Source organism: Oncorhynchus tshawytscha, linkage group LG25 (assembly GCF_018296145.1).
Source record: "Oncorhynchus tshawytscha isolate Ot180627B linkage group LG25, Otsh_v2.0, whole genome shotgun sequence".
Classification (NCBI taxonomy): domain Eukaryota; kingdom Metazoa; phylum Chordata; class Actinopteri; order Salmoniformes; family Salmonidae; genus Oncorhynchus; species Oncorhynchus tshawytscha.
Genome location: NC_056453.1, coordinates 15,082,324 through 15,145,784, shown reverse-complemented (window position 1 = coordinate 15,145,784; position 63,461 = coordinate 15,082,324). Strand labels below are relative to the sequence as shown.

The 63,461-nt window shown below is 44.2% G+C and overlaps 3 protein-coding genes across 5 annotated transcripts in view; 1 reads left to right on the top strand and 2 right to left on the bottom strand.

Moving 5' to 3' along the window:
* Positions 1–6,068: 6,068 nt before the first annotated feature.
* On the top strand, positions 6,069–27,742 carry msh2 (mutS homolog 2 (E. coli)). Its single transcript, XM_024387775.2, has 16 exons — positions 6,069–6,297; positions 8,666–8,811; positions 8,896–9,174; positions 14,051–14,197; positions 14,411–14,560; positions 19,092–19,225; positions 22,569–22,768; positions 22,858–22,967; positions 23,034–23,157; positions 23,236–23,386; positions 23,460–23,557; positions 23,688–23,933; positions 25,355–25,559; positions 26,147–26,394; positions 26,485–26,648; positions 27,403–27,742. Exons 1-16 carry the CDS (start codon positions 6,090–6,092, stop codon positions 27,577–27,579), a joined length of 2,787 nt encoding a protein of 928 aa, XP_024243543.1. The 5' UTR covers positions 6,069–6,089; the 3' UTR covers positions 27,580–27,742.
* Positions 27,743–32,495: 4,753 nt separating this feature from the next.
* LOC112224290 (F-box only protein 11) lies at positions 32,496–52,284 on the bottom strand. 3 transcript variants are annotated; one of them, XM_024387774.2, is made up of 20 exons: positions 51,985–52,284; positions 50,472–50,629; positions 50,154–50,235; positions 49,891–50,035; positions 49,392–49,521; positions 49,236–49,319; positions 49,000–49,132; positions 48,788–48,894; positions 48,596–48,707; positions 40,966–41,072; positions 40,712–40,849; positions 39,987–40,204; positions 37,674–37,854; positions 37,472–37,594; positions 37,257–37,342; positions 36,825–37,156; positions 36,615–36,722; positions 34,087–34,195; positions 33,896–33,994; positions 32,496–33,734 (listed from the first exon to the last, which is right to left on the bottom strand). In XM_024387774.2, the coding sequence occupies exons 1-20, from the start codon at positions 52,070–52,072 to the stop codon at positions 33,605–33,607; spliced, it is 2,670 nt and encodes an 889-aa protein (XP_024243542.2). In that variant the 5' UTR covers positions 52,073–52,284; the 3' UTR covers positions 32,496–33,604. The 3 variants fall into 3 exon arrangements, with proteins under 3 accessions (XP_024243542.2, XP_042161925.1, XP_024243541.2); XM_042305991.1 differs by having other exon boundaries at positions 50,472–50,626; XM_024387773.2 differs by lacking the exons at positions 49,891–50,035; positions 50,154–50,235; positions 50,472–50,629; positions 51,985–52,284 and adding an exon at positions 49,729–49,879.
* Positions 52,285–60,462: 8,178 nt separating this feature from the next.
* Positions 60,463–63,461, bottom strand: part of fshr (follicle stimulating hormone receptor) — a 9,026-nt gene continuing 6,027 nt past the window's right edge. Inside the window, exons 8-13 of the mRNA XM_042305990.1 lie at positions 63,227–63,301; positions 62,947–63,132; positions 62,611–62,834; positions 62,218–62,399; positions 61,905–62,096; positions 60,463–61,690 (exon numbers count right to left, since the gene is read on the bottom strand). Coding sequence (XP_042161924.1) covers positions 61,190–61,690; positions 61,905–62,096; positions 62,218–62,399; positions 62,611–62,834; positions 62,947–63,132; positions 63,227–63,301 — 1,360 coding nt within the window. The 3' untranslated portion in view covers positions 60,463–61,189. The remainder of the gene's footprint in view (positions 61,691–61,904; positions 62,097–62,217; positions 62,400–62,610; positions 62,835–62,946; positions 63,133–63,226; positions 63,302–63,461) is intronic.

The following is a 63,461-nucleotide window of genomic DNA, read 5'->3' as shown; positions in this document are numbered from 1 at the left end:
CTATGTTGTAATCAACACATTTGCTGTCATTATATGAGTTTCAGGCATCTATCAAACAGCAGAAGTGGTTCATCAAATGGTGGGATGATTTTGACAACCAATTTTTTTTGTTGGACGATGTTGCCTGTATTTCCCCTCAGCAATAAAAGGACACATACAATTATTTTTATCTATGGAAATAGACACAATGTTCCAGAAAATGGATAAAGCAATGCTTGCTTATTACAGTGATAGTATCAAATGTAGGCTAAGACCACAATGTTCCTGTGCCCATTTTTTTAAAAACGACCTTGCACAATCACACTGTTCTTTAACGTTGACTTAAAAATAATTCAGAAAAACAAAGGGGATAATGGCCACCACTTAGTAAAACAAATGTAGAACATTTTATTGTGGGCCTTTTCCCTTCAAGGCACTCTTGAGGAAAAACAAGAGGATGAACAAATTGATTTAAAATGCCTTTATTTATTTATTTAGGTAGAAATACTGTATTTAAAAACATGTTTCGGGCTTGTTATCTGCCTTTATCAGGGAGTAGACTTTCAGAATCCCCTTACATACAGATACAACTTAGCTGTGAGTGAAAGTGAATGAAGTGTTGTGCACACTGTGTGAAAAGGTTTGAAATAGAAACGGTTTGAAAAGGTCTGGTCAATATGTGTGTGTGTCTGTCTGTTGGGCTGTCCAGTGATGATAGACAGACATCTACCATCCAGCACACACGCACACTTCGGTCTTGGTTAGACAAAGGCGAGTGTTGGGTCACTCATCTCTGTAACAGAGATGAGTGATCCACAATACCCTGGGGCAATATGGGGGAGAGAGTGAGCAAGAGGGAGAATAAAAGAGGGCGTTGCAGCCAGCAGAGACGTAGGTGGTTGAAACGCACACACCTGATATCATCTGTGTTGCTATGGCATTGGTCGCCCTGGCAACATTAAGAGATCTGTCATTTCTCACCCGTAAATAGGTATCACACACACCAAGTAGAACACAAGAAAAAAGAAGAAGAATAGAGAACTGTGAAAACAGAGCCAGCCATCACCAGAAATGTCCAGGGCCTCGTTTCCCACTTGCCTTGTAACTAACTTAAGCATTACGATGATCGTACCAGATGCGTCAATATTTACGAACAAACTTTTTAAAAGTGTTTCCCAAACAAGCACATAGTGAGAAGAAGGTTGGCTAAGTGCGTCGTTAGACCATGTGTCGATACTGATAGTATCGAAAGAAAAGCAGCGCTGCTCTTGGATCAGCTTTCTCCATTCAAATCTTACCTTAACATTAGAATTCTTCCACAATACTAAAGATGGATTAGATCCTAGCAACATATTTCCACCTATGGCTGCAAATAGGCTATTGAGGGGGCTTATTGTGATTACCCAATAATAATAATGCACTAAATCACAGATTGGTCCTATCATTGCGCACGTTGTCACACATCATGAAACACATTGAGGCTAAAATGACAGACAGTAACCTATTTGCAAAATAGAACTCAATTCATTGAACATGAAATTGATTTCAATATGATTGAAAAAGCCTATATCATCCCAGACACCCTAGACTCACTCCAATTCGCATACCTCCCCAACAGATCCACAGATGACACAATCTTAATTGCACTTCACACTGCCCTCTCCCACCTGGACAAGAGGGGAAATAACTCTGAGAGAATGCTGTTCATAGACTACAGCTCAGCTTTCAACAACATAGTCCCCTCCAAGCTCATCACCAAGCTTGGGACTGAACCCCTCCCTCTGCAACTGGATTCTGGACTTTCCGACGGGCCAGCCCCAGGTGGTGAGGGTAGGTAACAATACCTCCATCACACTGACCCTCGACACGGGGGCCCCTCAGGGGTGTGTGCTTGGTCCCCTCCTGTACTCCCTGTTAACCCACAACTGCATCTATCTATAGAGTGGGGAGAACAAGTATTTGATAACCTGCTAAATTTGCAGTGTTTCTCACTTACAAAGCATGTAGAGGTCTGTAATTTTTATCATAGGTACACTTCAACTGTGCGAGACGGAATCTAAAACAAAAATCCAGAAAATCACATTGTATGATTTTTAAGTAATTAATTTGCATTTTATTGCATGACACAAGCATTTGATACATCAGAAAAGCAGAACTTAAAATTTAGTAGAGAAAACTTTGTTTGCAATTACAGAGATCAAACGTTTCCTGTAGTTCTTGACCAGGTTTGCACACACTGCAGCAGGGATTTTGGCCCACTCCTCCATAACAGACCGTCTCCAGATCCTTCAGGTTTCGGGGCTGTCGCTGGGCAATACGGACTTTCAGCTCCCTCCAAAGATTTTCTATAGGGCTCAGGTCTGGAGACTGGCTAGGCCACTCCAGGACCTTGAGATGCTTCTTACAGAGCCACTCCTTAGTTGCCCTGGCTGTGTGTTTCGGATCGTTGTCATGCTGGAAGACCCAGCCATGACTCATCTTCAATGCTCTTACTGAGGGAAGGAGGTTGTTGGCCAAGATCTCACGATACATGGCCCCATCCATCCTCCACTCAATACGGTGCAGTCGTCCTGTCCCCTTTGCAGAAAAGCATCCCCAAAGAATGATGTTTCCACCTCCATGCTTCACGGTTGGGATGGTGTTCTTGGGGTTGTACTCATCCTTCTTCTTCCTCCAAACACGGCGAGTGGAGTTTAGACCAAAAAGCTCTATTTTTGTCCCATCAGACCACATGACCTTCTCCCATTCCTCCTCTGGATCATCCAGATGGTCATTGGCAAACTTCAGACGGGCCTGGACATGCGCTGGCTTGAGCAGGGGGACCTTGCGTGCGCTGCAGGATTTTAATCCATGACGGCGTAGTGTGTTACTAATAGTTTTCTTTGAGACTGTGGTCCCAGCTCTCTTCAGGTCATTGACCAGGTCCTGCCGTGTAGTTCTGGGCTGATCCCTCACCGTCCTCATCATCATTGATCCCCCACAAGGTGAGATCTTGCATGGAGCCCCAGACGGAGGGTGATTGACCGTCGTCTTGAACTTCTTCCATTTTTGAATAATTGCGCCAACAGTTGTTGCCTTCTCACCAAGCTGCTTGCCTATTGTCCTGTAGCCCATCCCAACCTTGTGCAGGTCTACAATTGTATCCCGTTGTCCTTACACAGCTCTCAGGTCTTGGCCATTGTGCAGAGGTTGGAGTCTGTTTGATTAAGTGTGTGGACAGGTGTCTTTTATACAGGTAACGAGTTCAAACAGGTGCAGTTAATACAGGCAATGAGTGGAGAAAAGGAGAGCTACTTAAAGAAAAACTAACAGGTCTTTGAGAGCTGGAATTCTTACTGGTTGGTAGGTGATCGAATACTTATGTCATGCAATAAAATGCCAATTAATTACTTAAAAATCATACAATGTGATTTTCTGTATTTTATTTTTAGATTCCGTCTCTCACAGTTGAAGTGTACCTATGATAAAAATTACAGACCTCTACATGCTTTGTAAGTAGGAAAACCTGCAAAATTGTCAGTGTATCAAATACTTCTCCCCACTGTATCTTGACTGGCTTCATCACCGCTTGGGGCTGAGCTCCCTGCCATCCAAGACCTCTGTATCAGGCGATGTCAGATGAAGGCCCGAAAAATGGTCAGAGACTCCAGCCACCCAAGCCATAGACTGTTCACTTAGCTACTGTCCGGCAAACGGTACCGGAGCATCGGCTCTTGGACTAACAGGCTTCGAGACAGCTTCTACCCCCAAGCCATAAGACTGCTAAAAAGCCAGACTGGTAAATAATCAATTAGTGGTACCTGAACTATCTGCACTGACTCTATCTTGCACTGACCATACGCACACTCACTAAACAATATTTACACACTCACACACACACTACATTGACACTCCCACACAAAACCCATACACATTCACATGCGCACACATAACACAGACACTCATACCAACAACAAACACACATACACATTACACACACACACACATTTTTACACTCATAATTTGTTGCTGCTACACTGTTTTTTATTCTTACTCTTATTATTGTCTATCCTGAAGCCTAGTAACTTTACCCTGCTTCCATTTACATATCTACCTCAAATACATTGTACCCCTACACATTGGTCTGGTACTGGTACTCCCTGTACTGTATATAGCTCTATTTTTGTGTATTTCAGTGCATGTGACAAATACAATTATTTGATAGACCAATGTAGCCCAATGCAGTCATCTTGGTTTTCATTTGAAGCATAATTTTACCCTTCACTTGTTTGTAACAATTGCAAATAAATAATTAGGCAACTTTGTATTTGTAGTCAACTTCATTCTGAAGTAATCAGCAGTCAGTCAGACAGAATCAAGATGTTTAGGCTATCTATGTTGAGCAGGGATCTTCTATGAATAAAATGAAGTGGAAGGGAAAAGAAAGCACTTGTAGATGTGCAAAGGTTTTTAAGAGCCACCTTACTAACGAAGTGTATGGGAAACACCTTGGCTCCTAGATACATCGTAAGAAGGTTCTAATGATGATATTACCACTATGAAGGCTCTGAGGAAGGCCCAGGCCTTACCCCAACCCAGCCTGAAGACCAACGTTGAATTACATTGGATGCTTCAGGAGAGAAATCTGAACGTACCAGCACTTTGAAAAGTTCATGTAATTATACTTTCCTGTGGATATATTGTATCACATTCCTACCTGCAAAAGGACCAACCGCACGGACAACCGGTAAAGTAAGTTAAAATATGATTTTATTGAACATCCTGGCTTGTGGAGGCGGTGAGAGGAAACGTTCCTGATCCAAACGCTCATTTGTGCCTGTCATCGTAGAATCCAATCAAATTTAACTTCAGGTTTCCAGGCTAACTCCTAACCATAATCCAGGTGTGGGACCCTTTCTTTTACAACCAACACTTTTAGAATAGCTTATGATTTGTAACTACTGTAGCTATAAAAACACATGTCATCTTTTTTTGTATTTTACCCCTTTTTCTCCCCAATTTTGATCTTGTCTTATCGCTGCAACTCCCCCAACAGGCTAGGGAGGCGAAGGTCGAGTCACGCGTCCCCCAAAATATGATCCGCCAAACCCGCGCTTTTTAACACCGCGCCGCCAGCCGCACCACTGTGTTGGAGGAAACACTGTTCAACTGACTACCTTGGTCAACCTTGGTCGCCACAAGGAGTCGCTAGAGGGCGATGAGCCAAGTAAAGCCCCATGGCCAAACCCAGACGATGCTGGGCCAATTGTGCGCCTCCCTATGGGAATCGACCGCGATCGAACCCGGGTCTGTAGTGACGCCTCTAGCACTGCAGTGCCTTAGACCACGATGCAGTGACTTAGACCACTGTGCCACTCGGAAGGCCCACATTTAATCTTTTTGCGACACTTTGGCACTAAAGTTTCCAACTCTGGGGCCAAGGAAAATGGCAGAAGCGGATGTTTTGTTTAACTCAGATGGCGTGTCGAGTGGAGATGAGAGTGAGAAGAATTATATTACAGTGGTGAATGCAAAAGGAAATAAGATAAGTAAAATGGTAGTGGAAACTAGTCGTTTTTGGTTGGAATAAGGGTTTTGAATCGATGATGAGACCTGGGAGATCCGTTTGAAGTCTCTATTAACAGTGTGAATGAGGTGGCATCGATGAGAGTAAAGAGAGGTGGGTTTATTTTGTTTCAGGAAGTTGTGGGATTGGAATTTGTTGTGTGTGGATCTTCGAAGCAGGGCGCCTATCAAGGGTGTTGTCTCTGGTTAGAGGCCAGGCTGTATCACAACCGGCCGTGATTGGGAGTCCCATAGAGCGGGGGCACAATTGGCCCAGCGTCGTCCGGGTTAGGGTCATTGTAAATAAGAATTTGTTCTTTAACTAACTTGTCTAGGTAAAGGTTAAAAAATTAAAAATTAAAAAATTAACAGAATGTCGGCCCAAATATATTTTGTTCCAACTTTTCACACTGCTTGGGCTTCCTCTCACTACCATATTTGGTACTGCGTTGAAACGCCAACCGGATGCTTCACATTTATACATCCGGTGAAATATCTGTCTCATAGTTCTATCTGTGCCCTGACGTAACTTCCCGTTTCTCCAGTCTGTGGCGGGAGATTCCAGCATGGCGGTGCAACCTAAACAGAGCTTGTCCATGGACGCTGCTGCCGAACATGGCTTCCTTACCTACTACTTTTCCATGCCAGAGAAGCCAGACACCACTTTCAGGGTCTTCGACCGGGGTGACTACTACACGGTGCACGGGACCGAAGCGCTGTTCGCCGCCAAGGAGATTTTCAAGACCAACGGAGTCATCAAGACCCTGGGCTCAGGTAGCTACACTTATTTAGCTCACAAAGCTAGCCATCTGCATGGTTTTCCACTTTCGATTAGCTAATCCTGATAGCTAGATGCTTAACTACTTCAATATTTGCGTGGGCTATTGTTAGCTTGATATACATAGGACGCTAGCTAAATCCCAATTTGAGCTAACCTAAAATCACGCCACTTCGATACTTTTACGACCGGAATAGAGCTTTTCGTAGTATGTTATGAGAATTTACACCGCAGGGGCCTCGTTTATCAAAGTATTTGTCAAGGAACATGCCTGACATAATTGTTGGGACGCTTTAAAAAAATAAAAAAATAAAAAAAATCATGTAACGTCAGACGTTATTCCCGCAGTAGTCCGTTTCGGTGAAAATCACTACAAAAAATGTGCTTCAGCCAAAGATTTATATAACTAAACCAAGATGGACCACAGTCTGTCGTTTCCAATGGGAACAAATGAGCCATGGGGGGCAGAGCGAAGCACGAATTCGCCGTTACACTCCTAAACAACGCCTTTTAAAAAATATATATATTTTTGCTAAAGTCAACAAACCTTAGCCCACTCTGTCCATAACAGATTGTACTTTTGAGACCGGAACTGTGTCGAGATCAAATGTTTAATCGTTGAGAGAATTTGAAGATTGTTGACCAAAATCTCTAGTTCCATCTTCTGCCAGCCAGTGTGCTTCCTCTAGTTTTTAAAATTTTATTTAATCTTTATTTAACCAGGTAGGCTAGTTGAACAAGTTCTCATTTGCAACTGCGACCTGGCCAATATAAAGCATAGCAGTTCGACACATACAACAACACAGAGTTACACATGGAAAGAACAAAACATACAGTCAATAATACAGTAGGGAAAAAAGTCTATACAGTGAGTGCAAATAAGGGAGTTAAGGCAATAAATAGGCTGAAGTAATTACAATATGGCAATTAAACACTGGAATGGTAGATGTGCAAAAGATGGATGTGCAAGTAGAGATACTGTGGTGCAAAAGGAGCAAAATAAATAAATACAGTATGGGAATGAGGTAGATAGATGGGCTGTATACAGATGGGCTATGAACAGGTGCAGTGATCTGTGAGCTGCTCTGACAGATGGTTCTTAAAGCTAGTGAGGGAGATGGGAATCTCCAGCTTCAGTGATTTTTGCAGTTCGTTCCAGTCAGTGGCAGCAGAGAACTGGAAGGAAAGGCGACCAAAGGAGGAATTGGCTTTGGGGGTGACCAGAGAGCGATACCTGCTGGAGCGTGTGCTACAAGTGGGTGCTGCTATGGTGACCAGCGAGCTGAGATAGGGCGGGGCTTTACCTAGCAGAGACTTGTAGATAACCTGTAGCCAGTTGGTTTGGCGACGAGTATGAAGTGTGGGCCAGCCAACGAGAGTGTACAGGTCGCAGTGGTGGGTAGTATATGGGGCTTTGGTGACAAAACGGATGGCACTGTGATAGACTACATCCAGTTTGCTGAGTAGAGTGTTGGAGGCTATTTTATAGATGACATCGCCGAAGTCAAGGATCGGTAGGATGGTCAGTTTTACGAGGGTATGTTTGGCAGCATGAGTGAAGGAAGCTTTGTTGCCAAATAGGAAGCCGATTCTAGATTTAATTTTTGATTGGAGATGCTTAATGTGAGTCTGGAAGGCGAGTTTACAGTCTAGCCAGACACCTAGGTATTTGTAGTTATCCACGTATTCTAAGTCAGAGCCGTCCAGAGTAGTGATGCTGGATGGGCGGGCAGGTGCGTGCAATGATCGGTTGAATAGCATGCATTTAGATTTATTTGCGTTTGAGAGCAGTTGGATGCCACTGAAGGAGAGTTGTATGACATTGAAGCTCGTCTGGAGGTTAGTTAACAGTGTCCAAAGAAGGGCCAGAAGTATACAGAATGGTGTCGTCTGTGTAGAGGTGGAATAGAGAATCACCAGCAGCAAGAGCAACATCATTGATGTATACAGAGAAGAGAGTCGGCCCGAGAATTGAACCCTGTGGCACCCCCATAGAGACTGCCAAAGGTCCGGACAACAGGCCCTCCGATTTGACACACTGAGCTCTATCAGATAGGTAGTTGGTGAACCAGGCGAGGCAATCATTTGAGAAACCAAGGCTGTTGAGTCTGCCAATAAGAATATGGTGACTGACAAGAGTCGAAAGCCTTGGCCAGGTCGATGAATACAGCTGCACAGTAGTGTCTCTTATTGATGGCGGTTATGATATCGTTAAGGACCTTGAGCGTGGCTGAGGTGCACCCATGACCAGCTTGTTAACCAGATTGCATTTCGGAGAAGGTACGATGTGATTCAACATGGTCAGTAATCTGTTTGTTAACTTGGCTTTCGAAGACCTTAGACCTGTATTTATTGTGTGTGTAGGTAGCCGCAAGCTGGAGAGTGTGGTTCTCAGCAAGACAAACTTTGAGGCTCTGGTCAGAGACCTACTGCTGGTGAAACAATACAGAGTGGAAGTCTACAGGAACCAAAGCAAAACCAAGGATCACAGCTGGCAACTGGAGTACAAGGTACAAACACAGCCATAGACACAATCTGAAGGTTACATTTACAAGTCTTGTAATAGTTCTCTCTTTCACTACTTCTCTCTCCAGGCGTCTCCAGGGAATCTGAGCCAGTTTGAGGAGGTTCTATTTGGCGGGGCTGAGGGAAGAGGGGCTGACTCAGCGGGGGTTGTGGCCGTACGGTTGGCTGTCGGTGGTGACGGACAGCGCGTGGTGGGCGTGGGCTATGTGGACGCGTCCCTAAGGACCATGGGAGTGTGTGAGTTCCTTGATGGAGAGACTTTCTGTAACCTGGAGGCTCTGCTTGTGCAGCTGAGCCCTAAGGAATGTCTGCTACCACAGGGTGACAACACTGATAACATACGACAGGTAGGTGTGGGTGTGTCAATGCAACAGAGAGAAAATGTCTTTGTGGGAGGTGAATGAAGTCTGTGAGAAAGGGACTGACTGTGTAAGGTGAGGAAGGGAGTGAGTGATTGAGGTGAGAAAGTGAGTGAGTGTGTATGTATGTATGTCTGTGTGTGTGTGTGAGTCTATATAAAGTACCAGTCAAAAGTTTGGACACCTACTCATTAAAGGGTTTTTCTTTATTTTTACTATTTTCTACATTAGAATAATAGTGAAGACATCAAAACTATGAAATAACACACATGGAATCATGTAGTAACCAAAAAAAGAGTTAAACAAATCAATCTATTTTATATTTTAGTTATTTCAAAGTAGTCACCTTTTGCCTTGATGACAACTTTGCACACTCTTGGACGGATGATTGTGTAGGCCAGATCATCTGATGCAGCACTCCATCAATCTCCTTGGTCAAATAGCCCGTACACAGCCTGGAGGTTTGTTTTGGGAAATTCTCCTGTTGAAAAACAAATGATAGTCCCACTAAGCACAAACCAGATGGGATGGCATATTGCAGCAGAATGCTGTGGTAGCCATGCTGGTTACGTGTGCCTTGAATTCTAAATAAATGACTGACAGTGTCACAAGCAAAACACCACCACCTCCATGCTTCACGGTGGGAACCACACATGCGGAGATCATCCGTTAACCTACTTTTTGTCTCAGTCACTGTGGTTGGAACCAAAAATCTCAAATTTGGACTCATCAGACCAATGGACAGATTTCCACCAGTCTAATGTCCATTGTTTGTGTTTCTAGGCAACCAAGCAAGTCTCTTATTGGTGTCATTTAGTAGTGATTTATTTGCAACAATTCAACCGTGAAGGCCTGATTCACACAGTCTCCTCTGAACAGTTGATGTTGAGATGTGTCTGTTACGTGAACTCTGAAGCATTTGTTTGCACTGCAGTCTGAGGTGCAGTTACCTCTAATGAACTTATCCTCTGCAGCAGAGGTAACATGAGAGCCAGTTTCATCATTGCGCTTCATGGTTTTTGCAACTGTACTTGAAGGAAGTTCTTGAAGTTTTCCACATTGACTGACCATGTCTTAAAGTAATGATGGACTGACTGTCATTTCTGTTTGCTTATTTGAGCTGTTCTTGCCATAACATGGACTTGATATTTTACCAAATGGGGCTTAGGGACCTTGTCTAAACACAACTGATAGACTCAAATGCATTAAGAAGGAAATTCCACAAATGAACTTTTTAAGAAGGCACACCTGTTTAGTTGAAATGCATTCCAGGTGACTACCTCATGAAGCTGGTTGAGAGAATGCCAAGAGTGTGCAAAGCTGTCAAGGCACAGGGTGGGTACTTTGAAGAATCTCAAATATAAAATATATTTAGAATTGTTTAACACTTTTTTTTTGGTTACTACATGATTCCATATGTTTAATCATTTTGATGTAATCACTATTCATTCTACAATGTGGAAAATAGTGTAAATAAAGACAAACCCTGGAATGAGTAGGTGTCCAAACTTTTCACTGGAACTGTATATACCCGTGTGTGTTCGTCCTTCCTTCGGAAAGTATTCAGACGAAGTTGACTTTTCCCCCATTTTGTTGCGTTAGAGCCTTATTCTAAAATGGATAATAAAACCAACTCCGAAATCTACACACACTACCCCATAATCAGGAAGCATTTTTTTTTGTGTATGTTATTTACAGACTCTTTTGCTATAAGACTCAAAATTGAGCTCGGATGGATCCTGTTTCCATTGATCATCCCTGAGATGTTTCTACAACTTGATTGGAATCCACCTGTGGTAAATTCAATTGATTGGACATAATTTGGATAGGCACACCTGTTTCATATAAGGTCTCAAAATTGACAGTGCATGTCAGAACAAAAACCAAGCAATAAGGTCAAAGGAATTGTTTGTGGAGCTCCGGGACAGGATTGTGTCGGCACAGATCTGGGGAAGGGTACCAAACCATTTCTGCAGCATTGAAGGTCCAAAAGAACACAGTGGCCTTCATCATTCTTAAATGGAAGAAGTTTGGAACCACCGAGACTCTTCGTAGAGCTGGCTGCCCGGCCAAACTGAGCAATCGGGGAAGAAGGGCCTTGGCCAGGGAGGTTACCAAGAACCCGATGGTCACTCTGACAGAGCTCCAGAGTTCCTCTGTGGAGATGGGAGAACTTTCCAGAAGGACAACCATCTCTGCAGCACTCCACCAATCAGGCCTTTATGGTAGAGTGTCCAGACGGAAGCCACTCTTCAGTAAAAGGCACATGACAGCCCACTTGGAGTTTGCCAAAAGGCACCTAAAGGACTTTCAGACCATGAGAAACAAGATTCTCTGGTCTGATGAAACAAAGATTGAACTCTTTGGCCTGAATGCCATGCGTCACTTCTGGAGGAAACCTGGCACAATCCCTACGGTGAAGCGTGGTGGTGGCAGCGTCATGCTGTGGGGATGTTTGTCAGCGGCAGGGACTGGGAGACTAGTCAGCATTGAGGCAAAGATGAACGGAACAAAGTACAGAGATACTTAATTAAAACATGCTCAGGACCTCAGACTGGGGCGAAGGTTCCCCTTCCAACAGGACAACGACCCGAAGCACACAGCCAAGACGACGCAGGAGTGGCTTTGGGAATGTCCTTGAGTGGCCCAGCCAGAGCCCGGACTTGAAACCGATCGAACATCTCTGGAGGGACATGAAAATAGCTGTGCAGCAACGCACCCCATCCAACCTGACAGAGCTTGAGAGGATCTGCAGAGAAGAATGGGAGAAAACTCTCCAAATATAGGTGTGCCATGCTTGTAGCGTCATACCCAAGAAGACTTGAGGCTTGTAATCGCTGCCAAAGGTGCTTATACAAAGTGCTAAATGAAGGGTCTGAATACTTATGTAAATGTGATTTCAGTTTATTTTTTACTAAATTAGCTAACATTTCTAAACTAGTTTTTGCTTTGTCATTATATTATTATTGTGTGTAGATTGAGAGGGGGGGGACAATTATAAATCAAGTTTTATCTGTCAAATGCTATATAACAGGTGTACCTTACAGTGAAATGCTTACTTACAAGCTCTTAACCAATTTTAAGAAAAAATGATTGAAAAATAGATTAGTAAAACATTTTTAAAGTAATTTAAAGAGCACCAGCACCACTTCTGTTGAGAAGCCTTTTTGACCTAGACTTGGTGCTCCGGTACCGCATGCTGTGCTGTAGCAGAGAGAAGTCTTTGACTAGGGTGGCAGGAGTCTATGACAATTTTTAAGGCCTTCCTCTGATACCGCCTGGTATAGAGGTCCTGGATGGCAGGAAGCTTGGCCCCAGTGATGTACTGGGCTGTACGTACTACCTGTGTAGTGCCTATAGGTAGGAGGCAACCAGTCAGGATGCTCTCGATGGTGCAGTTGTAGAACCTTTTGAAGATCTGAGGACCCCTGCCAAATCTTTTCAGTCTCCTGAGGGGCATAGGCTTTGTCCTGCCATGTTCACGACTGTCTTGGTGTGTTTGGACTATGATAGGTTGTTGGTGATGTGGACACCGATAAACTTGAAGCTCTCAACCTGCTCCACTACAGCCCCGTCCATGAGCGTATGGGCGTGCTCTGTCCTCCTTTTCCTGTAGTCTACAATCATCTTCTTGATCACGTTGAGGGAGAGGTTATCCTGGCACGACACGGCCAGGTCTCTGACCTCCCTATAGGCTGTCTCACCATTGTCGGTGATCAGGCCTACCACTGTTGTCGTCGGCTAACTTAATGATGGTGTTGGAGTTGTTCCTGGCCATGCAGTCATGAGTGAACAAGGAGTACAGGAGGGGACTGAGCACGTACCCCTGAGGGACCCCTGTGTTGAGGATCAGTGTGGCGTATGTGTTGTTGCCCACCCTTTCCACCTGAGGCTTTGTACGCGCCTCTGTGTGTGGAGTAAAGGTGGTCTAGAGTTTTTCTTCCCTCTGGTTGCACATTTAACATGCTGATAGAAATTAGGTAAAACTGGTTTGTGTGCCTGCATTAAAGTCCCCGGCCACTAGGAGTGCTGCCTCTGAGTGATTTCCTGTTTCATTCTGGCCTTATACAGCTTGTTGAGTGGGGTCTTAGTGCCAGCATCGGTTTGTGGTGGTAAATAGACGGCTACGAAGAATATAAATGAAAACTCTCTTGATAAAAAGTGTGGTCTGCAGCTTATGAGATACTCCACCTCGGGCTAGCAAAACCTTGAGACTTCCTTACTATTAGATGTTGTGCACCAGTTGTTGTTTACACAGACCGCCACCCCTTGTCTTATTGGAGGCAGGTGTTCTATCTTGCCGATGCAGCTTAAAACCCGCCAACTGTATGTTATCCATGTCGTCGTTCAGCATAAGATATCCGTTTTTAATGTCCCGTTGATGGGATGGATATACGTGATCGTAGTTCGTCTATTTTGTTATCCAATGATTGTACGTTGGCTAATAGGACGGATGGTGAAGGCAGATTACCCACTCGCCGTCGGATCCTTCCAAGGCACCCCGACCTATGTCCCGATATCTCTCTTTCTCCTGCGAATGACGGGGATGAGGGCCTTGGTCTGAAGTAAATCCTTCGTATCACTCTTTTTAAGGAAAAAAATGTCTTCCAATACGAGGTGAGTAATCGCTGTCCTGATATCTAGAAGCTCTTTTCGATCATAAGAGACAGTGGCAGAAACATTATCTAAAAACTAGTTACAAATAATGTGAAAACACACAAGCACAATTGGCTAGGAGACCGTGAAATGACAGCCATCTCCCTCGGAGCCATTGTAGAGGAGATGGCTGTAACCCAACAAAATATGGAAAAAGTCAAGGGGTCTTGAATACTTTCTGATGGCACTGTGTATATAACGTGTGTAGGTGGTGCAGCGTGGCGGTGTGTTGCTGTCAGACAGAAAGAGAACAGAGTTCAGTAGTAAAGACATGACCCAGGACCTCAACCGACTGCTACGGACCAGGAAAGGGGAGGCCAATGCCTGCAACGTTCTGCCTGAACTAGACAAACAGGTAACACACACAAACCTACTCGTATAGGATGAGTCTTAATAAACAATTGTTGTTAACGCTGTGGGTCGGTCTGGGTTGCAGCAGTTTGTTATGCCAGCGTGCATTGCCATTAGTAAAGTTATTTATATAACCGCGTCGCACATGGGATAATATGACTGTTTCCAGACACAACCCACTCTCTTAGTAGTAAAATGACATGTCTGTGTGTTCCAGGTAGCTATGTCATGCTTGGCAGCAGTGGTTCGTTACCTGGAGTTGCTGTCTGACCAATCAAACTTCAGCTCCTTCAGCTTGACGACCCTTGACCTGAGTCAGTACATGAGGCTGGACAACGCTGCTGTACAAGCCCTCAACCTATTTCAGGTAACATTTAGCATTTAAGTTGATCAACTATGAATAATTCACATCACAAGCACGGGCCAAATGCGTCAATGTTCCAAAATGCTATTACGGGAGAACACCGTTCTCAAACATGCACCCGATGCGCATGTTTTTAAAAATAATGCGACAGAGAAATAGTAGAAACTTGGAGGGAATATCTGAAGATGCAACAATAGGATTGTGCCTTACTGACAGAACAAGCTATAGGCTATGTAAAATGTCCAGGTTTCCATCAATGATATGGCTGGTTAGTCATGGCATATGTAATTATTTAGGTTATGGAAAAATATTTTAGAATATCATTCTAATGTTAAGCAAATAGGCCTATTAGAATGCACTTTTGACTCTCTCCCAGCCTGTATTTCTTTTATTTTACCTTTATTTAACTAGGCAAGTCAGTTAATAACAAATTCTTATTTTCAATGACTGCCTAGGAACAGTGGGTTAACTTCCTTGTTCAGAGGCAGAAAAACAGATTTTTACATTGTCAGCTTGGGGGATTCGACTCTCTAACCACTAGGCTACCTGCCTCCAGCAGGCCCAGAATTGAGGTTTTGTGCCCGGAGTTGCTATGGCATTTGCATTAGCTGTAGGCTGTGGCTAGCTACTAGGTTATTGTAGAAAATATGGTTGTATCTCCCTGAACTGAATTCACACTGTAAAATGTGCTAAGTATTTCTGCATCACGCTGCAACATTGCCTGGCTGGGGGCTGTGCGTTCACACTTGAGGAGCTGAGCGACGGATTCATTTTTAGAAGCGCTGTGCACAGGCATAAACGTTTTTAATATACTGAAGTGAGGCTTTGTCCTTGTGATTCTTGGCTATTTACAATGTTTTGTTCACAAGCTAGGTTGAGTTTCAACTGCTAGGGAAGAGAATAGAGGTCGACCGATTTTAATCGGAATGGCCGATTTAATTAGGGCCGATTAAGTTTTCCCAACAAGCCGATTTTAAAAATTATTTTTATTATTATTATTTTTTTTTACACCTTTTAATCTTTATTTAACTAGGCAAGTCAGTTAAGAACACATTTTTATTTTCAATGACGGCCTAGGTACGGGAGGTGGGGGGTTAACTGCCTTGTTCAGGGGCAGAACAACAGATTTTTACCTTGTCAGCTCAGGGATTCAATCTTGCAACCTTAAGGTTATCTAGTCCAACGCTCTAACCACCTGCCTCACGAGGAGCCCGTCTGTTACGCGAATGCAGTAAGAAGCCAAGGTAAGTTGCTAGATAGCATTAAACTTAATCAATCATAATCACTAGTTATAACTACACATGGTTGATGATATTACTAGTTTATCTAGCGTGTCCTGCGTTGCATATAATCGATGCTGTGCGCATTCGCGAAAAAGGACTGTCGTTGCTCCAACGTGTACCTAACCATAAACACCAATGCCTTTCTTAAAATCAATACACAGAAGTATATTTTTAAACCTGCATATTTAGCTAAAAGAAATTCAGGTTAGCAGGCAATATTAACCAGGTGAAATTGTGTCACTTCTCTTGCGTTCATTGCATGCAGAGTCAGGTATATGCAACAGTTTGGGCCGCCTGGCTCATTGCGAACTAATTTGCCAGAATTTGGAGTAATTATGACATAACATTGAAGGTTATGCAATGGAACAGGAATATTTAGACTTATGGATGCCACCCGTTAGATAAAATACGGAACGGTTCCGTATTTCACTGAAAAAATAAGTCTGTTTTTCGAAATGATAGTTTCCGGATTCGACCATATTAATGACCTAAGGCTCGCATTTCTGTGTGTTATTATGTTATAATTAAGTCTATGATTTGATAGAACAGTCTGACTGAGCGATGGTAGCCACCAGCAGGCTCATAAGCATTAATTCAAACAGCACATTTGTGCGTTTTGCCAGCAGCTCTGCTGTTTATGACTTCAAGCCTATCTACTCCCGAGATTAGGCTGATGTAACGATGGGGTGCGTGTTAATAGCGTTTCAAATGTCACTCGCTCAGAGACTTGGAGTCATTGTTCCCCTTGCTCTGCATGGGTAATGCTGCTTTGAGGGTGGCTGTTGTCGTTGTGTTCCTGGTTCGAGCCCAGGGAGGAGCGAGGAGAGGGACGGAAGCTATACTGTTACACTGGCAATACTAAAGTGCCTATAAGAACATCCAATAGTCAAAGGTACAGTGGGGCAAAAAAGTATTTAGTCAGCCACCAATTGTGCAAGTTCTCCCACTTAAAAAGATGAGGCCTGTAATTTTCATCATAGGTACACTTCAACTATGACAGATAAATTGAGAAGAAAAAAATCCAGAAAATCACATTGTAGGATTTATAATGAATTTATTTGCAAATTATGGTGGAAAATAAGTATTTGGTCACCTACAAACAAGCAAGATTTCTGGCTCTCACAGACCTGTAACTTCTTCTTTAAGAGGCTCCTCTGTCCTCCATTCATTTCCTGTATTAATGGCACCTGTTTGAACTTGTTATCAGTATAAAAGACACCTGTCCACAACCTCAAACACTCCAAACTCCACTATGGCCAAGACCAAAGAGCTGTCAAAGGACACCAGAAACAAAATTGTAGACCTGCACCAGGCTGGGAAGACTGAATCTGCAATAGGTAAGCAGCTTGGTTTGAAGAAATCAACTGCGGGAGCAATTATTTATTATTTTGGTAAAAACTCAACTTGTCGTGTTTGGAGGACAAAGAATGCTGAGTTGCATCCAAAGAACACCATACCTACTGTGAAGCATGGGGGTGGAAACATCATGCTTTGGGGCTGTTTTTCTGCAAAGGGACCAGGACGACTGATCCGTGTAAAGGAAAGAATGAATGGGGCCATGTATCGTGAGAGTTTGAGTGAAAACCTCCTTCCATCAGCAAGGCCATTGAAGATGAAACGTGGCTGGGTCTTTCAGCATGACAATGATCCCAAACACACCGCCCGGGCAACGAAGGAGTGGCTTCGTAAGAAGCATTTCAAGGTCCTGGAGTGGCCTAGCCAGTCTCCAGATCTCAACCCCATAGAAAATCTTTGGAGGGAGTTGAAAGTCCGTGTTGCCCAGCAACAGCCCCAAAACATCACCGCTCTAGAGGAGATCTGCATGGAGGAATGGGCCAAAATACCAGCAACAGTGTGTGAAAACCTTGTGAAGACTTACAGAAAACGTTAGACCTCTGTCATTGCCAACAAAGGGTTTATAACAAAGTATTGATAAACTTTTATTGACCAAATACTTATTTTCCACCATAATTTGCAAATAAATTAATTAAAAATCCTACAATGTGATTTTCTGGATTTCTTTCTTATTTTGTCTGTCATAGTTGAAGTGTACCTATGATGAAAATTACAGGCCTCATCTTTTTAAGTGGGAGAACATGCACAATTGGTGGCTGACTAAATACTTCTCTGCCCCACTGTATATGAAATACAAATGGTATAGAGAGAAATAGTCCTATAATAACTACAACCTAAAACTTCTTACCTGGGAATATTGAAGACTCATGTTAAAAGGAATCACCAGCTTTCATATGTTCTGAGCAAGGAACTTAAACACTTATTTTATTTTAACATGGCAGATACTGCACTTTTACTTTCTTCTCCAACACTTTTGTTTTTGCATTATTTAAACCAAATTGAGCATGTTTCATTATTTATTTGATGCAAAATTGATTTTATTGATGCATCTTTGATCTTTGGTCACAAAAAATGAAATTAAACAATATACAACATTACTCCTTACTAGTAATACATTTATTGTTTTAGAAACATTACAAAGCTCAACTTTTTTTTGTGTTCTAATTTTTGCAAAATGTTTATTTTTTTGACTGATAAAAATCTGAGTGGCTGGTAGATTTTTGAATCTATCTGCCATGGTCTACCAAAAAGTACATTTTAAGCCCTGGCCGTTAGCAAGCGGTGGTGCTCAAAAAGGTCAAGGCGACCATTCTTCAGTGACTGAAGGAGGGTGAAGCAGAGAAATTGAAAGCTGGGGAACACGCACACCTGTTCTTTATGGTATATTGTTATGTTTTAAAGGGGCAGCTGGTGGTGGAATGTAATGTCTCTAAATGAATTTCCTTCAGTAACCAGTTCACAATAACATTGTTCTCTCTTAGACGTACATGTTGTCAGCATGTTCAATAAGTACATTATAATTATTAATGTAATGTATGTTTTTGTTAAGATGCAAAAAGTTTTTTATTTTTCGTAACAAATTAAGTTTGTAAAATAGATGTCTCAGTAATACACCAATTATTTTAAAATCACTGCCAAGGACGTAGACTCATGTTGGAATATCAACAAAAAAAAAAAAACAAGTCTTTTAATTTTGGGACAGTTGAAATTGCACTTTGGGACCGGAACGGTGAGGAAAAAATATGTTCGTCTCGAGCCATGGTTACTACATATTTAATCGACTTAGTGAGTATACGTTGCAGTTCAGTGTGCGGGTAACCCCAAACATTGTGCTCCTGGTATTAATCTTGATTCCGAGCAGTCTGAGTCTGTCCTGATAGGCTCGTTCTCCCCAGGGTTCTCCCGATGACACCAGTGGAGCCCACTCATTGGCCGGGCTTCTGAATAAGTGCCGCACCCCTCAGGGCCAGCGATTGGTCAACCAGTGGATCAAACAGCCACTCATGGACAAGAACAGGATTGAGGAGAGGTGAGGTCCAACATCTCTTCAACCCTCTCCTCCCTTTCTCTTTCACTCATCTCAGTACTCTACCAAAGAGAATGTCCATGAACAACTCCAGAAACTGCTTCGACAATAGAAATCCCTGATCAGGTTTGTAGGCAGCGTCATGGTGACTTTAGCTCGCTAAGCTCATGCGCATGAATGTGTCATCAGGTCTAACGGTTGTGTTGTGCAAGCCATCAAATAAAAGGCACTCCTTCGATATGAAGTTGTTTTTGACAAATGGAAGAGTCCGTTTTGTCAAGGTTGTAGTAATGACTAATCATATGATAAAAAATGTATCATACCAACTATTACTGCCTGCTTGAATGGTGAATAGCTCCAATACACATGAAATGACCCCTGGAATCGATAGAACACCGCTCAGAGATTCACATATGATATAACATTCAAAATGGGTTCATCTTTCTTTTAAGGATGAATGCAGGGGTGTGTGCTATCAAGTTATGACGTCAGTGATCTTCAGGTCAAAAAGTCGGGGGGGTCTAGAAAGATGCTTGAATTTCCGAGTTGGATGACAGTTCAAAGTGATTTTTTCCCCCAGAGTTAATTGTTTTAAGTTCCCAAGTTGTCTTGAAAGCACCAAAGTCGGAGAGTTCCCAAGTGCCCAGTTGTTTTGAAAGCGGCATTATTGATCTATTAACTAATGTCACCAGGCAGGTCAATACTCCATCTCACCTGAACAGGCTGACATTTCAGGCTGTCTCTTCAAACGGCTCTTAAACGAAAAGGGCATTTTCGCCATTTCACAGCGTTCTTCCAACCTCCATTATGTGGAATATATAAAACACAGGAAAATCAAGTCAACTGCAGGATTTGAATATGCGATCATCTGACTTCGACCTCTTTTGCTAACATGGCCTTCAATATGACATCTTCAAAGCAAGTCATGTCGCACTGCTGTGAGTGGACGTCAACATTAGTACATTGACACGTTTTATTCAACAAAAGCAATGTCACAAAATATCATCGCGTCAATTGTAATGGAAGCCACAGATGTAGGATACATTTTCTAAAGCTAGAATACATTGTTATCCATTCGACCGGTGGATTCTATCGTCCAACTTTAAAAACATTTTAACCTTTTATTTAACTAGGCAAGTCAGTTAAGAACAAATTCTTATTTTCAATGACGGCCTAGGAACAGTGGGTTAACTGCCTGTTCAGGGGCAGAACAACAGATTTGTACCTTGTCAGCTCGGGGGTTTGAACTTGCAACCTTCCGGTTACTAGTCCAACGCTCTAACCACTAGGCTACCCTGCGACTGATGATTGACAAATCAATTTGTAAGGTACGCTGGCGGGGCACGCAATGTTATTACATACACTTAGGTTGGACTCATTAAAACTTGTTTTTCAACCACTCCACAAATTTCTTATTAACAAACTATAGTTTTGGCAAGTTGGTTAGGACATATACTTTGTGCATCACACAATACATTTTTCCAACAATTGTTTACAAGCAGATAATTCACTATCACAATTCCAGTTGGTCAGAAGTTTACATACACTAAGTTGACTGTGCCTTTAAACAGCTTGGAAAATTCCAGACAATTATGTCATGGCTTTAGAAGATTCTGATAGGCTAATTGAAATCATTTGAGTCAATTGGAGGTGTACCTGTGGAGGTATTTCAAGGCCTACCTTCAAACTCAGTGCCTCTTTGCTTGACATCATGGGGAAATCAGCCAAGAAAAAAAATTGTAGACCTCCACAAGTCTGGTTCATCCTTGGGAGCAATTTCCTTACACCTGAAGGTACCATGTTCATCTGTACAAACAATAGTACGCAAATATAAACACCATGGGACCACGCAGCCATCATTACCGTTCAGGAAGGAGGTGTGTTCTGTCTCTTCGAGATGAACGTACTTTAGTGGGTAAAGTGCAAATCAATGCCAGTACAACAGCAAAGGACCTTGTGAAGATGCTGGAGGAAACAGTTACAAAAGTATCTATATCCACAGTAAAACGAGTCCTATATCGACATAACCTGAATGGCCGCTCAGCAAGGAAGAAGCCACTGCTCCAAAACCGCCATAAAAAAGCCAGACTAAGGCTTGCAACTGCAGATGGGGACAAAGATCGTACTTTTTGGAGAAATGTCCTCTGGTCTGATGAAACAAAAATAGAACTGTTTGGCCATAATGACCATCGTTATGTTTGGATGGAAAAGGGGAGGCTTGCAAGTCGAAGAACACCATCCCAACCATGAAGCACGGGGGTGGCAGCATCATGTTGTGGGGTTGCTTTGCTGCAGGAGGGACTGGTGCACTTCACAAAATAGATGGCATCATGAGCAAGGAAAATTATGTGGATATATTGAAGCAACATCTCAAAACATCAGTCAGGAACCTGACTCCGTTACACCAGCTCTGTCAGGATTTAATGGGACAAAATTCACCCAACTTATTGTTGGAAGCTTGTGGAAGGCTGCCAGAAATGTTTGACCCAAGTTAAACAATTTAAAGGCAATGCTATCAAATACTAATTGAATGTATGTAAACTTCTGACCCACTGGGAATGTGACGCTGAAATAAATCATTCTATCTACTATTATTCTGACATTTCACATTCTTAAAATAAAGTGGTGATCCTAACTGACCTAAAATGGGATAATTCCAAATGCCTACTGCTTGCAAAATCCAGTCATTCAACTCTAAAAATATTTATTTGCGAGACACGGCTGGTCTTGACTTTGAAGAATGCCTGAATTGCTTTATACTGCAATTCAAAGTTTCACCATCAAATTGTTAGATTTTTACTAGGCCTTCATGAGTGCAAGGTATGCCATGAATATTAGGCTTTTCTTGCATTGTATCCATGCTGGCTTTTGCGATGGGTGGCAGGGCATACAGCGTGTCGCCACTTTATTAATGCACAATTTGCTGAAATGGAAACACTAAAACCACTAATTTTATTAAACATTCTAGATTAAAAAAAAAACATATGTTTTGACAACAGTTCAATGGAAATGCACCATGGCAGGCAATTGTCGCATCTACTTCCTATGCAAACTTTCTAAATGTCAACAAAAAAATCACTGGACAAGTTAATGGAAACTTAGCTACTGGTTCGACTGTGGGTTGTGCCTTTTTAGATTTGAGAGTAAAATAACTAAGGATAGATTTTTCACTTCTCCCATTGACTTCCCAACCCCCTGGTCTGTCGAGCCTGCTCCGAGGCGTTCCCAGAAGTATTAGCAGTGTTTCCTGTAGCCCTCTGTTCTGCTTCCACCTTCTGGTCTTTCCTAGAACTGCAGACCCTACCTGTGAATTCTCGTGTGTGTGTGTGTGTGTGTGTGTGTGTAGACTGGACCTGGTAGAGTGCCTCGTGAATGACGGTGAGGCCAGACAGACTCTTCAGGACGATCTGTTGCGGCGGTTCCCAGATCTCCACCGCTTGTCCAAAAAGTTTCACCGGCTCTCGGCAACACTGCAGGACTGTTACCGCGGTTACCAGGCCGTGGGCCAGATCCCTGCACTTCTGTTGGCTCTGGAGAAACACCAAGGTACACACGTGCACGCACGCACACACACACACACACACACACATACTAAGATGTGCACACTAACTCCCTAGCACCATCCTGTGTTGTAGGAAGTCACCAGATGCTGTTGGAGGCCGTGTTCATCTCTCCTCTCAGAGACCTGCAGGCTGACTTTATCAAGTACCAGGAGATGATAGAAACTACACTGGATATGAACCAGGTAGGGTGTGTGTGTGTGTGTGCCGTGGTAGAATACACTAGATGTGAACCATGTGTGTTTTTGTAGGTGGAGCACCATGAGTTCCTGGTGAAGGCATCGTTTGACCCGGTGCTCTCTGAGCTGAGGGAGAAGATGGACACACTGGAGAACAGCATGCAGAGTGTACTGAACAGCGCAGCACGGGAACTGGGTACACCACACAGACAGACACACACACAGAATAGACACACACCAGTGTATTTAATTGTGTGTGTGTGTGTGTGTATAGGTCTGGATGCTGGTAAGACAGTGAAGTTGGAGTGTAACAGTGTGTTGGGGTATTACCTGAGGGTGACCTGTAAAGAGGAGAAGAGTCTGAGGAACAACAAAACGTTCACAACGCTAGACGTCCAGAAGAATGGAGTCCGTTTCACCAACAGGTTTGGCGCGCTCATACACACACACACAATTTGCCCCGCGGTGAGCTAACTTTTTCTTTGTGTGTGTGTGTAGTAAGCTGAGTTCTTTGAATGAAGACTACACCAGGAACAGAGAGGAGTATGAGGAGGCTCAGAACGCCATCGTTAAGGAGATCATCAGCATCGCCGCGGGTGAGGACACACACACACACACACACACTGGAACTTCCTATCAGGTTTGATGTAGCATTTTTAGTAGAAATTAATGTTGGAACAGTCTCTCCTTTTTTCGTTTCTTAAATATACCGTTGGACGTCCCCAGGTTACGTGGATCCCCTGCAGTCGTTGAGTGACGTCATCGCCCAGCTGGATGCGGTGGTCAGCTTCTCTGTGGCATCAGTCTCTGCTCCCATCCCCTACGTTAGGCCACGCCTCCTGGCTGCGGACCGCAGGTGCCTGGAGCTCAAACAGGCCAGACACCCCTGCCTGGAGTCAGACGCAGACACAGCCTTCATACCTAATGATATATCCTTCATACAAGGGGAGCAGAGCTTCTATATCATCACAGGTACACATGCACAGCTCTTTTATTTTGAGAGGATTTCAGAGGAGGCTGCAGCCGTTCATTCACCCGTTTAAACGGGATTTGACTGAACACCAAGTCGGAGGACATTAAAAACAAGGGCGAAGTTCCATTCGCGATCTCCGGTTCGGTACTATAATTTTTGTTACTCCTGCTGCACGCAAGTTGGTACACTTGGATAATGCAACACGGCATGTAGAAATGTTGAAACTGTTAATTATTGTTTGCAAAACAATGTCCACACTGGCTAAAACACTTTCACAATGCAAGAAGATACTGGTAGCTTCCAGCTTTAATTGTAGGCTAACTTTCTCTGCTAATTTACAGCTGAACTCACTACCCTCGTACTTTGTTTGTGAAACCATAAAATCAGCAAAATATGCTGATTTTCAAATCTGATTGCCACCAAAAGCGTTAAACTCAATAATATGCCTTCACCTGTATTGTGAGTAGACCTAGGCTGGCTACATCTTGATTTACCCAGTTCATCAAGGGATGTACCATTTAAAATAATTGATTATTGTTATGTTTTGGAGTTGGACTACAATCGGAAATCAAAGTAACATCATAAAAAAAATCACCATCAAAATCTATCAGTTTGAGATGGAGATCTTCTCTTTTTTTGTGGTTGCATGGCTGCGTCTCAATCCGCCGATATTGCCCTTCCGCATCTGTGGTGAAAAGTGGCAGAGCTAGAGCAGTGTTTGTCCGACCGTGAGACATTACATGCTCAGCCCTCTTACAAATTACGGTTCTTCTCACGAAAACGTCTGTGGCGTCAGTCTCTGAACGGTTTGGCCTATAAAACTATTATGACCACTATTGAAAGATGACTCTCACGAACACGATGGTGTTCTCCGTTTTGCTCTAGGATGCCAACAAGACTCGTCTTAAGATCCCCGGTACCAGATTTAAAAAAAATTAACGTTGAGTGCCTAAAATAAGTACATGTAAATGAAAATAAACACATGGTTTCCTGATCTTATCTCAGATATAGGACAGACACTTCAGAACAAACTTTGTTTTGGACTGACCTCTGTTCCATTAAGTGAATCTGGTATTCATAGCGTTTGTATTGGCTAATGGCAGTAATGCCAAATTCAATGTTTCATCCAATCATTTTTTATCTTAAGGAGTCTTAAAATTCAAAATCCAATAGTTAACCTGGTATCGAAGTCAAACTTATGGTATCACGACAACACTAGTGTCCATACCATAGACTTTATAAGGGTTAATACCCATAAACTGAGCACACCATGGAGACGTGTGCATTTGTCTTGATACATTTAGCCGAGAAATGCACAATGCTCTTTTTTGTACTGTATGTGCTACGTTCATTTTAGTACAAACACACACCCCTCTGGCCTGACGTACAGATTTACATACACTAACCCTCCCCTCCACAGGTCCTAATATGGGCGGGAAGTCTACCTTCATCAGGCAGGTGGGCGTGATCTCTCTGATGGCTCAGATTGGCTGCTTTGTCCCCTGTGAGAATGCGGAGCTAAGCATGATTGACAGCTGTCTGTGCCGTGTGGGGGCGGGGGATAGCCAGCTCAAGGGCGTTTCTACATTTATGTCAGAGATGCTGGAGACTGCAGCTATTCTCCGGTGAGAGCACGCACACGCCACCATCTCTTTTCTCTTTTAGTTTAGTCAAATCCTTTGCTCTCCCTGATTACACGATCAAAGTGCTTTGTGTGCATCATTGATAATGAACATGTACAGGAAACTGCCACACAAAGTGTATTAATAGGGCTTTGGGGCACCACAAGCCAGAACAGCTTCACTGTACCTTGGAATAGATTCTACAAGTGTTTGAAACTCTATTGGAGGGATGCGACACCATTGTTCCATGAGAAATTCCATAATTTTCAGTTTTTTTGATGATGGTAGAAAATGCTGTGTAATGCATATGTTTTTAATTGGGTTGAGGCCTGGTGACTGAGACGGCCATGGCAAATGATTTACATCGTTTTCATGCTCCTCAAACCATTCTGTGGAAGGAGGCATTGTCATCCTGTGGGGGCATGATAGCCAAAATAATAGCCTGCCCAGCATTTTTTTTTTATACATGACCCTAACCACTCTGCAACCACACCTGTGTGGAAACACCTGTTTTCAATGTAATTTGTATCCATTATTTTTGGCTGTTGCCTGTACGTTGACTCAACTGTTACACTGTTTTCTCTCCCTAGCGCTGCCACGAAGAACTCTCTAATAATAATCGATGAGTTGGGTCGCGGAACATCTACATTCGATGGCTTTGGTCTGGCCTGGGCCATCAGTGAACACATCGCCTCGAAGATTGGCTGCTTCTGTCTGTTTGCCACTCACTTCCATGAGCTTACGGCGTTGGCCACACACCACCCCACCGTCCGCAACCTGCACGTCACCGCTCTGACCACTCAACACACACTCACCATGCTCTACAGGGTCAAACCAGGTACATACACTACACTGTAGTATCCAGTATATACACACACAAACGTCACAACAACATCAGAACAGCGGTTGACAAAGTGTGTGTGTTTAGGTGTGTGTGACCAGAGTTTTGGGATCCATGTGGCGGAGTTGGCGTGTTTCCCGCCGGCGGTGGTTGCCATGGCAAAGCAGAAGGCTGCAGAACTGGAGGAGTTTCAGGAGGAGCCGAGTGGGGAGGAGGGGCCAGAGGCCAAGAAACGACGCAGCGATAAAAGGGTAAACGCACACACTACTGCAACGCTAAGACAAGGTCGTTTTGGCATGTAGAACTATACAGAACAAAAATATAAATGCAACGTTTTCAGAGTTTACTGAGTTACAGTTCATATAAGGAAATCAGTCAATTCAATTAGGTCCTAATATATGGATTTCACATTACCGGGCAGGCGTGTAGCTTGAGGGCATAGGCCCAGCCAATCCATATTTGTCTTTCCCCACAAAAGGGCTTTATTACAGACAGATACTCCTCAGCACCACCGCCCCCCCCCCCAAACCCCATCAGACAATCCCACAGGGGAAGAAGCCGGATGTAGAGTTCCTGGGCTGGCGTGGTTAGTGGTTGAGGCCAAATTCTCTAAAATGACATTGGAGGCAGCTTATGGTAGAGAAATTAACATTCAATTCTCTGGCAACAGCTCTGTTGGACATTCCTGCAGTCAGCATGCCAATTGCACACTCCCTCAACCTGAGACATTGGTGGCCTTTTGTCCCCAGCACAAAATCATGCTTCTTGATATGCCAGGCATGTCAGCTGAATGGATTATCTTGGCAAAGGAGAAACGATCACTAAAAGTGATGTAAACACATGTTTGCACAAAATGAGAGAGAAATAAGCTAATGGAAAACTTCACCATTTATTTCAGCTCATTAAACATGGGACCAATACGACATGTTGCTTTTATGTATTTGTTCGGTGTAGAATGACTTGGCTTCATAATTACTCCAACCTTCTAATACCATCTCTTTCCAGGAGGGAGAGGTATTGATCCAGTCGTTTCTGGAGAAGGTGAAATCTCTGCCGGCAGTCACCATGACTGACCAGGAGGTGAAGGCGGAGCTTAGAGCCATGAAGCAGGAGCTTGTCGCCCATAACAACGCTTACATCACGGAGCTCCTGGCACGCTCCGCCCCTATCCACACAACCTGAGACCGGTCGTACGCTACACACACACACAACCTGAGACCGGTCGTACGGTACACACGCATACCCTAGTGAGGTGTCATCTACAGTAGTTTGGTCAATTTTCCCTTATCTTTCTCGTTATGTTACCAGGTTACCAATAAAATAAACCTCTTTAAATAAGTGCAAATCATTGTGTTTTCTTGAAAGTAATGATGGTTGCATGAATAAACCCCATCCCTTGTAGCTGAAATCATTAGTTTCTATTGGACTAATTCGGGTAGGTCCCTCCAGTTTTATAGGCACACTGCATTTCAGTTCAAATTTGAAGAAACTATTTATTGAATGTCTATGAATAAATACATTGGGTAAATCATACAGACAAGTCATTAACACATCACTAACAGAATAAATCTTTTTTCAGATCAAGTTCAAGCTATAAATAATGTTGGTGTGGGTTTTGACACGCATCAAATGTGAGTGAGACTTTATTTTATTTAGCCTGGCTGACATGACTCGTGGTACACAGGGTCATGGCTAGAAGGGATCCAGCTTTTATCAAATTAACGGCAAAAGTAGAATTTTGCCCTTAGTTTGACGACCTGGACCCTTCTAGCCATGACCAGCGACACACAGCTTGTTTCTCTAAACATGTTTTTCTTTCTGGGGGTGGGGTTGAGACCTATCATGCTTTGGATTGGTATAGGGCAGCGCTCGAGTGAGAGACCGAGAGGGGGGAGGGGGGGAGACTGATTCAGTGAGTGCTTTTATAAAGAAGTGCATTGGAGATGTTGTACCCACTGTGACGACTAAAACCTACCCTAACCAGAAGCCGTGGATGGATGGCGGCGTTCGCGCAAAACTGAAAGCGCGATCCACCACATTTAACCATGGAAAGAGGTCTGGAAATATGGCTGAAAAGAAAGTGTAGTTGTTCCCTCCGCAAGGCAATCAAACAAGCGAAATGCCGGTACAGGGACAAGGTGGAGTCGCAATTCAACGCCTCAGACACGAGACGTATGCGGCAGGGTCTACAGGAAATCATGGACTACAAAAAGAAAACCAGCCACGTCACGGACACCGACGTCACTCGTCCAGACAAACTAAAACACTTTTGCCCGCTTTGAGGATAATGCATTGCCACTGTTGCGGCTCACTAACCAAGACTGCACCCCCCCCCCCTTTCTCCGTGGCTAGCGTGAGTAAGACATTTAAATGTGTTAACCCTCGCAGGGCTGCTGGCCCAGACGGCATCCCTAGCCGTGACCTCAGAGCATGCGCAGACCAGCTGGTTGGTGTGTTTACGGAGACATATTCAGTCGCTCCCTATCCCAGTCTGTTGTCCCCACAAGCTTCAAGATGGCTACCATTGTTCCTGTACCCAAGAAGGCCAAGGACTGAACTGACTACCGCCCCGTAGCACTCAACTCTGTCATCATGAAGTGCATGACGTGCTTTGAGAGGCTAGTCAAGGATCATATCACCGCCACCTTACCACCCACCCTAGGCCCACTCCAGTTTGCATACCACCCCAACAGGTCCACAGACGCAATCGCCATCACACTGCCCAATCCCATCTGGACAAAAATAATACCTATGTAAGAATGCTGTTTATTGACGACAGCTCAGCATTCAACACCATAGTACCCTCCCAAGCTCATCAAGCTGGAGGCCCTGGGTTCCAACCCCGCCCTGTGCCACTGTGCCATCCCCAGGTGGTGAAGGTAGGAAACAACATCTTCGCTGACCTTCAACACTGGGACCCCACAAGGGTGTGTGCTCAGCCCTCTCCTGTACTTCCTGTTCACCCACGACTGAGTGGCAATGCAGGACTCCAACTCAATCATCAAGTTTGCAGACAACAGTAGTGGGCTTGATCACCAACGACGAGACAGCCTACAGGGAGGTGGTGAGGGCATGCGGAGTGTGGTGTCAGGAAAACAACCTCTCACTCAATGTTAACAAAACCAAAGGAGTTGATTGTGGACTTCAGGAAACAGCAGAGCGAGCACCCCCCTATCCACATCGAAGGGACAACAGTGGAGAAGGTGGAAAGTTCCTGGGCGTACACATCAGACGGACTGAAATGGTCCACCCATACAGACAGTGTGGTGAAGGTGCAACAGCGCCTCTTAAACCTTTTAGGAGGCTGAAGAAATGTGGCTTGTCATCTCAGCCCAGAACTACACGGCAGGACCTGGTCAATGACCTGAAGAGAGCTAGGACCACAGTCTCAAAGAAAACCATTAGTAACACACTACGCCGTCATGGATTAAAATCCTGCAGCGCACGCAAGGTCCCCCTGCTCAAGCCAGCGCATGTCCAGGCCCGTCTGAAGTTTGCCAATGACCATCTGGATGATCCAGAGGAGGAATGGGAGAAGGTCATGTGGTCTGATGAGACAAAAATAGAGCTTTTTGGTCTAAACTCCACTCGCCGTGTTTGGAGGAAGCAGAAGGATGAGTACAACCCCCAAGAACACCATCCCAACCGTGAAGCATGGAGGTGGAAACATAATTCTTTGGGGATGCTTTTCTGCAAAGGGGACAGGACGACTGCACCTTATTGAGGGGAGGATGGATGGGGCCATGTAGCGAGAGATCTTGGCCAACAACCTCCTTCCCTCAGTAAGAGCATTGAAGATGAGTCGTAGCTGGGTCTTCCAGCATGACAACGACCACGAAACACACAGCCAGGGCAACTAAGGAGTGGCTCCGTAAGAAGCATCTTGAGGTCCTGGAGTGGCCTAGCCAGTCTCCAGACCTGAACCCAATAGAAAATATTTGGAGGGAGCTGAAAGTCCGTATTGCCCGGCGACAGCCCCGAAACCTGAAGGACCTGGAGAAGGTCTGTATGGAGGAGTGGGCCAAAATCCCTGCTGCAGTGTGTGCAAACCTGGTCAAGAACTACAGGAAATGTATGATTTCTGTAATTGCAAACAAAGGTTTCGGTACCAAATATTAAGTTCTGCTTTTCTGATGTATCAAATACTTATGTCATGCAATAAAAGGCAAATTAATTATTTTAATTTTAAATTCCGTCTCTCACAGTTGAAGTGTACCTATAACATAAATTACAGACCTCAACATGCTTTGTAAGTAGGAAAACCTGCAGTGTATCAAATACTTGTTCTCCCCACTGTATATACTTTATTTATGCTGCTCGGCCATATTCTCATTCACCCCTTCAGATGTGTATATTAGGGTGTTCTGGAATTGTTAGCTATTACTGCACTGTAAGAACTAGAAGCGCAAGGCTTTCACTAACCAAGTGTATGTGACCAATAACATTTGATTTTGATGTGTGGTTTATGTGTAACCTATGAGCAGAATTAGTTTTTATCTCCGTTGCTTTCAAACAAGGAATTGTTTTTCCACCACATGGGCCAGCCCCTAGCGATTAGAGTTCCACCCATGAGGATCAGCCTGCACCCACAGCAGAGCGTTCTGAAACTATTCAGACCCCTAGACTTTATCCACATTTTGTTACATTACAGCCTTATTCTAAAATGGATTATTCCCCTCAATCTACACCCCATAATGACAATGAAAAAATAACTTATATATTCAGACCCTTTTCTCAGTACATGGTTGAAGCACCTTTGGCAGCAATTACAGCCTCAAGTCTTCTTGGGTATGACGCTATAAGCTTGCCACCTGTATTTGAGGAGTTTCTCCTATTCTTCTCTGCAGAGCTTAAGCTGCCTGGTTGGATGGGGAGCTTCGCTGCACAGCTATTTTCATGTCACTCCAGAGACTTCTCCCGAAGCCACTCCTGCGTTGTCTTGGCTGTGTGCTTAGGGTTGTTGGAACGTGAACCTTCGCCTCAGTTTGAGGTTCTGAGGGCTCCGGAGCAGGCTTATATCAAGGATTACTCCCTTGATCCTGACTCGTCTCCCTGCCGCTGAAAAACATCCCCACAGCACGATCCTGCCACCACCATGCTTCACCGTAGGGATGGTGCCAGGTTAACTCCAGACTGTGATACTTGGCCTTCAGGACAGATTTCAATATTGGTATGGTCAGAGTCCTTTAGGTGCCTTTTCCTGAGGAGTGGCGGAGTGCTGCATAGGAGTACCTTCCAGAAGAACAATCTTTGTGTTCTTCGTCGCCCTTCTGCTCAGTTTGGCTCTGCGGCCAGCTCTAGGTGGTTCCAAACTTCTTTCGTTTAAAAATGGAGACCTTCAATGCTGCATAAATGTTTTGGTATCCTTCCCCAGATCTGTCTCGACACAATCCTGTCTCGGATCTCTACAGACAATTCCTTTGACTTTGGTTTTTGCTCTGACTTGCAATTTTTGCCTTTCCCCAATAAGTTGAAACAAGATTCACATGAGCTCAATTTCAAGTTTCCTAGCATCTGGATACTTATAAAACCACCTTATTTACATAACATTTGCAACAAGGCTGTAACATCACAAAATGTGGAAAAAGTCTAGGGGTCTGAATATTTTAGGAAAGCACCTGTCAAAACACAATTTCTAGGTACCATGGTTGTCTTAAGCGCTTCTGGCAAAAAATGATGCAGAATCCTTTTCAAATTTCTGCATATTCTTGATACCGTTTGTGGCAATGTGAAATGAATGTAGGAGATTAACAAATTTAAATAATTTTTTGTTCCATCTTTGAAATGCAAGAGAAGGTAATATGCGTAAAGTCTCAGACTGATCCAGTGAAGCATTAAACTAGACAGTCTACTAAATTGGTACTGAAGAACGTAATAATTAGCTTCCCCATAGAAAACATTAACCTTCACATCTCAATGGCCGGGTGGGGAGACAGCTGGGATTAAAACTGTAGCACCATCATAATGACAAATCAAACAGCATGGTATTTTTCCCCCACTAAATTGGACAGTGCAGTTAGATTAACAAGAAACTTTCTGCCCATAAGTCATTCCAGTCACATTAGCAACAACCGTAGAGGTTAATCAGACACACAACACTGATCTAATAGTTTTATTTTCTTACAAATGACCAGTTTCCTTTCTTTTTTTTCTTTCTAGGAAATTAAAACCCTTTTTGAATTCATACTAGCATCTACATAATGGTTTTTAATACTTCACAATATATTAAGTCTAGATGTTATGGTACACATGCTTACAATCCAGGCTGCCTGAAGAGCCACAGTCACCACAATGCACAGGGAGGGAAGTAGGGAGCGGGTGGGAGACTGCAGAATTACTCATGTCCCGATACCTCATGTCTGACCCTCTCCAGTGGCTGAATATGAACACAACCATACACATGCACCCCACTAAACAACAATCCACACAGATGCACAACAGCCAGCCATACCTACCTTGTTCCACCGGTCCTATATATCTATAACCTGGAGAGGGTCTTCATTAGTGTTAAACGCGATTCTCTTTCACAGAAAGAACTGGGACATGAAGAGCTACTGCAGCAAGCCTGGGGCTAACAAAAATAATAATTAACATAATATATAAAGACATTCAAGTACAGTAAGATTTTTGCTTGAAAATACAAAACTACATGAGAAAGCATTAAAATAATATAAAAGCTGAAGTGCTCGATCAGTCTCTCTCCCGTGAGCTGTACATGTACAGCTGTACATCAGCCATCCACTGCCGAGTAACAGTTGCCACAAGGACTACAATGCCTTGGGACCAGAAGTGTCTCTCAGTGGGCGGGGCTAAATATAATCCTCTTCCTGTCTGGGGAGGAAGTTTGTTTTCCATGACCACGGCGAGTCACAGAGGAGGTGAAGGGCCACAGGCAAAGGAAGTCTCTCATTGGCCACTCTCCAACAGAGCAGCCATAACCCACTCCAGCTCACTCTACCCGTCCATTTGGTGGCCGTTAAGAGTCCATTTCTCATTACAGTAGACCAGACAAATCCCTTTAGAAGAGACCCCCTCCCCCAGTGCAGCATTGTCTGAGCTTCAGGGTCCCTATAACCGTCACTGCTGAGAACACCGTATTCTGCCTCCTTATGGCCACAGTTCTGAGTGTTTGCGAGTGGTGTGTGACAGTGTGGTATGTGTGTAGACTATAGGGTGTGTGTTTATGTAGTGTGGGTGTGTGTTGTGTTCAGTTGTGCTGCAGTGTGTTGGACTCTATGGGCGGAGCGGAGTCGTAGAGTGTGTCTGTGTCATGCGTTGGTTCTCCAGCCAGCGTACAGGGGTTGGAAAGAGTTCCCGCTCCACAGTCACAGAAAAACCTACAGAGAGACGAGGGTTAACATGGAATACAGGACAAAACAAGGAAAATATATAATTAAATGGTCAGCCTGGTATTCTAGAAAAAAATTCTATAGTCAAGACACAGTCATGGCAAGCCACAAATGGGAGCAGTAGTAAATGGTTGGTGTGCGCTACTCACCTATCGTGCCGTATAAACTCCACGTCGTGTCCTTGGTGACACTTCTTGATGCAGTTCACACAGATGGCGTTCCTGTCTGTCGTATTGCAGGTGTGACACCTTGACACCACACAGGCCACAGAAAATCAGCACTGGTGTAACTGCTGTGTAACTAACTGAAAGTCATGCTTTGGCTAGTTGAGTGTGTGTACCTGTAGAAGTCGTGCATGGGGTAGGAGGTGTAGCTGGAGATCTTGTAGAGACACTGTCCTCTGCTCACAGCTTTCTCTATGGCATCCTGATTATTCAATATCTTATTATCTGGAAGAGAGGAAGAGACTGCTCTGACCAAGAACCTATTTTATATAGTCTAAGCCAAACAGTCATTGCACGTCTCAGCAACAATCTGAATGAATGTGTTGTGCAAGTTATTTTCCTCAGGTCGCTGAATGTGCCACTGATTTAGTTCATAGAACAGTGGTTACGTAAGTAACCTTCGATATCCACTATTAGCAACTGGGCCAAACGAAGCGGTAATATGAATGTGGTTAAAGCTTTTCAACAGTTGAAGCTATTAGCGAATATGACCCCATTCCTGAAAGCCAAGACTCAGGAACACGTACGAGTCTTCTGTTTCCATCTCTGACACACACAAGCTGTGTAGGACTCGTTAGAAGGTAGAGTGATGAATCTGCACAGAATGACTGGGGAAATTAATTGATTAAAGCCTATACTTCCTTCCATTACCTGGTTTAACAGATCTTGTGCCATAACGTTTAAGTTAATGGAAATAAAGCCATATTCAAAAGATGCCTCAAATGTATTTCACACATTGGTTTGATACTCAAGTGTCCTACAACAGAGATTGAAATAGCTTGATGGGCCATGTATCTTAAATATCATGTATGAATTCGTGACCCCCCCCAACACCCCTTCTCCAAAGGGTAGGATATATAGGTTGTTTCACAAAAGTGGCTCCTTCAGAAATATTAGTGACTACCACTGGTCTATTTCAAGAACTGACAGACTGAAATAATATTAGCATTAGCCCAAGTGCTACATTACGTTAGTGCCGCTGACAGGCTAGGCTAATGTCCAATAACGTAATAGCAGTGTTTTTAGCACTTAGAGTATGTGAGCGGATGGGAGCTGGAGCGGAGCGATCCCAATTTGACTGGAGTGCCGGCCTAGTCTACTTGTGTGCCTCTTGCTTTAGCTACTGTCATGGAGTTCGCTAAATATTTTCATAAAGAAACTGATAAAACACACAGGTGCTAAATCAAGGTGACTTACAAAGATGAGGATCAAGAGAGGGAGTGTGGTGATGTAGTGTCCACAACTAAAGAATCATAGTGGAATATGAAGAGACAAATATTCCAAAAACATAGTGTACTTACTACTTGCACATGCTAAAAGAAAGGAATGAGGTGGGTAGATAACTAAGTGTCATTGTAGCAAAATATTTATAAACTAAAAATCAGATCTCTTAAATGTTTCGTTCATTTTTTATGTGTTATCTATACTAGGCCATAATTGAGTCAAGGAGGTTTCCGCTTCGATCAGGAAATTTTTTGTGTTACTTTTTACCCCATTTTGGTAGTTAGTCATGTAAAATAGCTGCAACTCCCATACAGACTCGGGAGAGGTGAAGGTCGAGAGCCATGTGTTCTCAAAAACACAAACCTGCCAAGCCCCACTGCTTCTTGACACACTGCTCACTTAACCCGGAAACCAGCCGCACTAACGTGTCAGAGGAAACACCATACACCTGCAACCGTGTCAGCGTACATGCGCCTGGCCCGCCACAGGAGTCGCTAGAGCACGATGGGACAAGGACATCCAGGGCAAGCCAAACGATGCCCTAACTCGGACGGCGCTGGGTCAATTGTGTCTCATGGGGTGTCCCGGTCACTGCTACACAGCCCAGGATCGAACCCGGGACTGTTGTGATGCCTCAAGCAATGCAATGCAATGCTGTGCCACTCGGGAGGCCTGACTAGATAAACAACCATGCCCAACCTGTCAAGGATGGCCAAAAGGACATTTAGCATCCCCAGTGGCTTTGCAGGTGTGGAGAGGACATTCTCTACTGCTGGCTGGCTCTCCAGGCACCATCGCTTCTTGACACATTGTCTAGATTAGCCTGAAGCCGCAGACTGGCCAAACGCTTGTTTCTAAAAATAAATTCAAGGGCATTTTTCCTTTATTCTACATTAGTCACAGCCTATATGTGCAATGTATAGACTAAATTATTTAATACAACAAAACATTTAAATGCTGAGCGCTTTGTTCCTACCAGCCTATTGTGTCTCACTCGCAAATTATTCACAACATATTAATTTGTAGGCTATTGCCTTGAAATAATATAGCCTAAATAATTAATTTTCGTTCCTTCTTAGGCTCCCTGTCTGGCTCCTGTCCTATTTAGAGAGTTTACTATGACATGTAGCCTATTTGAAATTATATGCGCCTCTTTCATTCACCTTTATGTTCATTCAGGTAGTCACAAAAATAAATGTGTTCAATTGTGATTTTAATGAATGGAGCGAATTTGGAGCGGCAGTTTTCTTTCCTGCGAGCACGAAGCAGTATTCAGCTGGGCGTTTGGAAAGGACGTGGAGAGCTGGAGCCGTGTGCATGACAGTAGCTAAAGCAAGGAGCTAACATCCATGAGCGAGATTTCCAATCGTTCCAACTCCTCACATACTCTGACCCTTAGCGCTACAGTAGCACTAGTTACCTTTCATGGTGACGTTGACCCCCGAGGCGAGGAACAGGCCACCGAAACGGTTGTTGAAGATCTGGTTTCCCTCCAGTGTCGCCGTGGCATGGTTGGTTATCTCGATACCTGAGACAGGAAATGACATTATCAACACAGGTGGATGAGTAGGTAACAGTACTGACCAGTCAGTACAGCATGGTAAAGTTAGTGTACACATGGGCAGCTGACCTGCAGCAAAGCCGTCAAAGATACGGTTCTTGCGGAGTACAGGGTGGCTGTTGGTGCTGATCAGAACTCCTGCCTGGGCATTCCTGAAAATATCGTTCTCCTCCAGAAGACCTCTCCCTCCGTTAAAGATACAGATGCCCCCGTCTCTCCCGTCGTGGATCTTGTTGCGTCGCAGCGTGGGGTTGCTGTCCGTCTTAATCCACACGCCCGCCATGGCGTTGTCGAAGATCTCATTGTCCTCGATGAAACCCAGACCAGAGTTGTAGACCAGAATGCCTCCGTTCTGCCCTCCCCAGATCTTGTTGCGTCGGATCTTGGGGTTGCTGCCAGTTCTGTAAAACCACCAACAATATTAGTGAAGCCTTCATCGAACGTTAGTCAAACGTTATCATAACCACTGTGTCCTGCATTTGACAGAAGGACAGGACGTACCGTATCTGAACGCCAGAGTACATATGATTGTAGATGTCGTTGTCTTCCAACACCCCATGACCGTTGTCATAGAAATACACCCCTACCTGAGGGATAAAGAGGGTTAAATCTGACTTTTTGCAGAATATATCATGTAGACACAATGAGACATGCCTTCAATTCTCACAGAAAGTTTTTTTTTTTTTAAACAACGGTAACAGATGAGTGTGTTTTACCTGTTTGCCGCTGTGGATGCGGTTCCTGCGGAGGACAGGTGTGCTGCCGGTGGTCACCCAGACGCCTGCCAACGTGTTGCTGTACACCTCGTTCTCCTCGATCACACCCTGGCCCTTCTCATGCTGCAAACACACACACGATTAGATTGTTTAATCAACATCTATAGGATTGAAAAAATCTAAACAGTATGTGTGTCTTTACCACGTAGATGCCACCATGCTGTCCGTCGTGGATCTTGTTGTGGCGTACAATTGGGCAGCTATTGGTTCTAATCTGGATTCCCGCCAGAGCGTTGCCATGGATATCATTCCCCTCGATCAGGCCACGCCCATCGCCAAATATGTACACGCCCCCTTGGTTACCGTTAAAGATTGCATTGCCCCTGGAGAATAACAGAACGGAACATCAACAAACAGCCCATAATACTGAGAGGGGTTATTGCAGGGGTCTCCAACAGGTCGATCGCAAACTACCAGTAGCTCGCAGGCCAACTACGAGTAACTCGCCAAATAATTCTGAAAGCACATGCAATTTAAGTGTTCGACTGCAAACTGTCAAAAAAATCTTACAAGTACTAGACACTGCAAGCTCCCAGCTACTATCTAATCAACGCAACATCGACATTATCCCACCCCTGGTTAGCCACTTTTGTCTTAAAAAGCTAAACCTAAGCCAATGAATTGCCACAGTGTGGTGTGCACACTGCTCTATTACTCCGTGTGTAGCCAGTTGATGACAAATACAGCTGATCGTCCTCGCAGTGGCAGACCACGTGTAACAACACCTGCACAGGATCGGTACATCCAAACATCCCACCTGCGGGACAGGTACAGGATGGCAACAACTGCCCGAGTTACACCAGGAACACAATCCCTCCATCAGTGCTCAGATTGTCCGCAATAGGCTGAGAGAGGCTGGACTAAGGGCTTGTAGGCCTGTGGTAAGGCAGGTCCTCACCAGACATCACCATCAACAACGTCGCCTATGGGCACAAACCCATCGCCGCTGGACCAGAGAGGACTGGCAAAAAGTGCTCTTCACTGACGAGTCACGGTTTTGTCTCACCAGGGGTGATGGTCAGATTACCGTTTATCGTCGAAGAAATGAGCACTACACCGAGGCCTGTACTCTGGAGTGGGATCGATAGGGAGGTGGAGGGTCCGTCATGGTCTGGGGCGATGTGTCACAGCATCATCGGACTAAGCTTGTTGTCATTGCAGGCAATCTCAATGCTGTGCGTTACAGGGAAGACATCCTCCTCCCTCATGTGGTACCCTTCCTGCAGGCTCATCCTGACATGACCCTCCAGCATGACTATGCCACCAGCCATACTGCTCGTTCTGTGAATGATTTCCTGCAAGACAGGAATGTCAGTGTTCTGCCATGGCCAGCAAAGAGCCCGGATCTCAAACCCATTGAGCACGTCTGGGACCTGTTGGATCGGAGGGTGAGGGCTAGGGAGCTGTCCGGGAACTTGCAGGTGCCTTGGTGGAAAAGTGGGGTAACATCTCATAGCAAGAACTGTCAAATCTGGCGCAGTCCATGAGGAGGAGATGCACTGCAGTACTTAATGCAGCTGGTGGCCACACCAGATACTAACTGTTAGTTTTGATTTAGACTCCCCCTTCATTCAGGGACACATTCCATACCTGTTAGTCACATGTCTGTGGAACTTGTCTCAGTTTATGTCTCAGTTGTTGAATCTTGTTATATTCATACATGTTAAGTTTGCTGAAAAACACAGTCAACAGTGAGAGGACGTTTCTTTTTTTTGTGCTGAGTTTATATAATCTGTATATATTATTTGCGAACTTTGCCACGAAATCAGGGGCAGCAGTACAGAACCTTCACAGATGGTACATTCCTCACTCGCTAGATGCGCAATTAAAAAAAGGGCCAGATGCGGAATTAAGGGGAATTACACTCAAATCTATTTGATATTTGTGGGGGTCTGGAGGAAAACTAGTCTTCTGATGTGATTTAAGCATTGACATGAACTCAGAACATTCGATTTTGTTCTCTCTTTATGAACAATTGTAATTTTGAGAGTAAAAAAACAAATCTAAAACAAATTGTATATATTTTAGGAAAATATACAACAGAATTGGGGTTTTATAGGGCCCCCTTACAGTGGTTTATAAACCGTTATTTTACCAGGTATACAGACAGAAAACATAATGCAATACTTTCTCTTGTACACTAAGGACCTGGGGAGGAGTTGCAGGGGAGAGGAGAAGAATGTGCCTATTTGAAAGCAATACAAATCATTAGGACCAGGGATGCTCTCTTGATAAGTGGGTGAATTTGACCATTTTTGCTAAGCATTCAAAATTTAATAAACTTGAGTCAGTGAAAAAGTATGGAGTAAAAAGTACATTATTTTGTTTAGGAATGTAGTAGAGAAAAATAAAGTTGTCAAAAATATAAATAGTTAAGTACCCCCCAAGAACGACTTATTAGTACTTTAAAGTATTTTTACTTAAGTACTCTACACCACTGATTGTGTGTGTGTACCGTATCGTAGGGTCACTGTTGGAGGTGATCCAGACTCCAGCGAAGTTGTTGGCGTAGATCTTGTTTTCTATGAACTGTCCCCGTCCTTTCTCATGCACATAGATTCCCCCTGTTTGGCCATGGTGGATCTCACAGCGAACCACTGTAGGGTTAGCATACGCCTTCACTTCAAAGCCTGCTATGCGATTCCGGTGGATGTTACAACTCTCAAAATAACCCTGGGGGAGAAGGAGAGAGAGCGATACTATCATCATCATGTTCAGTACAACTGTAAAGATCTCCAAAATGATGGGTGAGAGGTAAAGGCTGTCACTAGCTTCCACAGCTACAAAATCATAAACCATGCATTTTTATGAAATGCATCTTAAAATTGTATTTTAAACCTAACCTTAACCACACAGCTAACCTTACGCTTAACCTTAAAGGAAAACACCACCCAAAAACTGTATTTTGCCATGTGTTTCATTAGCCCATTTTTTATATAGTCCCAAAATGTTTTGCATGTCAGCAATCAAGTTTAAGATATGTTACTTTCAAAATAATCATATGATGCTGCGTTTTGCAATTGACGAATTAAACAAATACCAAGAGTTTTTGGGTGGATTTTTCCGTTAAGATCAAAAAGCAAATTTTTGTTTCCATACATTTTTATAATATAGCCAATTTTGACCGTGGCTGTGGAAATCAGTTGTAAGAGGTTTGCGTTAAAGGTCAAAGTGAGATACCATTCCATGGTCGAAGGTGAAGACTCCTACATCTCGGCCGTGGTGGATGTGGTTTCGTCTGATGATGGGGTTGCCGTGGTTTTTTACCCAGATTCCCGCCAATGCATTATTACTGATCTCATTATCCTCATAGATACCCTGTAATACATGATCACATCATTATTGTCATAGATACCATGCAGGAATACAGTCAGAGGGTGTTTAAGTGTGGTTAGTGATGTGTGTGCATGGTCAGTGATGAAGTGTGCATTTACCTGCGCATGGTCGGTGATGTAAAGTCCAACGTTCTCACAGTCGCTGATGTTGCAGTGTTTGATGCTAGGACACGCCCCCTGGCCGCTCACACAGACAGCCGAGCCAACTAGAATAGGGACAAACTACATTACCCGACATGCCCCACTGGAGACAACCTACATCAGGGATCATCAACTAGACTCAGCCACAGGCCTAATTCTTCTTGAGCAGCTGGTCTGGAGGACAGAAAATAATTACATTTTTTTTTGTAGAATGCAAATTGCCCACAATAAGCCCAAACAGATATATTTGACTAAAACATCATTTCAAACCTTGATTACATGTATATACAATCCCATCTCACTAAGCGTGGGAATATTTTAGATTTTAAAAATGAAAATCACTTGGAGCTGATTTCCTCTAAGTTTTATGTCCAGAAAGTGTATTTTTTGTTGTTATACACACTACCAGTTAAAAGTTTTAGAACACCTACTCATTCAAGGCCTTTTATTTTGACTATTTTATATTGAAGACATCAAAACTATGAAATAACACAAATGGAATCATGTAGTAGCCAAAAAAAGTGTTAAACAAATCAAAATACATTTTATACACTGCTCAAAAAAATAAAGGGAACACTAAAATAACACATCCTAGATCTAAATGAATGAAATATTTTTATTAAATACTTTTTTCTTTACATAGTTGAATGTGCTGACAACAAAATCACAAAAATTATCAATGGAAATAAAATGTATCAACCCATGAAGGTCTGGATTTGGAGTCACACTCAAAATTAAAGTGGAAAACCACACTACAGGCTGATCCAACTTTGATGTAATGTCCTTAAAACAAGTCAAAATGAGGCTCAGTAGTGTGTGTGGCCTCCACGTGCCTGTATGACCTCCCTACAACGCCTGGGCATGCTCCTGATGAGGTGGCGGATGGTCTCCTGAGGGATCTCCTCCCAGACCTGGACTAAAGCATCCGCCAACTCCTGGACAGTCTGTGGTGCAACGTGGCGTTGGTGGATGGAGCGAGACATGATGTCCCAGATGTGCTCAATTGGATTCAGGTCTGGGGAACGGGCGGGCCAGTCCATAGCATCAATGTCTTCCTCTTGCAGGAACTGCTAACACACTCCAGCCACATGAGGTCTAGCATTGTCTTGCATTAGGAGGAACCCAGGGCCAACCTCACCAGCATATGGTCTCACAAGGGGTCTGAGGATCTCATCTCGGTACCTAATGGCAGTCAGGCTACCTCTGGCGAGCACATGGAGGGCTGTGCGGCCCCCCAAAGAAATGCCACCCCACACCATGACTGACCCACCGCCAAACCGGTCATGCTGGAGGATGTTGCAGGCAGCAGAACATTCTCCACGGCGTCTCCAGACTCTGTCACGTCTGTCCCATGTGCTCAGTGTGAACCTGCTTTCATCTGTGAAGAGCACAGGGCGCCAGTGGCGAATTTGCCAATCTTGGTGTTCTCTGGCAAATGCCAAACGTCCTGCACGGTGTTGGGCTGTAAGTACAACCACCACCTGTGGACGTCAGGCCCTCATACCACCCTCATGGGGTCTGTTTCTGACCGTTTGAGCAGACACATGCACATTTGTGGCCTGCTGGAGGTCATTTTGCAGGGCTCTGGCAGTGCTCCTCCTTGCACAAAGGCGGAGGTAATAGTCCTGCTGCTGGGTTGTTGCCCTCCTACGGCCTCCTCCACATCTCCTGATGTACTGGCCCGTCTCCTGGTAGCACCTCCATGCTCTGGACACTACACTGACAGACACAGCAAACCTTCTTGCCACAGCTCGCATTGATGTGCCATCCTGGATGAGCTGCACTACCTGAGCCACTTGTGTGGGTTGTAGACTCCGCCTCATGCTAGCACTAGAGTGAAAGCACCGCCAGCATTCAAAAAGTGACCAAAACATCAGCCAGGAAGCATAGGAACTGAGAAGTGGTCTGTAGTCACCACCTGCAGAACCACTCCTTTATTGGGGGTGTCTTGCTAATTGCCTATAATTTCCACCTGTTGTCTATTCCATTTGCACAACAGCATGTGAAATTTATTGTCAATCAGTGTTACTGATTTGGAGTTACATTGTGTTGTTTAAGTGTTCCTTTTATTTTTTTGAGCAGTGTATTTGAGATTCTTCAAAGTAGCCACCCTTTGCCTAGATGACAGCTTTGCACACTCTTGGCATTCTCTCAACCAGCTTCACCAACAGTCTTGAAAGAGTTCCCACATACAGTTGAAGTCAGATGCACCATAGCCAAATGCACCTTAGCCAAATACATTTAAACTCAATTTCACAGTTCCTGACATTTAATCTTAGTAAAAATTCCCGGTCTTAACTTCTTCGATATAGGGGGCGCTCTTAATTTTTGGATGAAAAACGTTCCCGTTTTAAACAAGATATTTTGTCACGAAAAGATGCTTGACTATGCATATAATTGACAGCTTTGGAAAGAAAACACTGACGTTTCCAAAACTGCAAAGATAGTCTGAGTGCCACAGAACTGATGTTACAGAAAAAACCCAGATAAAAATACAATCAGGAAGTGCCGCATTTTTTGAAACCGCCTCATGGCAATGACTCCTTATATGGCTGTGGAGGAGCTAGGAGTCAGCTTACCTTTTCCACGTTTTACCCAAGGTGTCTGCAGCATTGTGACGTATTTGTAGGCATATCATTGGAAGATTGACCATAAGAGACTACATTTACCAGGTGGTCGCTTGGTGTCCTCCGTCGCAATTAATTGCGTAATCTCCAGCTGCAGTATTTTTCCGTTTGCCTCTGATGACAAACCGACTGCCAGGAATGATTTTTCATCTAATAGAATTGTGAAAAACACCTTGAGGATTGATTCTAAACAACGTTTGCCATGTTTGTCGATATTATGGAGCTAATTTGGAAAAAAGTTTAGCGTTGTAAGTGACTGCATTTTCGTTTTTTTTTCTTAGCCAAACGTGATTGAACAAAACGGAGCTATTTCTCTTACACAAATAATCTTTTTGGAACATTTGCTATCTAACTGCTATCATTTGCGAAAACATCCGAAGTTCTTCAAAGGTAAATGATTTTATTTGAATGCTTCTCTTGTTTTTGTGAAAATGTTGCCTGCTGAATGCTAGGCTTAATGCTATGCTAGACTATCAATACTCTTACACAAATGCTTGTGTAGCTTTGGTTAAAGCATATTTTGAAAATCTGAGATGACAGTGTTGTTAACAAACGGCTAAGCTTGTGTTTCAATATATTTATTTCATTTAATTTGCGATTTTCATGAATAGGAAACGTTGCGTTATGGTAATGAGCTTGAGGCTATGATTATGCTCCCGGATACGGGATTGCTCGACGCTAGAGGTTAAAACCTCTTAAAGATCGGGTCTTTTTTTTCAACGTTTTGTTAAAAATCGTGCAAAATTTCAACGTCCTGCTACTCATGCCAGGAATATAGTATATGCATATGATTAGTATGTGTGGATAGAAAACACTCTGAAGTTTCTAAAACTAGTTAAATCATATCTGTGACTATAACAGAACGTGTGGAGCAGGCAAAAGCCCAAGGAAAACTGTTCACAAAAAAAATATCCTTCCGCCAGTTGCCTGTATTGTCTATGGCCAGGGAAAATAGATAGCGACCAGTTTACAATGCCTACAGCTTCCACACGATGTCGCCAGTACTGTCATTTGCTTTGAAGTTAATCCTTGGTGAGATGAGAAATAGGCACTTCCTGTTATCGAGTACACAGCTGGAAGTTTGAGAGAAAATGGAGCATCATTTCAAGAATTGCTGCTATTGAATACAGATCGCCCCGTGATCAATTTGATCGATTATTAACGTTTACTAATACCTAAAGTTGGTTTACAAAAGTAGTTTGAAGTGTTTTGTCAAAGTTTATCGGCAACTTTTTTAATTTTAAAAAATGACGTTGCGTTTTGTAAAGCTGCTTTTTCCTGGATCAGACGGGCTTCATAAATGGACATTTTGGGTATACATGGACGGATTTAATTGAAAAAAATACCCAATTGTGATGTTTATGGGACATATAGGAGTGCCAACAAAGAAGCTCGTCAAAGGTAATGAATGTTTTATATTTTATTTCTGCGTTTTGTGTAGCGTCGGCTACGCTAATTCCTTTGTTTACGTCTTTTTCCGGTATTGCGGGCGGGGTGCATGCTATCAGGTAATAGCTTCTCATGCTTTCGCCGAAAAGCATTTTAAAAATCTGACATGTTGGCTAGATTCACAACGAGTGTAGCTTTAATTGAGTACCCTGCATGTGTGTTTTAATGAAAGTTTGAGTTTTAGCGAGTACTATTAGCATTTGGCGTTGCGCATTTCCATTTCCTGTTGGCTAGGTGAGACGCAGACGTCTCACCTTGCCCTATTAAGTCAGTTAGGATCAACACTTTTTTTAAATATATTTTTATTTTATTTTAACCCCCTTTTCATGGTATCCAATTGTTTTAGTAGCTACTATCTTGTCTCATCGCTACAACTCCCGTACGGGCTCGGGAGAGACGAAGGTTGAAAGTCATGCATCCTCCGATACACAACCCAACCAAGCCGCACTGCTTCTTAACACAGCGCGCATCCAACCCGGAAGCCAGCCGCACCAATGTGTCAGAGGAAACAATGTGCACCTGGCAACCTTGGTCAGCGTGCACTGCGCCTGGCCCGCCACAGGAGTCGCTGGTGCGCGATAAGACAAGGATATCCCTACCGGCCAAGCCCTCCCTAACCCGGACGACGCTAGGACAATTGTGCGTCGCCCCACGGACCTCCCGGTCGGCTGCGACAGAGCCTGGGCGCGAACCCAGGGTCTCTGGTGGCACAGTTGGCGCTGCAGTACAGCGCCCTTAGCCACTGCGCCACCCCACTTTATTTTAAGAATGGGTAATGTCAGAATAATACTAGAGTGATTTATTTCAGCTTTTATTTCTTTCATCACATTCCCAGTGGGTCAGAAGTTAACATACACTCATTTAGTATTTGGTAGCATTGCCTTTAAATTGTTTAACTTGGGTCAAACATTTCTGGTAGCCTTCCACAAGCTTCCCACAATAAGTTGGGTGAATTTTGGCCCATTCCTCCTGACAGAGCTGGTGTAGCTGAGTCAGCTCTGTAGGCCTCCTTGCTCTTGTCATTGTTCTCCTTAAGCCATTTTGCCACAAACTTTGAAGTATGCTTGGGGTCATTGTCCATTTGGAAGACCCATTTGCGACCAAGCTTTAACTTCCTGACTGATGTCTTTAGATGTTGCTTCAATATATCAACGTAATTTTCCTTGCTCATGATGCCATCTATTTTGTGGAGTGCACCAGTCCCTCCTGCAGCAAAGCACCCCCATAACATGATGCTGCCACCCCAGTGCTTCATGGTTGGGATGGTGTTCTTCGCCTTGCAAGCGTCCCCCTTTTTCCTCCAAACATGATGGTCATTATGGCCAAACAGTTCTATTATTGTTTCAGCAGACCAGAGGACATTTCTCCAAAAAGTACAATCTTTGTCCCAATGTGCAGTTGCAAAACGTAGTCTGGCTTTTTTTAATGGCGGTTTTGGAGCAGTGGCTTCTTCCTTGCTGAGCGGCCTTTCAGGTTGTGTCGATATAGGACTCGTTTTTACTGTGGATATAGATACTTTTGTACCCGTTTCCTCCAGCATCTTCACAAGGTCCTTTGCGGTTGTTCTGGGATTGATTTGCACTTCTCACCAAAGTGCGTTCATCTCTAGGAGACAGAACGCGTCTCCTTCCTGAGCGGTATGACGGCTGCGTGGTCCCATTTATACTTGCATACTATTGTTTGTACAGATGAACGTGGTACCTTCAGCCGTGAGGAAATTGCTCCCAAGGATGAACCAGACTTGTGGAGGTCTAGCCTGAGGCGGCTTTTCCCTTGAGGTCTTGGCTGATTTCTTCTGATTTTCCCATAATGTCAAGCAAAGAGGCACTGAGTTTTAAGGTAGGCCTTGAAATACATCCACAGGTACACCTCCAATTGACTCAAATTATGTCAATTAGCCTATCAGAAGCTTCTAAAGCCATGACATAATTTTCTGGAATTTTCCAAGCTGTTTAAAGGCAGTCAAATTAGTGTATGTAAACTTCTGACCCACTGGAATTGTGATAGTGAATTATAAGTGAAATAATCTGTATGTAAACAATTGTTGGAAAAATTACTTGTGTCATGCACAAAGTAGATGTCCTAACTGACTTGCCAAAACCATAGTTCACAAATTTCTTTTTGAGTGGTTGAAAAACTAGTTTTAATGACTCCAACCTGAGTGTATGTAAACTTCCAACTTCAACTGTATGCTGAGCACTTGTTGGCTGCTTTTCCTTCACTCTGTGGTCTGACTCATCCCAAACCATCTCAATTTGGTTAAGGTCGCGGGGTTGTGGAGGCCAGGTCATCTGATGCAGCACACCATCACTCTCCTTCTTGGTCAAATAGCCTTTACACAGCCTGGAGTTGTGTTGGCTCATTGTCCTGTTGAAAAACAAAGGATAGTCCCACTAAACGCAAACCAGATAGGATGGCTGCAGAATGCTGTGGTAGCCATACTGTTTAATTAAGTGTGCCTTCTAAATAAATCACCGACAGTGTCACCAGCAAAGCACCCCCACACCACCTCCTCCATGCTTTACGGTGGGAACCAAAAATGCAGAGATAATCCGTTCACACACAACGCGTCTCAAAAAGACACGGCAGTTGGAACCAAAAACCTCCAATTTGGACTCCAAACCAAAGGACAAATGTCCATTGCTTGTGTTTTTTTGGCCCAAGCAAGTCTCTTCTTATTGGTGTCCTTTAGTAGTGGTTTCTTTGCAGCAATTCGACCTGATTCACACAGTCTCCTCTGAACATTTGATGTTGAGATGTGTCTGTTACTTGAACTCTGCGAAGCATTTATTTGGGCTGCAATTTCTGAAGCTGGTAACTCAAATGAACATATCCTCTGCAGCAGAGGTTACTCTGGGTCTTCCATTCCTGTGGCGGTCCTCATGAGAGCCAGTTTCATCATAGCGCTCGATGGTTTTTGCGAGTGCACTTGAACAAACTTTTAAAGTTCTTGAAATGTTCCATATTGACTGACCATGTGTTAAAGTAATGATGGACTGTTGTTTCTCTTTGCTTATTTGAGCTGTTCTTGCTATAATATGGACTTGGTCTTTTACCAAATAGGGCTATCTTCTGTAAACCATCCCTACCTTGTCACAACACAACTGATTGGCTCAAAAAAAATAATGAAATTCCACAAATTAACTTAACTAGGCACACCTGTTAATTGAAATGCATTCCAGGTGACTACCTCATGAAGCTGGTTGAGAGAATGCCATGACTGTGCAAAGCTGTCATCAACGCAAAGGGTGGCTATTTGAAGAATCTCAAATATAAAATATATTTAGATTTGTTTAACACTTTTTTGGTTACTACATGATTCCATGTGTTATTTCAAAGTTTTGATGTCTTCACTATTATTCCACAATGCAGAAATAATAAAGAAAAACCCTTGAATGACTAGGTGTTCTAAAACTTTTGACCGGTAGTGTATAAATAAATAAAAAGGGAACCCTGAACTACATTATTCACAGGAGAAACAAACATGCCCAACTGCAGACTGTTTGCATTACCTGTGCAGGTAGATCTGATGATACAGTGGTCTATGTTGGGAGAACAGTTGACAGTGATCTCCAGACAGTGGTGGGCATTGTGGTGCTGAGCCGACTTATCATCTGGGTTAAACTGTATAGAAAACACAGGAGGTTAGAGGGGAGGTGTGTGTAATGGGGTCTGTGTTTGCTGGGTCTGTGTTTGCAGCATACCCTGATAGTCATGTATCCCACGTAGGCGTCCTCTGATCCTTCCATGAAGACAAATGTTGAGTCTCTGGTGTTCTCAATCACCACCTTATCAGACACCTTACCCGGAGCTACATACACACAAAAAGAAAGTCTGTTTCTACCATAAGTAGTAGAGCATACATACACAGACTAGAAAGAGCAAGACACACGCACAGACAGACCACACACAATACCTGCTCCGATCATGGTGATGGGGGACTCGATGTAGATCCACTCATCAGTGTAGATCCCAGAGTGCACGAAGATCAGCCCTTCAAAATGAGCCTCCTGCACCCCTCCTAATGCATCCTCTATTGTGTCATAGTACTGGAAACACAGAAACACGGTTACGCAAAATTGGAGCCGACGGGCAGCCATATTGTACATGTATTTTCAATGGACCATGAGTGTGTGCGCGCACGTGTCTTACCAGCATATTCTCCCTGCCTTTGTACCTCCCAGGGTTGCTGTAAAAATGTTCAGCAAAGCCTGGCTTCACATGGGCGCCTTTATACTGCAAAAATGTTAAAACAATGTTAAAATAACATTAACACAATGCTTATCTAACTACACACACTTTACCCACCAGTTGTTGGAAGCTGTCCTTCCAGGGATTGGGGTGGTCGTGTTCCTCAGGACTGACCTGGTAGAACTTTCCTGGCTCAGGGTGCATCATGGGACGTGTGTACTCAAACACCTCCATGTACAGACGCTTCCTGGACACACAGAGAGAGGGCAAATGTCAACCACCCCGGGCATAAAGGGTTTTGCACAAAGTAACAGTATGGACCAGTAATGGTCGATAGCGACTAGATTTTCTTGGTGACATGTCAGTCAACTATAACGGGCCAAAAAATATAGGTTAGGTTTATGCTTGTTTGTGTTCCTTCAGTATAGGATCACAGAAGTGTGTCTGTGTGTACCAGAGTATAGGGTCGTTGGCTAGCTGGCTGAAGCGTTTGTGTTCCTTCAGTATAGGATCACAGAAGTGTGTCTGTGTGTACCAGAGTATAGGGTCGTTGGCTAGCTGGCTGAAGCGTTTGTGTTCCTTCAGTATAGGATCACAGAAGTGTGTCTGTGTGTACCAGAGTATAGGGTCGTTGGCTAGCTGGCTGAAGCGTTTGCAGACGCAGGCAGTCTGACAGAGGTCCTGCTCCAGGAGGTATGAGAAGATCTTCAGAACCACCTCATCTGGAAGCTTCTGCTGCAGGTACTGCTCTGCTGGAGCCGCTACACACACACACGCAGAGTTTCACTTAGCATTAACAGATGATGCATACACAGATGTAGAAAGAGCCGTGCAGACACGTCACATCCGTGACTTGTACACCTACACACACATTGTTACCTGGCAGGTCGTGGCTTTTGCCGGAGACTCTGGCCCGTTTGGCTCGGTGGCCGAAGGGTTCGGTTGTTGAGGTGGACGCTCCCTGTGGCAGAATAACACACATCAGCAACACACACTGCTACCTCCCCCAGTGACGTGACTGAGACACACACACTTAAACATTCTGTCTCACTCAACTACACTGTCTACCTTTCTCCTGAAATATACACTGGTGCTAGTGGGAGTATACACCACGTTTCAAAAACCAGTCCTCTCCTTATAAACCAATTAAGGAAAGTGAACAAGCACAGAAAGGTGCTCTCTCCCTCTCTCTCTGACCTCCATAGCAGTCTTGCTGGGACAGGCCACTGCAGTACTGGAGGCTGTTCTCTTGGGCAATAGAGACTTGCGTCGGAGCTGGTAGGGGCTGTTCCCAGCTGCAGGCCCGGACTCCTCCACAGCCACCTCCGCTGCTGCAGCTGGAGCCTCCTCATCTGCTGGACACAGAGGACACAGTCAGAACACAGTCTGACAGATACAGCACAAAGAAACCTCTTCTCTTTCAGCACAGTTCAACTGACTGGCAGCATCCTCTCTCTGCAGTTCGACAGACAAACACCGTCAGGCAGATGACATTTAAACACCATCCACCCACACAGATATCTACTGTACTGCAGTTGGTAGGGGAGTACAGACTGATTACAAAACACAGGTTAATAATGACAGCTGATCACTGGCATTCTAGTTCCCCTTTTATCAAAATGCTTTCAGGACATTCACAGACTGGGTGTCGTGGTTGTGTTTGATTGACTGCAGATAATGACAGGGACTGGCTGTTGTTTTGCAGGGCTGTGTGTGTGGCTGACAGACAAAGGTTGGTGATTGACAACCACAGATGTGTCCCTGCCGCCCAACAGAGCCCAACAATACCATTCCCTTCTCTAGCTGGACACCGGCCTCTGCCCCGTCACACTGATACTAAAAGTCACAGCCCTGAACAGTTGACCTGAAGGTAACCTGGCCGCAGATTTTTACCGCGGGCGACCAGAGTCAAAACGCAACTAACGTTAGTTACGTAGCTAACTAGCTCGTAAATCCGTCGTGTAAACAAACATACAGCTAGCCAGCTAACGTTAGCGATCAGTCAGACACAAATTTTTAGCTAGCTTGAACTAGTAGTTCACTAACTAGCTAGTTAGGTCAATTAAATAACTAACCGTAGCCGAAGAATGTGATCCACGCAGTTATCTACCGTTAGCTGCCGACTGCTTAACGTTGGCAGGAAAATGAACCTGTCTAAATTGCGGATGATATATTCATATCAGTTGGCTAGTAAGGTTAACTAACTTAGTTGCTGGAGGATGGCGACTGGCTAACACACCCCAAAATGGCAGTCCAAAAACGCAACGCAGATTAATTTCGTCCGAAGCGTTACAGCTAATAGCTAACCTTTTAGTGAGCTAGTAACGTTACTGCCATGACCATGATGACACGTCCTGGCAAAGTCGGAACAAATATATATAAAAATGTGGTCACTGTGGTTCCGCCATGGTCGTCGTTATGGTTGCGTAGTGTGGGCTAGTTCTTTGGCTAGTCACCTTACTAGCTGACTAGTTAGCGAGTTAACGTTAGCTACACAGGCAAAGCACTCACTAACGTCGTTACCCCTAGCCCCACTGGTAGCCACAGACACTCAAGCCAAACAAAGCGCGGCCTGGCCCGGGCCAAAAAGCTACAAGCGTCGGCTTTTCCTAAATAACACCCAGACAGCTGAGGTTGGGGGTCACAGTGGAACCTTGCCGCCCTGACACGACTACAGTCCCTACAGTACTCTGACCGTGGTCCCTCTCACCTCGGTCGCCCTCGTTCTGGTCGGGCTGCACCGGGCGCGGCCTTGAGACTCGCCTGGGTCTCCGGTTGGTGGCTCTGACGGAGTTCATTTGGGGAGTCGGTTGTTAAAATACAAAACGCTTTCCTCGACCGTCCACTTTGCGCTTTAACACCAGGCCTCGACTACAACCCCGTGCGCCGGTCTCTCTCAAACCACCCACCGCGCTAGCTACCCGAGGTGTAGTTTATGTTTTTTCGGACTGCTCCCTCCTGCACAGCTCTCTACCAGCTCTGTCTCTATATCAAGCAGGAGGAGCCATTAACTCACACAGGGACGGTCGGAGGATGTCTGCCACGAATCATGAGCTTACAGCGACCTCCTGTGGCCAATAATAGACAGGTCCTCTTGAGCATGGGTTCTCAAAGTGGGGTCCGAGGTATTACATGTTTATAATTTCTCTTCATTATTTGTCTTCATATGACAAGGATTAAAAAGGATTTGCCAGTAAATTTTCGACTTGATTCATGATGATGACTGCGAGCTAAGATTTTGAAAGTATGATGTTGACATGTCAGAGTCCAATCAAAGCTACTGTAGATAAGCCTCCCAGTGGTCTAAGGCACTGCATCGCAGTGCAAGCTGTGCCACTAGAGATTCTGGGTTTGAGTCCAGGCCCTGTCGAGACCGGGAGGCCCATGGGGCGGTGCACAATTGGCCCAGCGTCGTCCAGGTTAGGGAGGGTTTGGCCGGCAGGGATATCCTTGTCTTAGCACTAGCGACTCCTGTGGCGGGCCGGGTGCAGTGCACGCTGATATGGTGGCCAGGTGTATTGTGTTTCCTCTGACACATTGGTGCGGCTGGCTTCCGGGTTGGATGGGCATTGTGTCAAGAAGCAGTGCTCCTTGGTTGGGTTGGGTTTCGGAGGACGAATGGCTCTCGACCTTCACCTCTCCCGAGTCCGTACAGCAGTTGCAACGATGAGACAAGACTGTAACTACTACCAATTGGATACCACGAAATTGGGGGTAAAAAAAAAATATATATATATATATATAAAATATCTATATATATATAATGTAATTTGACGTCATTTTATCTGTGGCCAATGACCTGGAGCCTTCTTGGATGGGCACTTCTAATGTAACTATATGGCTTGAAGTTTTGAGCTCTACCCTTAGATTTGGCAGTGATATAGTGTCCCCATGAGTGACAGAACACTAAGCCAATCACAGCATAACTAGAGAACATTACCAAGCCTTACACACATATTTTCTGCTGTCTGCCCCACCACCGCAGAAAGCACTGAGCTAGGCTGAAACACCTGCATTTTGGAGCTGTCTTACTCAAGAAAGCAAAAAAGAGACTATGTTTGTATGGAGAATTTACTAACGCAATTCATTATTTTTTTAAATATTTTTTTTACATTTGCAAACTGATATGTGACATGTTTTAATGCCAAAATAACATGCAAAACAGGCAAGCATTCTATAGGTTTTATTTCTCAACTCTCAATATTCAGCTCAATAGCAACTATTTTACAACCAAGATATTTGATAAGGCTTTGAGATATGGATTGCCACATGCGCTAAATGCGCCCTGGCCATTGCGAGGGCATATGGCCTATAGGTCTAATGGGTAGTAGCCTACAACTGCAATGTTTTTTTTTAGGACATTGCATTTACTGTTGGATGAATACATAGCTACTAACAGTGGATAGTGTATTTAGAGTTAGCATTCTAGCTAGTTAGCATGTGTTCCTTGGGCGTTGAACCCCAACTTAATTAGCCTATGATATTAGTTAGTGAACACAAATATGTTTGTAATTTCTCTCTATGGTATAAAACAAAATCTGGAAATTCTGGAGTCCTATTTTGACAGTAAAATATAGCAACTGTAGTTTAATTGTCAACCCAAAATTCGCCCATAATCACTGGATTAGGTTGTACAAAATATATTGAGTCATGCATTCCTGCTTGGATGCGTTTGATGAAACAACTTATTTCTTGAATACCTCAGAAGTCTATTTATTACACTTCTTAATAAAGCACTATGAATGAATTTATACGATTAATTACTCATGACTTGGGTGAATGGGTCTGAACAATTCATGGCTGGTGCCTGTGCCACCAACTGTAAAAGTCAGTGACACCAGGGAAAAATGTTCATCTGGAGCCCTGTAATAGTAATTAACACTTAGGGTAGTTGTTGATTCAGGGGAACACATGACAGGCACTCATTTGCAATATAGCCTAAGTCGTTAGCTTGGCTTTCATAAAGTATAAGGCTTAAGCAGACAGGCAGAAAGACATACAGACAGAGACCAAAAGAAGCACAGAGAGACAGCAGAAAATATGCTGGGATAGACAACACAACAGGAAATGGAAAGGAGGCAAACAAAATGGCTTAAACAGAGGCACAGTTATAGTGGTGAGTCGTATCTCCAGTGTATTTTTACATATTGTATTTGTTTTAAACATGAGTAGGTTAAAAAAGAGGAGGACCAAGTCTCGCTAGTCACTGGCACAGAAATGGTTGAGAAACACAGTACTCTACTAACAATGTTATGTGTCAGCACTACTGCCTGTGTCTAAGTGTAGCGTCAGAGTTAGGATGACCACATTTAAAATGCCCAAATGCGGGACAACAGGATGATTTGGCAGACCTAACTTCAAAATAGGCCATGGCACCATCACTGTCTGTTGTGAATGAGGATTCTTCTGATTTTACCAGTGAAATGTCCAAACTGCATCTGCATTCCAATCATTTGATCTAAATCAGTTTTTCATGGGAATATGCATGTTAATATTCTTGAATGACTGTTTCGTGAGCAAATTAGAGCAGATTGTGTTAAAAAACTATATAGACTTCCTGTATTTTGTTTCAATCAAAGCGCATTCTGCCTAGTGTGCGCTCTCTGTGGAGTTTTGGCAACATGATCATTTTTGGGGACTGTTCAGCCAACCATCCTAAAATCTCAGAAGAAATTAGGTGGTGTTTTTGGTGTAACAGTAACATTATACTATTGTTGTGATCTTCCAAGATGTGGATTCAGCTTTGATCTAACTTTACTAAACAAGCGCCATTGTGAAAAGTGGCGCTGAGGTGTGCTCCAGCAAAGCACTTCATGGCTATAGACGTGAGTGCTACGGGTCGGTAGTTATTTCGTCAGGTTACCTTAGTGTTCTTGGGCACATGGACTATGGTGGTCTGCTTATAACATGTTGGTATTACAGACTCAGTCAGGGACACGTTGAAAATGTCAGTGAAGACACTTGCCAGTTGGTCAGCGCATGGCCCTGCAGCCTTGTGAATCTTGACCTGTTTAAAAGTCTTACTCACATCGGCTATGGAGAGTGTGATTATACAGTCGTCCAGAATAGCTGATGCTCTCATGCATGCTTCAGTGTTGTTTGCCTTGAAGTGAGCATAAAAGTAATTTAGCTCATTTGGTAGGCTCATGTTACTGGGCAACTTGCGGCTGTGTTTCCCTTTGTAGTCTGTAATAGTTTGCAAGCCCTGCCACATCCGACGAGTGTCAGAGCCAGTGTAGTACGATTCAATCTTAGTCCTCTATTGACGTTTTGCCTGTTTGATGTTTTTATTTATTTATTAAACCTTTATTTAACCAGGTAGGCAAGTTGAGAACAAGTTCTCATTTACAATTGCGACCTGGCCAAGATAAAGCAAAGCAGTGAAAACAGATACAACGACACAGAGTTACACATGGAGTAAAACAAACATACAGTCAATAATACAGTATAAACAAGTCTATATACAATGTGAGCAAATGAGGTGAGAAGGGAGGTAAAGGCAAAAAAGGCCATGGTGGCAAAGTAAATACAATATAGCAAGTAAAACACTGGAATGGTAGTTTTGCAATGGAAGAATGTGCAAAGTAGAAATAAAAATAATGGGGTGCAAAGGAGCAAAATAAATAAATAAATACAAATTAAATACAGTTGTGAAAGAGGTAGTTGTTTGGGCTAAATTATAGGTGGGCTATGTACAGGTGCAGTAATCTGTGAGCTGCTCTGACAGTTGGTGCTTAAAGCTAGTGAGGGAGATAAGTGTTTCCAGTTTCAGAGATTTTTGTAGTTCGTTCCAGTCATTGGCAGCAGAGAACTGGAAGGAGAGGCGGCCAAAGAAATAATTGGTTTTGGGGGTGACTAGAGAGATATACCTGCTGGAGCGTGTGCTACATTTGGGAGATGCTATGGTGACCAGCGAGCTGAGATAAGGGGGGACTTTACCTAGCAGGGTCTTGTAGATGACATGGAGCCAGTGGGTTTGGCGATGAGTATGAAGCGAGGGCCAGCCAACGAGAGCGTACAGGTCGCAATGGTGGGTAGTATATGGGGCTTTGGTGACAAAACGGATTGCACTGTGATAGACTGCATCCAATTTGTTGAGTAGGGTACTGGAGGCTATTTTGTAAATGACATCGCCAAAGTCGAGGATTGGTAGGATGGTCAGTTTTACAAGGGTATGTTTGGCAGCATGAGTGAAGGATGCTTTGTTGCGAAATAGGAAGCCAATTCTAGATTTAACTTTGGATTGGAGATGTTTGATATGGGTCTGGAAGGAGAGTTTACAGTCTAACCAGACACCTAAGTATTTGCAGTTGTCCACGTATTCTAAGTCAGAGCCGTCCAGAGTAGTGATGTTGGACAGGCGGGTAGGTGCAGGTAGCGATCGGTTGAAGAGCATGCATTTAGTTTTACTTGTATTTAAGAGCAATTGGAGGCCACGGAAGGAGAGTTGTATGGCATTGAAGCTTGCCTGGAGGGTTGTTAACACAGTGTCCAAAGAAGGGCCGGAAGTATACAGAATGGTGTCGTCTGCGTAGAGGTGGATCAGAGACTCACCAGCAGCAAGAGCGACCTCATTGATGTATACAGAGAAGAGAGTCGGTCCAAGAATTGAACCCTGTGGCACCCCCATAGAGACTGCCAGAGGTCCGGACAGCAGACCCTCCGATTTGACACACTGAACTCTATCAGAGAAGTAGTTGGTGAACCAGGCGAGGCAATCATTTGAGAAACCAAGGCTGTCGAGTCTGCCGATGAGGATGTGGTGATTGACAGAGTCGAAAGCCTTGGCCAGATCAATGAATACGGCTGCACAGTAATGTTTCTTATCGATGGCGGTTAAGATATCGTTTAGGACCTTGAGCGTGGCTGAGGTGCACTCATGACCAGCTCTGAAACCAGATTGCATAGCAGAGAAGGTATGGTGAGATTCGAAATGGTCGGTAATCTGTTTGTTGACTTGGCTTTCGAAGAACTTAGAAAGGCACAGTAGGATAGATATAGGTCTGTAGCAGTTTGGGTCAAGAGTGTCCCCCTTTGAAGAGGGGGATGACCGCAGCTGCTTTCCAATCTTTGGGAATCTCAGACGACACGAAAGAGAGGTTGAACAGGCTAGTAATAGGGGTGGCAACAATTTCGGCAGATAATTTTAGAAAGAAAGGGTCCAGATTGTCTAGCCCGGCTGATTTGTAGGGGTCCAGATTTTGCAGCTCTTTCAGAACATCAGCTGAATGGATTTGGGAGAAGGAGAAATGGGGAAGGCTTGGGCGAGTTGCTGTTGGGGGTGCAGTGCTGTTGACCTGGGGTAGGAGTAGCCAGGTGGAAAGCATGGCCAGCCGTAGAAAAATGCTTATTGAAATTCTCAATTATGGTGGATTTATCAGTGGTGACAGTGTTTCCTATCTTCAGTGCAGTGGGCAGCTGGGAGGAGGTGTTCTTATTCTCCATGGACTTTACAGTGTCCCAGAACTTTTTGAGTTAGTGTTGCAGAAAGCAAATTTCTGCTTGAAAAGGCTAGCCTTGGCTTTTCTAACTGCCTGTGTATAATGGTTTCTAGCTTCCCTGAACAGCTGCATATCACGGGGCTGTTCGATGCTAATGCAGAACGCCATAGGATGTTTTTGTGTTGGTTAAGGGCAGTCAGGTCTGGGGAGAACCAAGGGCTATATCTGTTCCTGGTTCTACATTTCTTGAATGGGGCGTGTTTATTTAAGATGGTTAGGAAGGCATTTAAAAAAATATCCAGGCATCCTCTACTGACGGGATGAGATCAATATCCTTCCAGGATACCCCGGCCAGGTCGATTAGAAAGGCCTGCTCGCAGAAGTGTTTCAGGGAGCGTTTTACAGTGATGAGTGGAGGTCGTTTGACCGCTGACCCATTACAGATGCAGGCAATGAGGCAGTGATCGCTGAGATCTTGGTTGAAGACAGCAGAGGTGTATTTAAAGGGGAAGTTGGTTAGGATGATATCTATGAGGGTGCCCGTGTTTAAGTCTTTGGGGAGGTACCTGGTAGGTTCATTGATAATTTGTGTGAGATTGAGGGCATCAAGTTTAGATTGTAGGATGGCTGGGGTGTTAAGCATGTTCCAGTTTAGGTCGCCTAGCAGCACGAACTCTTTCATTGTTTCATCTGAGGGCATAGCGGGATTTCTTATCAGTGTCCGGGTTAGAGTCTCGATCCTTGAAAGCGGCAGCTCTACTCTTTAGCTCAGTGTGGATGTTGCCTGTAACCATGGCTTCTGGTTTGGGGTGTGTACGTACTGTCACAGTGGGGACGACATCATCGATGCACTTATTGATGAAGCCAGTGACTGATGTGGTGTACTCCTCAATGCCACCCGAAGAGCATATTCCAGTAGGGGCTAGCAAAATAATCTGCGTCATCTGACCACTTCTTTATTGACCGAGTCACTTGTGCTTCCTGCTTTAGTTTTTGCTTGTAAGCAGGAATTAGGAGGATATACTTATGGTCAAATGGAGGGCAAGGGAGAACTTTGTACGTGTTTCTGTGTGTGGAGTAAAGGTGGCCTAGAGTTTTTTTCCCCTCTGGTGGCACATTTAACATGCTGGTAGAAATGAGGTAAAACGGATTTAAGTTTCCCTGCATTAAAGTCTCCGGACACTAGGAGTGCCGCCTCTGGATAAGTGTTTTCCTGTTTGCTTATGGCCTTATACAGCTCATTGAGTGCGGACTTAGTGCCAGCATCGGTTTGTGGAGGTAAATAGACAGTTACGAAAAATATAGATGAAAACTCTCTTGGTTAATAGTGTGGTCTACAGCTAATCATGAGATACTCTACCTCAGGCGAGCAAAACCTAGAGACTACCTTAATGTTAGATTTCATGCACCAGTTGATGTTAACAAATATACACAGACCGCCACCTTGTCTTACCGGAGGCAGCTGTTCTATCTTGCCGATGCAGCGTAAACCCCGCCAGCTGTATTTGATCTATGTCGTTGTTCAGTCACGACAGTTTTTAATGTTCCTTTGGTAGGATATTTGTGATCGTAGCTCATCTATTTTGTTATCCAATGATTGTACGTTGGCTAATAGGACTGATGGTAGAGGCAGATTACTCACTCTCCGTCGGATCCTTACAAGGCACCCGACCTAGATCCCCGATACCCCCATCTCTTTCTCATGCGAATGACAGGGATGTTGGCCTTGTCGGGTGTCTGAAATAAATTCTTTGCGTCCGACTCGTTAAAGAAAACATCTTCTTCCAGTACAAGGTGAGTAATCACTGTCCTGATATCCAGAAGCTCTTTTCAGTCATAAGAGACTGTGACAGAAACATTATGTACAAAATAAGTTACAAATAGCACAATTGGTTAAGAGCCCGTAAAATGGCAGCCATCTCCTCCGGCGCCATACATATCTCCCTGTCATATTACATAATTTATGCATCAGCATACAATACATTTTTGAACTCACCTTGTTGTGCTGTGCTCACTTGAACAGGAAGGTGGCTCGGTGGTCCTTCAAGGGCAAATTTTGTCATCAAACTGTCATCAAAATCTGGCATTCTCTGGATTTATGGTGCTTTCAAGACAACTGGGAACTCGGAAAAAACAAGGTCGAATCACGATGACGTTGCTGATCTTCAGGTCGGGGGCTCAAAACAGTACATGGTAGGTGGTAAGAGCTAGGCTCAGGGGCTAGGCCAGGGGTTGATTTGGGTCTGGGCATGAGAGTGTTTCCACATTGAGATGGACCCATGGACCTGCCTCGCACCTGCAACCTTGAAATAACATCTTTGGAGTGTGTGTGTGTTTGATAAACCATCTACCAGCCATTTCCCTCTTCCTGATGAACGGGCTGAGTGCAGCTGTGTAACCTCTCCTCCCACACACACGCAAACACGCACACGCACGCACACACACACACACACACACACACACACACACACACACACACACACACACACACACACACACACACACACACACACACACACACACACACACACACACACACACACACACAGAAGGGTTGGGGGATTGGTCATTGTCCTTGAACAGACTGGATGTGCTGAAGGACAGAATGTTTCTGATAACACAAGAAACTGCTCAAAAATGTGTGTGTGTGTGTGTGTATGTGTGTGTGAGTGTGCCTGTGTTCATGTGTTCGTTTTGGCTTCTCTATGTGCAGCCAGTACACACTATACCTCAACTCCAAGTCTCAGTAACATTCTCACTCTTGGTAAAATGCACAATCATAGAGCTTTATCAACAACATTTATCAACTCATATAGACACATTTTTTCCACAACCAATAAACGCAACTCACGAAAGAACCAGACCTGGGTTAAGTAAACAATTTAAAGTAGTTTAAAATTCTTCTGCCGTTGGTTTGGTTTGCCCTGCTCAATGGAATGCAAACTTTCTAATCTACATTAGGCACACCTCAAAAACACAAAGCCCCTCTTTGTATCTGTATCTGACCCAGTTCTGGAAGCAACAACAAACAAAAAACCATCTTTACATATCTCTTAAAAACATTTAACAAATCTTGAACTGTGTTTACTCTATATTGAGAAGACAGGGGGAGGGAAAAGAGAGATAGAGAGAGGGAGGAGGTAGAAAGCAGAGAGAGGGTTCAGTATGTTGATGCGATCAGGTGAATTTGTGAAGTCAAACACTAGCTAAAGTACTACTAAACAGCCATCTGCTACTATTAAACAGCAGCCTGTCACTGCGCACACCTCCTGCAGTCCTGTGTGTGTCTGTGTGCATGTGTGTATGAGTGCGTACGTGTGTGTGCGTACTTTGAGGCATCAGGGTCCCATCCCTCTCAGAGAAGCTGTTGTTTAAACCGGCCACAGTGTCCCGTGCCTGGTCTTGGGTTCAGGGGTGAGGGGTTAAAGGTCAGGGTTTCAGTAGGGGTCCGGTGGCTTGGTTGATTTGAACCAGTTAACACAGCGTCCCGTGGGAGGCTTTGGGCGACATTTGGATCCATGCAGCCTGCTGGACGGAGAAACTCTCTGTCCTGTAGACCTGGGCTTTGGTCGTGAACAGGCCATATCGCGCTGCCAGCAGGAAGAAGTCCCGGCGGAATGTCCGGGTGCATAATCCGTACAGGAAGGGGTTGGCGCATGAGTTTATTGGGTAGAAGAGGACCAATAGCAGCTTGGAGTCGGAGACGGTGATGAGGGGTAGTTTGAGCGCGGCAGAGAGGGCGAAGAAGGAAATAGGCGCCATGCACAGGAAGTCCGTGAAGATGAGGATGGCCATCCGCTGAGCCATGCGGGTTTCAGCACTGGCTGGGGGGGAGGAGGAGTTACGGACGGACAGGTAGATGCTCAGGTAGCACACACACACGCACAGGAAGGCCACCACGTTCAGCAACAGGAGGAACATGACAAACACCTGAGACGGTAGTGACTCCACATCCATGGGCAGGCAGATACTCACCTGAAACACACACACACCGACGCATGCAGGCACGCACGTACACACACACACACACACACACACACACACACACACACACACACACACACACACACACACACACACACACACACACACACACACACACACACACACACACACAATACCCAAATTAGCATAGAAGCTGTGCAATATAATACGTGTAGAAAAACAGGTAGCATCACACATCCCTCACCTTGCTGTAGCTGCTTACCCCTACAGTGGGTAGCAGAGCCGCCAGACAGGAGAAGGCCCAGCCGGTAGCCATGACAGCACAGGCGTGTCGGAGGCGGAGCTTGCGGTCCAGTCTGAGGGCGTGGGTGATGGTGTGGCAGCGCTCCAGGGTGATGGCCGTCAGAGTAAACACAGACAGCTCACTGGCAAATACCTGCACATTCAGTATAGCGCCTCTGTTAGAGCATCAGTTCTAAGCGTTCAGATCACTTCAGTATACGAAGGCTAGGGCGCACACACACACACACACCCTCCTAGGTCTACAGTATACCCACAGTGAAGAACCCGGCGATGTCACAGCCCGCCCCGGTCTGCCAGCTGATAGCGTGGTTGTAGTACAGACCTCTCGTACGCACGTCCACTGTTGCTATGACCACCAGGTATACGCCCATACACAAGTCGGCAAAGGACAGGTGGCACATCAGGAAGCGTGGCACCGTCATCTTCGCTCGGCTGCCTAGCAACGTAGAATTGGGAGGGGGAAGTTTAATAATAACTTTTATCACAAGAACGTATTTTAATACGATAACTGCTTTCATTACAAAATTTGTCATCATTTACACATTTGTATTGTGATAAAAACTGTTTATTGTCATAAAAACTGTTATTGCGATAAAAATGGCTTGAGAGTTTCTAATAAACATAAAAGTTTTTTTTTTTTTACTGACCTAGCAACACAAGCAGCACGATGGTGTTGCCTAACAGTGCGAGCACAGAGATGATCCAGATGAGGACACGTAGAGGGGCGGAGCCCATGATGTCTTCACAGGGGTTGAAGGCATCGGGGGCGGGACTACAGGCCACAGACGTCCAATTTAAACAGAAGTCCATAAAGAAGTGGAGGTTGTTCTGAGCCCCGGGTTTAAAGCACGCCGAGGTCATCCGGAAGGTCCTGACAAATGCACGCAAGAATGCGAAGATACAGACACACACACACACTAATTTATATGTGACAAAATATACACAGGTATATTCTATCTTGGAGTGTGTGTTTGTCTTCGTACCTGTTCCTCTGGTGTTTATGGAAGGCGCAGCAGTGAGATGGGTAGGTGAGGTTAGCCTGTCGTAGCTTTGTGAATAGGGACAGGGGAGGCAGCGCTCTGAGTGAGAACACCGAGACAGCGGACAGATGCTCAACTTCACCCAGCACTGACTCTGGCAGGGAACTCAGCGCTGTTCGGGAGATGTCTCTAAATACACACAGACAACAACAACAACACTTGGACACAAAAACAAATGACAGCTGATGATGTCACTGACGTGTCGTTGTGGAGCCATGCTTACAGGTACCCCGGCCCCTCTGCTCCTTTGAAGGAATTATTATGCATATGAGAAAGTTGCAGGTTGCCCATGAGAGACCTGAGCAAAGAGAGAAAGAGAAACCATTACAGTATGTATGTATGCGTGTGTATGCATGTGTGTATGTGTGTGTGTATGCGTGTGTGTATGTGTGTGTGTATGTGTATGCATGTGTGTATGTGTGTGTGTATGCGTGTGTGTATGCGTGTGTGTATGCGTG

Coding starts and splice junctions, on each gene's coding strand:
- msh2 (XM_024387775.2), top strand. CDS start 6,090: ATGGCGGTGCAACCTAAACAGAGCTTGTCCATGGACGCTGCTGCCGAA. Junction 22,769..22,857: donor GGCTCTGGAGAAACACCAAG/GTACACACGTGC, acceptor CCTGTGTTGTAG/GAAGTCACCAGATGCTGTTG. Junction 26,649..27,402: donor AACGACGCAGCGATAAAAGG/GTAAACGCACAC, acceptor ATCTCTTTCCAG/GAGGGAGAGGTATTGATCCA.
- LOC112224290 (XM_024387774.2), bottom strand. CDS start 52,072: ATGAACTCCGTCAGAGCCACCAACCGGAGACCCAGGCGAGTCTCAAGG. Junction 40,205..40,711: donor TCACCTTCGACCATGGAATG/GTATCTCACTTT, acceptor CTTCTCCCCCAG/GGTTATTTTGAGAGTTGTAA. Junction 33,995..34,086: donor CCCATGCACGACTTCTACAG/GTACACACACTC, acceptor TGTGGTGTCAAG/GTGTCACACCTGCAATACGA.